General features: G+C 43.1%; 3 protein-coding genes across 3 annotated transcripts; all 3 read left to right on the top strand.

The window, feature by feature from the left end:
• Positions 1–2017: 2017 nt before the first annotated feature.
• LOC132884651 (CMRF35-like molecule 6) lies at positions 2018–4776 on the top strand. The gene is made up of 5 exons (XM_060918489.1): positions 2018–2123; positions 2892–3236; positions 3541–3652; positions 3923–4041; positions 4517–4776. The coding sequence occupies exons 1-5, from the start codon at positions 2018–2020 to the stop codon at positions 4774–4776; spliced, it is 942 nt and encodes a 313-aa protein (XP_060774472.1).
• Positions 4777–27095: 22319 nt separating this feature from the next.
• LOC132884534 (CMRF35-like molecule 5) lies at positions 27096–33100 on the top strand. The gene is made up of 7 exons (XM_060918395.1): positions 27096–27386; positions 31528–31872; positions 32037–32126; positions 32242–32346; positions 32660–32715; positions 32830–32952; positions 33077–33100. The coding sequence occupies exons 1-7, from the start codon at positions 27281–27283 to the stop codon at positions 33098–33100; spliced, it is 849 nt and encodes a 282-aa protein (XP_060774378.1). The 5' UTR covers positions 27096–27280.
• Positions 33101–43526: 10426 nt separating this feature from the next.
• Positions 43527–45234, top strand: LOC132884650 (CMRF35-like molecule 6; the record flags this gene model as incomplete). The annotated part of the gene is made up of 3 exons (XM_060918488.1): positions 43527–43671; positions 44527–44871; positions 45176–45234. Coding segments are annotated over exons 1-3 (510 nt in total), but the record flags the coding sequence as incomplete, so codon positions are not given.
• Between the last annotated feature and the right edge of the window lie 26855 nt (positions 45235–72089).

Raw genomic sequence — 72089 nt, 5'->3', positions numbered from 1 at the left:
TAACCTAACCTGCATGTCTTTGGACTGTGGGGGAAACCGGAGCACCCGGAGGAAACCCACGCGGACACGGGGAGAACATGCAAACTCTGCACAGAAAGACCCTCATCGGCCGCTAGGCTCGAACCCAAGACCTTCTTGCTGTGAGGTGACAGTGCTAACCACTACACCACCATGCTTCCCACACTTAAACATAAGGCACAAATATTTTAATACTTTATTACACTTTTGTTAAGTATATCTTGATCAAAAGTTTAAGTATAAGCTTAAAATACTTAGACTTTTCAATATACTTTTCAGTATAAGCCATGTATACTTATGTATAACTTTATTAAGTATATCTCTGATAAGTAAACTGAAAGCATACTCTCTTATTTTTAGTTTAAAAGAAGTATACGAGAAGCACACTTGAATAAATATATTTTTTGTAAGGGTCATTAAGCAGGCACATAAACACATTATATGCAGAGTGTCCAGGCTAGGATCTCTATAAACATGTCATTTGTATGAGTGAATTAGTGAATATTTGGATACAAATCTGGATATTTAGAGCATTGAACAGATACAGGGGCGGCACGGTGGTGTAGTGGTTAGCGCTGTCGCCTCACAGCAAGAAGGTCCTGGGTTCGAGCCCCAGGGCCGGCGAGGGCCTTTCTGTGTGGAGTTTGCATGTTCTCCCCGTGTCCGCTTGGGTTTCCTCCGGGTGCTCCGGTTTCCCCCACAGTCCAAAGACATGCAGGTTAGGTTAACTGGTGACTCTAAATTGACCGTAGGTGTGAATGTGAGTGTGAATGGTTGTCTGTGTCTATGTGTCAGCCCTGTGATGACCTGGTGACTTGTCCAGGGTGTACCCCGCCTTTCGCCCGTAGTCAGCTGGGATAGGCTCCAGCTTGCCTGCGACCCTGTAGAAGGATAAAGCGGCTAGAGATAATGAGATGAGAATGAGATGAACAGATACAGGGACAGAAAGTGTCATTGTGTTACACCCCTAGTGTTCACAGACACACAGCGGTTTTGTTATGCAGGAAACTGATCTAAGAACTTCAGAGGATGTGAATATGTGATTATGTGTTTTTCCAAAGCAGCACCAGACACTTCTACAATTCAGATAAAGTCCTGCTCTCTGACTATTAAAATTTTAATCATCCAGAGTGAATACTGTAGTGTTCAGTTTAAACTGTATCTTTCTTCCTCTGTGTCGCACCTTGTGGTCTAGAGGGCAGTCGAGGCCTTCTGGCAGTAGATCAGTACACACTGACATGGAGTAATAAATATCCTCAGTAAAGTTAACACTGGAGCACTGAGAGGAAAAATAACTCACATGGAGAAATACGCTCACATGCAGAACGGTAATATTAAACACTCGGACACTTTCATATGATTGTTTACATACAAAAAGTAATAAGAGGCTCATTTTGTGTCACTAATATGAAAGCATTTGTATTGTGCTGATGTAATTCACACATATATTTCAGACACAAACTTGCTGTGCAGCTCTTTCTCACAAGGCTACAAGAGGAAGTGGGCGAAACAACACTTTCTGGTTAAGACACAGATGAAGACAGAACATTTACAGAGCAGGACAGAGACAGTAACAGTGTGGAACAGAACAGGAGCTTTAATATCTTTCTGAAGTGGAGTTGGTGTGGTGATCTGTGAGTGTGAACTCAGGATGAAGATCCTCCTCATCTTCACCCTCTGCCTGATCTCAGGTAAAGAAACGCACTTCAAAATAATCCTCACTATCAGCAGCAGTGTTACAGGAAGGAAGGTTTTGCTCAGATGGATGTTTGGTGTTTTGTTAGATGGAGGAGCCTCCAAGGAAGTAACAGGATATTCAGGAGGAGGAGTCCTTATCAAGTGCAAGTATCATACAGAATACACACAAAACCCAAAATATTTCTGTAAGGGTTCATCTCCAGGCTGTTCTGACCAAATAAAGACAGGAGATAAAAGCGAGTGGGTAAATTCAGGAAGATTCTCACTGTTTGATGACACCAAATCAGCAGAGTTCAGGGTGATGATCAGAGAGCTCACTGTACAGGACACTGGGACGTACCAATGTGGAGTTGATAGACCTGCAGCGACAGACATTTATACAGCTGTGGAACTGAAGGTAAAGGAAGGTGAGTCTCCCACCACATAACATCACTTCATTTGGTTTCTGATTGCCCTGTACTGCTCAGTTTGCCTGCTGTTTCACTCCTGCCTTTTTATGACCATGAGTTTTCTGATTTCAATTGTCTAACTGTGACCTGAACTTTAAGAAATTTTCATACAAATTGAATCATGTGCATCGTCAGGAATTTGCCAGAGAGACATCATCTTGAAAGAAAAATATTTTATTAAAACTTGAATTCCAGTATAAAATTGTAATAGTTATTTCCAGTTTTAATGAATTGCACCTGATTTGAACTTGTTTTGAACAGGGGACTTGGTCTCTAGAGAAGTGAGAGCATATGCAGGGGGAGGAATCAACATCAAGTGCAGATATGAGGATGAATATAAAGACAAACCAAAATCTTTCTGTAAGAACGGAGCTGATCAGTGGTGTTTTAATCAAATAACAACAAAACTAAACAGTGAATGGTCACATGATGGCAGATTCTCAGTTCATGACAGCAGAAGTGCAGGATTCTTCAGTGTGTTTATCAGAGAGCTGATTACGGAGGACACTGGAACATATTCGTGTGCTGTTGTTGTGTCTGATGAAATAGAGACCTACACTGTAGTGAAGCTGAATGTAGCAGAAGATGAGCAGCTATAATTATGGATTTTAGCAGAAGAAACATGTTGTGATTATATTTTTATGTAAATTTACTGTATGCGTGTTGTTAATCAGAGCTAATACACACATACACATATAAACTGATCTGATTGGTTGTGATTTGCAGATCTGTCCTATGAGAAGTCCATCAGTAAGACTGTTCATGTAGGAGGAGATTTGAACATCAGCTGTAAATACCCAGGATCCCTCAGGAGTGACGCCAAGTTTCTCTGCAGGAAGACGCTGCAACAAGCTGCTTGTTTTTATAAAGGATCTGTTAAAGAAAGTAGAAAGTATGTAAATGAGGGGAAATTCTCCCTGTATGATGACAGAGCAAAACAAATCTTCAATGTCAGTATTAGAAATGTGACTGAGCAGGACTCTGGTGAATACTGGTGTGGAGCTGAAGGAGCCGGGACATCTGATCATGGATACAAGGTTTATTTCACACAGATCAACCTGAGAGCTCCTGGTGAGTTTGGAGAAACATACAGACACATTATATTAACTATTCTGACACTACAGAGTCAGTGCACATCCTAACCAAGACTAATTTACAATATAACGATAATATAATGATAATTATAGTACAAAAATATTGTTGCTTCAGTACTCTTCCTGTGGTTTATCAGATGTACAAACAGCAGTCAGTATTTTGGAAGTTCCACACATACAAAATGTACACTGTATAGTGTTGCATCTGCACTGCTATCAGTCATATACTAGATTTACTCACTTTCTCATTCATTATCTAACTAAACTTTTCACTGCTTTAGATCCACGTGTCCCAGTTTCAACCCTGAAGCCAAAACAACCTTCATCATCATCATCTTCATCATCACCACCATCATCGTCGTCATCATCATCATCTTCATCACCACCACAATCATCTTCATCATCATCTTCATCACCACCACCACCATCATCATCATCATCATCATCATCGTCTTCATCACCACCATCATCATCTTCTTCGTCATCTTCATCACCGTCATCATCATCATCATCATCGTCGTCGTCATCATCATCATCATCTGAGCCTACAGCAGCTTCTCCTCCACCAGGTTCTGCTAAGATCCCCATCACCCCTATAGTCTAACTCCATGACTTTGGTGAATCTGATCCCTTATGATGGATCAGCATGTTTGTTAAATTGACTGTTTCTCTTCCAGGATTTCCAGCTTCCACTGTGATCCCTGTGTTTATAATTCTGCTGCTGTTTCTGATTGGAATCTCATTCGTCTTTGTGATTGTACAAAGAAGACGCAAGATGCGAGGTACCCACATACAAGCACAACACATTCTCAAATGTTTAACACATTCAGTTTAGTGTAACTGGTTCATGGTACAGCAGGTCCTATTGCTGCATCACAGTTTCAGTGTCCCGCATTCAATCCTGAGCTTGGGTTACTCTTTTGAATATCCCACTAAATAAAAACATGCTGGTAGGTGGGTATGTGATGCCCTGTAATGGACTAATGTAAAGCATTTACTGGAAATTAATGATTCATAACTGATTCCAAAATCTAACGAAATCCAAAATTAAAAATAAGATCATTTAGAACAGTTACTGATGACTTGGCTGCTGTTTTCAGCAGGTAGAGCTGCAACTGGCAGGAGTTTTATCGAAAGCTCAGGAAATGACCAAGAGGTAATTGTGTGTGTGTGTGTGTGAGACCAACACTTATTGTATTTTTCACAAAAAAGTGTGAAATTTTATATTTTTTATTTCTCTTTGCCCTCATGTTCCGCTTGCTGTCTGTGAGTATGAGGAGATTAAAGACACTGAACGACTTTCTGCATCAGACGCTGGAACTTTCACAGATTTTTCTTCTGTACAACTACCAACAATCTCCTCTGATCCTCAAACTATTTATACAAACACAGAGATACCCACAAGCCGCTGTGATTCTCTTGTTTATTCTACTGTTCAACTACCCACAATCCCCTGTGATCAGGACATCTACTCCACAGTTCAGTTACCCACATGTCTCAGCGGAGAAATCTCCTGAAAGTCTGAATTATGCAACAGTGAGATTTCACACCAAGGCCACCAGCTCTAATGATGGAGTTCCTCCGATTATCTTCAAGAAGGAAGAGCTCTCATGTGACTCTGCTTCAGTCAATCATGTTACTTCATGTGGCTAGTTTCTCATCATTCGGGATCTATTGCTTTCTTCAGGGGTGGAACGGTGGTGTAGTGGTTAGCACTGTTTCCTCACAGCAAGAAGGTTCTGGGTTCAAGCCCAGTGGCCAACAGAGGCCTTTCTGTGTGGCGTTTGCATGTTCTCCCTGTGTCTGTGTGTTTGCTCCGGTTTCCCCCACATGCAGGTTTGGCTAACTGATGGCTGTAGGTGTGAGTATGAATTGTTGTCTTGTCTCTGTGTGTCAGCCCTGTGATGATCTGGTGACTTGTCCAGGGTCTTCCCTGCCTCTTGCCCACAGTCAGCTGGGATAGGCTCCAGCTTGCCAGCGACCCTGCACAGGATAAGCTGTTACAGATAATGGATGGATGCTTTCTTCAGATATTTCTTCTTGTTCAACAAAATATATGAAGCCCAAATGGGTCACACGATAGGTGATGAGGTCATGTCAGGTAGCTGGAAATCTACAGGCCATGTTTGAAGTAAAGATCAGTACATTGTTCTGTTGCTTAAATTGGCCGGACTTGTCATGATCACCATGGGCAATTCCTCTCCAAACCACCAGAGGGCAACCTTCCTTTATATTTTTTTATTCTTCTTTTGTTGTTTGCTCCACTTCCTTCCTTGATTGTGCATATGTGTTTTGTGGCACCTAATTTGTTACCCTTATTTAAGGCCTGTGTTTTCTGTCCTCTAATGAAATATTGGGTTTTCCCTCAATGTCGAGGATCTTTCCTTGGTAGGACATGTCCTTCCAAGTCAGAGCCTTCAGAGGCGAGGCAAGACTCCTATTTATTTTATTTGTCCTTTATTTAACCAGGGGAGTCATATTGAGACTATCATCTCTTTTTCAAATGGTCCCTGGCCAAGAAAGGCAGCACTTTAAAATTTAAGTAAAAAATAGAGAAACCTCAACATCAAACGAAGCCAAACACACATAAACAACAAACACCAATTAATACAGACATAAAAACACAAAAGCAGCAACACACAGAGCACACCATATTACACAAAAACACCACACAAATCACACCACATTACACAGCAACATAGCACAACACAACACCTAACAGAATAAAAATTAAATACAATGAAGAACAAAATATAACGCAAGAATATAACATACAACAACCAGCATAAGAAACCACAAACAAAAACAAGAGATAAGAACAGTAAACTACATACAATCACACTTCTAGCTGAAGGCCTCTGAGACATACAATTTAAACTCATTAAGTGAGATAAAAGTGCTTAGCTTCAACTGTTTCTGCAGAGCATTCCAGGTGGAAGGAGCATTGTAACGGAAGGCAGTTTTACCAAATTCAGATCGTACAGGAGGTGTAGTAAAAATAATGCTATTGCTAGACCTCAGATTGTACCTGTTGTTTTCTACTAGAGAGAAGACCGATAAATAAGAGGGCAACAATCCTATCACTGCCTTATAAATGAAAATAAGCCAGTGATGCTGTCTACGAACTGAGAGTGGAGGCCAACCTGATAAACTGTATAAACTGCAGTGGTGTGTAGAATACTCAGCCTTAATGGCAAAGCGCAAGGCAGAATGATAAACAGAGTCCAGTGAGCGTAATACAGACTTTGCTGCATGCATATAAAGAATGTCTCCATAATCCACAACAGACAAAACGGTAGCAGCCACAAGTTCATTCCTTACTTTTAAATTAAAACAAGCCTTATTTCTATAATAAAAACTTAACCCTTAACTTTTTTACCAAGTTCTCTACATGGAGTTTAAATGAGAGATTTTCATCCAGTAAAAAACCCAGGTATTTATAATATGCTACTTTTTCAATTTCCTGACCATGTAGAGTGACAATTTGAGGTAAATCCTGCATGTTACTAGAGTGAGTAAACAGCATGCATTTTGCTTTTTTTTAGAATTAAGCACTAGTTTTAATTTCAATAGATTCTTTTGTAAAATTGTGAAAGCATCCTGCATTTTCTTCAGTGCCTCATATGGAGATCGGGCAGTACTGTATATTGTACTGTGCAGTAGTGCACCTTGTTGGTGTGCAGAGGATTGTGGGTGATTTTAGGAACACCGAGGATCCGCACATACATCCTTGAAAATTTCTCTGAAATAAGGATACAGCCCTTGGTAGAAATTGAAGGATCCTAGACATTGGATCAGTCTTTAGATGGGATTTGATGGAGTAGCATCCTTGAAATGCAGCCTTTAAAGGATGTGTCCTTGATTTTGAGAAACTCTGATTGGGTTTGTTTTGTTATTGTTACTGTGTGTTGTATTTTTTGCACGATGGGTCACGTTTATGTTCCATGTTCACTTCCTTTGCCTTGGCTCGCCTCAGTCTCAGCTCTTGTGACAGTTTTCTGAGGTTTTTGTGAGTTTTTCCAGTTTTTCTTTATTTCCCAGTTTCTTCTCTTCTCTTCTCCTTATTATTAAAGAATTCTGTGTCTCCACTTTGTGACAGGAATGGGTTTTTTAAAGATATTTCTTCACAGTTGGTGTTTCCCCTCTATGGTATTGAGTTCCTGTGGGCCAGACTGAGGAGGACAGTGCTGATAATGAGCTCGTGTGATTCTGCTCCTCAGACCCCGACTAGGGTTTCCTCCACAGTCACACAGCATATTGGGCCTGCTCCCATTTTATTAATCACAAGCTACTGCCTGCCACTCTGATTGCAAGTGACCTCACAACATCAGTGGTCCAGTTATTTCCCTGGTTTTCTTTAGTTTATGAAATTGAAATACTGATCCATAGCTGTGTGATATGCTGAGATTGGGGGCTGGCTGTAGTGGCCTAAAGCAAAACATGTCAGTTTTGGAAAAGAAACAGTGAAATTAGTGCACTGCGCTGAAAGCATCTGGTATTGTCTTCTCTAATACTTACAGATTGTAGTATCTTTTATTTGTTTGTACTAATTTATTGAGCAACTGATTCTGGCACGTTTGCTTCATCAGTTAAAGGAGCACATAATGGAATTGGGGCGTTTATAATGTTGCTTTTCACAACTTTTTATTTGCTAAATTATGTAAAGTTATCTCTGTATTAATTAGGCTCTGTTGTGTTTTGAGGCTATTGCCAGGATGTTAAACAATAAAATAACTGAAACTTTCTGGAGTCCGTTTTTAGTCCATGACTTAGTGAACCAGTATCAGGATGGATTTATTGACAGACACTTCAACACACATCTGTGAGTCGCTCTGGATAAGGGGGTCTCCTGGATGCTGTCAATATAATTTTTTTTTTTTGTATTTTGATTTGTATGGTGGTTTTAACTAAAATAGAAATTTTGATTTAAATCCCTCCTGAATAAGTCAGAGGAGAAAGTGTTGAGGAAAAAAAAAGTCCTGGAATCCCATTAAGGGTTATTTTTTTTAATTTTATTTTTTAAACCACATAAACACTGGGACTTGTTGAGAATATTCAGTTTTATATCTCTGACAGTACATGATTACATCCATCAGCAAACCTGAGTTCTCTGTGGGCCTTGTAACTGTCACATGAAAATATGTCTGTGAAGGTTCTCAGTCATCCAGGTCATCGTAAACCGTTGGTGCTAAAGAAGGCAGCTGGACTTGCTTGAAATCCTGGAAGACGTTTCACCTCTCATCCGAAAGGCTTCTTCATTTCTGTCTGACTAGTGGGGAGTTCCAGGTATTTATCCTCTAGTGGACCAAAAGCAACCCTAAGGAGAGTCGTTGAGGTCACATGGGTCATTCACCCTGTCGGTCATCCTGTAGGTGTTCGGGTCACTGAAGGCCGGGTGTGAACGGTGATAGCAGCCTAGAGGGTTGTTAGGTTGACTTGTGGGTCGTTGGCTCTCTCTGCCATCATGTGAGTCATTGAAGTCAGCTGAGTCGTGGTGTGGATGTTGTTGAGCTTCGCAGCTTCACCAGTGCTGAACCCGGGGAATAATCTCACAGAGGCAATGATACTCTTTAGCCGTTATGGCGTCTTTATCAACACTCATCACGATCTTACACTTTCTCTAGTCGCGGTGGGGAGAACTCCCAACTTTTTTTTTTCTCTTTACAGACATAACAAACCTGGGCATGTCCTAAACAAAATGTGGTGTCAGAACATGAGTTTCAGGCTTGTGACTTGTGACCCACTGTGGTGGAAACAAAACACTACACTTCATTAAACTGCATTACAATCACATATCACATATTGTAACGACTGAGTACATTAAATAAAGAATATCTCTTAACACCCCCACTTGTACTCAGGTTGCGGAAATCCAAACAAACAAAAGAATGTACACACTGTAAAATACAATACAGATGTGAACCTCTTCCACTCTTTTAGACACCAAACATAATACCTGCAAACTTTTTCACTTTTAATTTTGTGACAGGTTTGGTCATAACGTCTGCAGCCATCTGCTCAGTAGTACAATATACCAGGGTCACTTTCCCCTTGTTTACAACGGACCTTATGAAGTGATATTTATTGTCTACGTCTTTGCACCTTTGCTGCTTACAGGGTTTTTCGCTAAGGCGATTGTTCCCTGGTTGTCCTCATACACTACTGTTTGTGCGTATTTGTAATCATCAATGCTTTCCAATAGCTGCTCTAGGTGTATACACTCCTGCATAGTAGAGGCCAGAGCCATATATTCTGCCTCACAGGTTGAGAGCGCTACTGTAGGCTGTTTCTTAGTTTTCCATGAAACTGAAGAACTGTTCTCACTTAGGCTTACACAGTAACCTGTGGTGCTACGTCTGTCAGTGGTATCAGCCGCCCAGTCAGCATCACTATAGGCCACTAGGCCTAACTCCTTTCTGTCGTTTCTCCTGAAACACAACTCCTTGTTTGTAGTGCCTCTGAGGTACCTTAGTACATGCTTCACAGTTACCCACTGTTCCTTTGTTGGTTCAGAAATATATTGTGATAGCTTGCTTACCACAAAACTTAAGTCTGGACGTGTACATGTTGTTAAATATATTAGGCTGCCAACAGCTTCTCTATTGAGGTATTTCACTCACGTGACCAAGTCATGTGATGCTGCCATTTTGGACGGCACGGCTCGAATCAGTTTGAATGCGAGGAAGGCGACAAATGAAAAACATAAAAGAGAAAGGAGCGAGATGCAGAAAACACCTTCACTATCCAGCGACGTAAGGCATTTACAGGGCGAGCAGAGGGAGAGGTATTTGCAAAAATTGAGGTTAGCAGGCTTAGAGAATGACATTTACCTGCTTTCACCAGGATTGTTCACTGACAGCTAAGATTTGTTCACATTTTCATTTACTTTCGGTCCTCAGGATAAACAAAATGTTATTAAATGTCATTGAAATAACTTCTTAGTCTGTTGAGACATGGCCCGTTATAAGTTTTTCCTTTACTGTATTTACTAGTTTACTGAGCGCGCTCCGGGGCTGGCTGGCTGGCGCTAGCTAACTAGCGCTCCGAGGCTGGCTGGCCGGCTAGCTAGCGCTCCGGGGCTGGCTGGCCGGCTAGCTAGCGCTCCGGGGCTGGCTGGCCGGCTAGCTAGCGCTCCGGGGCTGGCTGGCCGGCTAGCTAGCGCTCCGGGGCTGGCTGGCCGGCTAGCTAGCGCTCCGGGGCTCGCTGGCCGGCTAGCTAGCGCTCCGGGGCTGGCTGGCCGGCTAGCTAGCGCTCCGGGGCTGGCTGGCCGGCTAGCTAGCGCTCCGGGGCTGGCTGGCCGGCTAGCTAGCGCTCTGAGGCTGGCTGGCCGGCTAGCTAGCACTCCGGGGCTCGCTGGCTCAGTAAACTAGTAAATCCAGTAAAGGAAAAACTTGAGACTGAAAGGTTTTAACAGTCATCCAAATGACTGAACGTAAACATTGCTACAGTAACATACCAGCTACTGTTGTTGACATTAGCTAGCTTGCCGTCCAAAATGGCGGACACCGGGGCGTCACGTGACCCTGTGACGTCAGGTGAAATACCTCAATACATCTTAACATCACACATCTTAACAGCATCTTCTGTGTAGTGCAGCTTTTGATCACAGGGAGTTTCCCTGGGTTTACAGTTTTGCATATTAAACCTCTCCGATATCCTCTGGACGTATGCTTCCTGTGACATCTTTACACATCCATCAGACTGAGTGAAATCAATACCAAGAAAATGCTTCAGTCTACCTAGATCTTTCATCTTTTTCTGAAAGCATCTCTTTTGCATCCTTCATTACTTTTTCATTGCTGGCTGCAATTATCAAATCATCCACCCAGATTATCATAATCACCTTTCCATGTTTTGTCTCCTTGGCATAGACACAGTGATCTGCTGGGTTTTGTGTGAAATCATTTTCAGTTATACAGTGATGTAAAATCCTATTCCAGTTTCGGCCAAATTGCTTTAGACCAGGGGTTCCCAAAGTGTGGTGTGCGCAAGATAAAAAATGTAATGGCGATTTTTAGCTCTTCTTCTATGCCGTAACGGTTCTGCAGTAGTTTGTGGCTTCATTAATTCATTCATTCATTCGCGATGCTCAACTGGTTGAAATCGGCAAAACTAAATGCCGATCGGCAAAGACTGGGAGATGTTGAGAAAGATTTGAGGCTGAGACTGTCTTCAATTACCCCAAACATCAGAGAGCTCTGTGCCAAGATGCAGGCCCATCTGTCACATTAATATTGGTATGTATTTGGCCAAATGGCATTGATCTTGCTAAAAATATATACTGCTACTGAAAATAGGACCTATATAGCCTACTGACCCACCCACCGTCTGTCTGTCTGTCTCTCGCTGCAGACTGAGCCGCCAGCGCTGCACTTCACAATCAGATGGATCCTCTTCTTTATCTGTTCCTGAGATGCTCCTTAATTGTTGTATCTCTTTAAAATGCATATGTTCATAATTATCATTGCTATTTTTTACTGTTATTATATGTTAACGTTTTTGCAAATTAAATTCATTCTCAATTCATTTTCATAACCTTGTAATGACAGGGTTGTGTTGCTAGTGTTTTAAACACGGATGAAAATCATATATTTTCCCCATATCTGGCTGGTAGACTACAACCCCGATTCCAAAAAAGTTGGGACAAAGTACAAATTGTAAATAAAAACGGAATGCAATGATGTGGAAGTTTCAAAATTACATATTTTATTCAGAATAGAACATAGATGATATATCAAATGTTTAAACTGAGAAAATGTATCATTTAAAGAGAAAAACTAGGTGATTTTAAATTTCATGACAACAACACATCTCAAAAAAGTTGGGACAAGGCCATGTTTCCCACTGTGAGACATCCCCTTTTCTCTTTACAACAGTCTGTAAACGTCTGGGGACTGAGGAGACAAGTTGCTCAAGTTTAGGGATAGGAATGTTAACCCATTCTTGTCTAATGTAGGATTCTAGTTGCTCAACTGTCTTAGGTCTTTTTTGTCGTATCTTCCGTTTTATGATGCGCCAAATGTTTTCTATGGGTGAAAGATCTGGACTGCAGGCTGGCCAGTTCAGTACCCGGACCCTTCTTCTACGCAGCCATGATGCTGTAATTGATGCAGTATGTGGTTTGGCATTGTCATGTTGGAAAATGCAAGGTCTTCCCTGAAAGCAACGTCGTCTAGATGGGAGCATATGTTGCTCTAGAACCTGGATATACCTTTCAGCATTGATGGTGTCTTTCCAGATGTGTAAGCTGCCCATGCCACACGCACTAATGCAACCTCATACCATCAGAGATGCAGGCTTCTGAACTGAGCGCTGATGACAACTTGTGTCGTCCTTCTCCTCTTTAGTCCGAATGGCACGGCGTCCCTGATTTCCATAAAGAACTTCAAATTTTGATTCGTCTGACCACAGAACAGTTTTCCGATTTGCCACAGTCCATTTTAAATGAGCCTTGGCCCAGAGAAGACGTCTGCGCTTCTGGATCGTGTTTAGATACGGCTTCTTCTTTGAACTATAGAGTTTTAGCTGGCAACGGCAGATGGCACGGTGAATTGTGTTCACAGATAATGTTCTCTGGAAATATTCCTGAGCCCATTTTGTGATTTCCAATACAGAAGCATGCCTGTATGTGATGAAGTGCCATCTAAGGGCCCGAAGATCACGGGCACCCAGTATGGTTTTCCGGCCTTGACCCTTACACACAGAGATTCTTCCAGATTCTCTGAATCTTTTGATGATATTATGCACTGTAGATGATGATATGTTCAAACTCTTTGCAATTTTACACTGTCGAACTCCTTTCTGATATTGCTCCACTATTTGTCGGTGCAGAATTAGGGGGATTGGTGATCCTCTTCCCATCTTTACTTCTGAGAGCCGCTGCCACTCCAAGATGCTCTTTTTATACCCAGTCATGTTAATGACCTATTGCCAATTGACCTAATGAGTTGCAATTTGGTCCTCCAGCTGTTCCTTTTTTGTACCTTTAACTTTTCCAGCCTCTTATTGCCCCGTCCCAATTTTTTTGAGATGTGTTGCTGTCATGAAATTTCAAATGAGCCAATATTTGGCATGAAATTTCAAAATGTCTCACTTTCGACATTTGATATGTTGTCTATGTTCTATTGTGAATACAATATCAGTTTTTGAGATTTGTAAATTATTGCATTCCGTTTTTATTTACAATTTGTACTTTGTCCCAACTTTTTTGGAATCGGGGTTGTACATGCCTCAATGTGATCTCCCTTTGTAATGAATTTGCGCATTTCCCGTGTTGCAACGTTTTAAAACTGTTACATTTCAATCAAATTCTATCTAATTCAAATACGAGAGCGCATAATATGTTCATGTGATTCAATGTTCTCATTTGAGCATGACGTGCTGCCTTTGTAAGAAAGCTTTGGTGATTTTTTTTTTTTTCCCACTTTTGTGGTTTCCTGCAGGTGTGGCAAACGATGTTTGTTATCATTTAGCACGATTAAAGATGCTTCCCTTATAAGAAAGCGTGTGGGTTTTTTTGAAACTGGGGAACTGGGGGTGCGTCAACCTGTTTGGAGTATAGAAGGGGGTGCGCGGCCAAAAAAGTTTGGGAACCACTGCTTTAGACCATACAAAGATTTCTCCAGCTTACACATCAGACCTTCCCCTTCTTCATAACCTTCTGGTTGATCTGTGTAGATCTCATAATCAACGGGAGCGTGTAAATACGCTGTTTTTACATCCATTTGATGGAGTAACAGGTTCTCCTGTGCAGCTTTTTTGTAGCAATACTCTTACACTTGTCAAACTGGCTGTTCGGGAGAAAGTTTCACCATAATCAATTCCCATCTCCTGACTGTAACCCTTTGCTACAAACCTTGCTTTGTACTTGTCTTTACCCTCGATGTCACTCTTAACAGAAGAAACCCATTTACCCCCCACTCTTTTCTTACCCTTTGCCAGAGTAGTCAGAGTACAGGTGCTGGTCATATAATTAGAATATCATGAAAAAGTTGATTTATTTCAGTAATTCCATTCAAAAAGTGAAACTTGTATATTATATTCATTCATTACACACAGACTGAGACTGATATATTTCAAATGTTTATTTCTTTTAAAGGGATAGTTCTGGATTTTTGACATGAATCTGTATGGCATCCCCATCAATAGTGTCATGCAAACACACTGACTTACCCCTGACAGCATCCTGTGAGTCCAGTTCTTGTCCAGTTTTGGTCCAGATGAAAGTAGTCCGGCAAGTTTGTTGGGGTCACGAAAGTAAAATGTTTTTCGTCTCAAAACAGTATGCGTTCAAAAGAGTGATATATTTGCATCACAAAACCGTTGCCAAATAAAAAGTCAGACCTCGAAATCGCTTGGCACTATTTTCTCTCCCTTCTTATCACTGCGCGCTGCCGCCAGGTGACAGCCATGGCTGTTTCATTCATTGTTTACTGCTAGTAAAGTTAGCGACAACATGTCTGACTACGACAGCGACGTTGAAAACATTGACTTCATCTCACATTCAAAGGGATATCTTTATGAACCCGAATATACAGATGAAGAAATTCGCCAGATGGAGTTAGAACGGGCAGAGAGAGAAAGGTTGGACAGAGAAGTGGAAGAAGGTGAAGCTGGAGCCGCAGCTGGAGCCGCGAGACACCGGGTGACCGACAAATGGTGGTGTACTTGTTCCAAATGTGAAGTAATGCAGACAGAGGTGGAGTGCTACTGCTGCCACGAATGGGATCTCATCATGCCACAGATGCAAGACCTTTCAGTTGACGAGGAGGCCAGCGTGCCAGCTGCTGTCTGCATCACAAACCACACTGACTTCCCTACACTCCTGAATGTTGGTGTCTTGCAGACGTTTTTCCACATTCCTAAAATTAACTGGAAGAAGCGTCCCAGGCCAGCTGGACCCGATGGTCAGTTGTCTTCAGAGTAAGTGTTGACTGCTTTTTTACATGTTGTAGCCTACAGGTGTTTTGTTAGTTGAATGTTTATAACCTTATAAACTGTACACGTGATCAAGCAATGACTTATTCTGGCATACTGTATGCTTTAGTTAGTATAGTCCAGGTCATTAATATATAAAAGAAAAAGAAGAGGACCTAAAACACTCCCCTGAGGGACCCCACATTGCACAGTAATAACAGTCTACATAAATGTATGTTTTGTAAGCTTCCCCATTTTCCTTTTGCACAGCCTCCGTGCATCACCCAGTCACTATGCACTGATACCATGGGTAGAACTGGGAGGATTGATATTGTCCTGTCCAATGTTTTCATTTCAATGTTACCATTGTCTTGGCGTAAATTTGGAATGTACAAATGTGTCTGGAGTTAGGATATGTTTGCTCTATGTCAGGATCTCGTAATGTCACGGGCAGATAACAACATGTCTTTCATTCATGTCTCAAAACGCAACGTTGCTAGCAGCTAGCTCTAGCTGATTCTTGAAAGCCTGTCCGCTTGAAAGCATGGCAGTACAACTTTGTTCTTACCTGGGGTGCAGGGACAGCAGCTTTCTTCAAAACCCGTTTCTTCCTCAGTCCTGGGGATGAAGAAACATAGTCGTCGTCGCTGAAGTACGCACTGCAAACACGAAGCTTTTGCCGCTTTTCCACTACAAACGCGGCTGAGTCGGGCTGAGCCGTGCCGTGCTGAGTCGAGCTGAGTGGGGCTATTGGAGTTGCATTTCGACTACAACCGCGCTGAACCGTGCTGGCTGGAAGTGGGTGGACACATTGGGTGGAGTTCGCGAAAGTGGGTGGACGTCACGTGATGTCGTTAAGCAGCGCAAACAGTGACATCAGTGAGCTTTTAAGCGGTAGTCTCACGACCCGAATAGTAAACAATAAACATGGAGGACATGGAGTCGTTAGTGTTGCTGGTCTTGGTTCTGTGGCTTGTTGTCACCGACAACGCCAACAGATACTGGCAAGAGCGTATAGATGAGGCGAGGCGCATAAGGCTCCAGAAATTCTCGTAATTCGTAATTCTTCTTCTTCCGGGTTTACGGTGTTTACAGATCCCAGCGTGCTCGCGGGGCGTGTGTGGGCATGTGAGGACACTCCTCCTCACCAATCAGTGCACAGGGGAGTGTCTGCTCACGCCCCCAGCCTCACTCGGCTCGCTTTGGCTCGCTTCAGCCCCACTCCAAAACCGTGCGAGTTTTAGGGGCTAAGCAGGGCTGAAGCGAGCTAAGTTGTGCTGTTTTTTGGTAGTCGAAACGCGAGCCGTGTTGGGCTGAAGAGAGCTGAAGCGAGCTGGAGTGAGCTGAAAAAGGGTAGTGGAAAAGGGCCATTTTTTACCTTTGCCTGTTTGGAGTCCACATGGAAGCCCAGAGCAACAAGCCAAAGTTTCCTCAGTGACACGTCCGTCACGGGAAAACGGTGAAATGTGTGCGGAGATTCAGCCACATCTTTGTTGCTACAGCCTGGATAGTCGCAAGTGCACACCATTTTCACAAATATATTATTGTATAGGTTATAGAAGGTGATAAATTTGTCGCTGTTCTTGCTCTCAAATTAGCTTGTTAGCGCCGCTGATCTGAACTCCTAATCACTGCCAAACAATAGGAAAGGTGTTGATTCCTGTGCAGATGTCAACATGACAGCGCGCAGTGATACAGAGGGAGACAAAATATAGCGCCAAATAATTGCGAGGGCTGACTTTTTATTTGGCAACGATTTTGTGATGCAAATATATCACTCTTTTGAACACATACTGTTTTGAGAAGAAAAACGTTTTACTTTCGTGACCCCAACAAACTTGCCGGACTACTTTCGTCTGGACCAAAACTAGACAAGAACTGGACTCACAGGATGCTGTCAGGGGTAAGTCAGTGTATTTGCACGACACTGTTGACGGGGATGCCATACAGATTCATGTCAAAAATCCCGAACTATTGCTTTAATGTTGATGATTATAACTGACAACTAATGAAAATCCCAAATTCAGTATCTCAGAAAATTAGAATATTACTTAAGACCAATACAAAAAAAAGGATTTTTAGAAATGTTGGCCAACTGAAAAGTACGAACATGAAAAGAATGAGCATGTACAGCACTCAATACTTAGTTGGGGCTCCTTTTGCTGAATTACTGCAGCAATGCGGCATGGCATGGAGTCGATCAGTCTGTGGCACTGCTCAGGTGTTATGAGAGCCCAGGTTGCTCTGATAGTGGCCTTCAGCTCTTCTGCATTGTTGGGTCTGGTGTATCGCATCTTCCTCTTCATGATACCCCATAGATTTTCTATGGGGTTAAGGTCAGGCGAGTTTGCTTGCCAATTAAGAACAGGGATACCATGGTCCTTAAACCAGGTACTGGTAGCTTTGGCACTGTGTGCAGGTGCCAAGTCCTGTTGGAAAATGAAATCTGCATCTCCATAAAGTTGGTCAGCAGCAGGAAGCATGAAGTGCTCTAAAACTTCCTGGTAGACGGCTGCGTTGACCTTGGATCTCAGAAAACACAGTGGACCAACACCAGCAGATGACATGGCACCCCAAACCATCACTGACTGTGGAAACTTTACACTGGACCTCAAGCAACGTGGATTCTGTGCCTCTCCTCTCTTCCTCCAGACTCTGGGACCTTGATTTCCAAAGGAAATGCAAAATTTACTTTCATCAGAGAACTTAACTTTGGACCACTCAGCAGCAGTCCAGTCCTTTTTGTCTTTAGCCCAGGCGAGACGCTTCTGACGCTGTCTCTTGTTCAAGAGTGGCTTGACACAAGGAATGCGACAGCTGAAACCCATGTCTTGCATACGTCTGTGCGTGGTGGTTCTTGAAGCACTGACTCCAGCTGCAGTCCACTCTTTGTGAATCTCCCCCACATTTTTGAATGGGTTTTGTTTCACAGTCCTCTCCAGGGTGCGGTTATCCCTATTGCTTGTACACTTTTTTCTACCACATCTTTTCCTTCCCTTCGCCTCTCTATTAATGTGCTTGGACACAGAGCTCTGTGAACAGCCAGCCTCTTTAGCAATGACCTTTTGTGTCTTGCCCTCCTTGTGCAAGGTGTCAATGGTCGTCTTTTGGACAACTGTCAAGTCAGCAGTCTTCCCCATGATTGTGTCGCCTACAGAACTAGACTGAGAGACCATTTAAAGGCCTTTGCAAGTGTTTTGAGTTAATTAGCTGATTAGAGTGTGGCACCAGGTGTCTTCAATATTGAACCTTTTCACAATATTCTAATTTTCTGAGATACTGAATTTGGGGTTTTCATTGGTTGTCAGTTATAATCATCAAAATTAAAAGAAATAAACACTTGAAATATATCAGTCTGTGTGTAATGAATTAATATAATATACAAGTTTCACTTTTTGAATGGAATTACTGAAATAAATCAACTTTTTCATGATATTCTAATTATATGACCAGCACCTGTAAATGTGTTGTTTTCTTTTAATGACTGGATTTCTTCATCCATAGCCTTAACCCACTGTTTTGAGTGAGTTGACTCCATAGCTTTCTTAAATGTATGTGGGACACCACACATTGCTCTGTAACAGTAATCAATGGTGATATGAATCCCATCACTATCATCGTTGTTGGTTACAAAATCCTTTAAATGACTCGGTTTTCTCCTGTCTCTTATAGGATACCTCCTACCAGCAGATTCACTTGACTCTTCTTGGTCACACTCATCAGATGTACCACCTTGTGGATTTTTGTTTCTCACCTTTGGCTCCTGAGACTTTTCAGTACTCTCATAAACCTCCTGTGCGACTCTGTCTGCTCTTGGCTGTCTCACTCTATCATCATCATAGTTTGGTTCTGTCTCGACTGTCTGTGTTTGCTTTTCCACATTTACCTTGTTCACAAACTTAACAAGTCTATGTTTTTGAATCTTCTCAGTGTCAGGATGATAAATCAAATAAGCAGGGCTGTTCTTGTCATAACCGACAAAAAGTCCCCGGTCACATCTGGAGTCAATCTTTCCCTTGTTCTGTTTGTATGTGTAACATGCAGATCCAAACTTGTGCATTTTGGACAAATTTGGCTTTTTACCTGTCAGCATCTGGTAAGGGGTCTTCCCTGTTCGCTTATTAAAGCATCTGTTCCATACCATGGCCGCCGTTTGGACAGCATAGTTCCAGAGACATTTGGGTAGCTGACTTTCAATTAGCATACATCTGCCCATTTCAAAAAGAGAACGCCAGCCCCTCTCAGCGGTACCGTTTTGGTGAGGTGAATACGGGGCTGATGTCTCGTGTTTAATTCTATTCTTCCTTAACAGGGTTTGGAAATCCCTGCACATAAACTCTGTGCCGTTATCAGATCTGATACACTTTACTTTTCCATAAGGAGCTGTATCTGCTAGGAACTTTTCAGTTGCCTGCACCGTATCACTTTTTGTCTTAAGAAAATATGCAAACACTGCATTTGAATAATCATCAGTGAATGACTGTACATATTTGTACCCATCAATAGACGCATTAGTTACTGGACCTGCTAGGTCTTTGTGCACCATTTGTAAGGGTGCCTCTGCTCTTGTATCAGGGTCTCTACTTCGGGTTTGTACAAACTTTCCCTGAACACATACCTCACTCTTGATCAGGCTTAATAGCCTTGCCCTTAATCTGCATACCATTACCTTTTGTAATCTTAGCACATCCTCATAGTTGCAGTGTCCTAATATTTCATGCCATGCCTGGATGTCATGACAAGTATTACACATCACTATCTTCAATATGGGTGGCACGGTGGTGTAGTGGCTAGCGCTGTCGCCTCACAGCAAGAAGGTCCGGGTTCGAGCCCCGTGGCCGGCAATGGCCTTTCTGTGCGGAGTTTGCATGTTCTCCCTGTGTCCGCGTGGGTTTCCTCCGGGTGCTCTGGTTTCCCCCATAGTCCAAAGACATGCAGGTTAGGTTAACTGGTGACTCTAAATTGACCGTAGGTGTGAATGTGAGTGTGAAAAGTTGTCTGTGTATATGTGTCAGCCCTGTGATGACCTGGTGACTTGTCCAGGGTGTACCCCGCCTTTCGCCCGTAGACAGCTGGGATAGGCTCCAGCTTGCCTGCGACCCTGTAGAACAGGATAAAGTGGCTACAGATCATGAGATGAGACTATCTTCAATCTCAGTGTGCAAATAATACAATTTGTCATACACATGAATGTTAAACCTGGTACCATCATTATGTGTCAACATGTCCTGTCCTTGTTTAAATGTGACTGTTGCTCCACATGCGGTGCCTGACTTCACCGAGAAAATGTCCTGGGGGTAAGATGGTATAAACAATGCATTTCTCAGCATGGCTCTGCGTCGTTGTCCCATACTGTCGGTCAGAAACACCTCTGCATTTCCCTTACGTTGTGCGACGCCTGTGCACAGGGTGCCGTCTGCCAACTCCACATAGTGCGTCTCCGGCTTGAATGTGTCGTCAAAGCTTTTAAACTTGGCTATGTCTGTGATGATGTAGGAAGTAGCTCCAGTGTCAACCATCAAGCCCTTCTCCTTGGTGCTGCGCGCTGGCTGCTCCTGAACCCCGACATCTGCATCCTTGATCCTGAAGGCATAATCTGCTGCTGCTCCAGATCCGTTGCCGCTCTCATCTGCGACTTTCCTTGCCCCATCTTGCTTATCTTTACGTCTACAAGTGGCATCGTTGTGGGTGTCACTTTTACAATAACTGCACCATGTCTTTCACCGACATTCTTTCACTCAGTGACCCTTCATGCCACACTTGAAACATACAACATCAGCATCCTCATTGCTCCTGTACTGTGCTCTTGACTTGGCGGGCCCCCGCCTGGCTTTCGCCACAGTCTTCATCACATTATCGCTGGACTCTGTTGCGGTTAGCTTCTCTGTGGCTTCAAAACTACGTAGCTTTGTTTTGAATTCTGCAAATGTTATCTTGTCCTCATTGTATGCTACATGTATTGCAAATGGCTTAAAACTTTCAGGCAGCCCTTTTAAAACCATAACAATCAGCAAGCTATCTCCTAATGTTTCACCTGAGTTCCACAGCGCCGTAATGGCGGTCTCCGCCCTGATGATGTAGTCTGTAATGGTCTCGCTGCTCGTCTTCTGAAGCGATGTCAGCAGGGTGTATGGACCCTTTTCACGTGACGTCACGACAAACGCAGCCACCATTTTGGACATGTACTACCAGTAGTTTACCACAGCCAGCATTGAGGAACGGCAGCAAAAAAAGTGTTTATTTTCAGCAAGACTTCCATCATGCCACTATATTGTTGTGCACCTGGATGTAGTAACCATCAACACACAAGGCAAGGGTTATCATTTTATCAGATCCCGACGGAGAAGATGGATAGCGGCCATTAAAAAAAATTAACAGATTGGCAGCCCTCGGCATACCAGCGCTTGTGTAGTGACCACTTTGTTGGAGGTAAGACGAATAAAATTAGCCAGAAAAGGCATTACATTGCTGTTAACATTCTGTGGCAGCGAGTGTGTAACCAAATAGGCTAAAATAACCCATTGTAACCTTTGTTCTTCTGTAGTAGCTATTAGCTAATGACATTAGCTAGCGTTGTGTTCCTTTGCTGTTGGTAGACTGTAGGACAGATCAGAGGCAGTGTCCTACAAACAGCGCTTAATTTGAGGGGGAGCAAGCCGGAGCGCGCTCCGGAACCTCGGGCGTTGGCTCCGGCAGCTATTTACACTGGATCCGGTGATCCGACACCTCTTTTGACTATGTAACAAAAAACAAAACAAAACAAAACAAATTAAATAAAAAAAATGCAAGTTTATTTAGTGTTAATGTCTGATTTTGATATCTGTCTTGTTGGTGATTTCTCTCATGAAACGACATCCACAAAATATCTGCAGATGAACTTAATTTGCAGTGTTATTACAAAACATGCCCAGAAGCGCAGCGCAGTGCCCCTCCCCCTTTTTTTCCGCACCGGAGCCGCTCATCCTCTGCGCTCCGGGACCTCCCACTTTACAAATTAAAGCACTGCCTACAAATAAGTGTTCAAAACAAGAGGAACATGTATTTGTCTCTTAAATCCAGGCCGTTCCCTGTAATCTGTAACACTGGGTTGGAGAAAGTAATAGCAAATAGTGAGTGCACAAGCCATAGAAGGTAAACTGTACACAGCGCCAGGGCAGTGTGATGGTATGTCTACTTTTAGATTGTGTTAGCTTATCAATGAACACATTCGTCACTCGACGAGTTTCACGTCTTTACGACGGATACTTAAATGTGTGTTAGGTATTATTGTTGCAGTCTAAGCAGTCATTGTAGCAGCTAGATGAGCAAGAACTGAAAGGGTCTGTGCCATAAACCGTTATTTCTGTACGGCGTTGCTAATGTGTCGTTACTGTTATTTCTCCCTCTGCTCGCCCTGTAAATGCCCTACGTCGCTGGATAGCGAAGGTGTTTTCTGCATCTCGCTCCTTTTTCTTGTATGTTCTCCGTTTGTCGCCTTCCTCGCATTCAAACCAATTCGAGCCGAAGTCTGCTACATGTCCAAAATGGTGGTCGCGTTTACGGTCACGTGACTGAAAAGGGTCTATAGGTTGATAATGTGGGGCTTCCCCTTCCCGGAATAGTACTCCAATATCTTTAATGCGTTTCTTGCATTGTCAGGTGCATCTCTCATAATTAACGAGATTGAATCAACTCAGCGTATGCATCTGCGTTCTTCTTACCGTCTGCTGCTACCTCATCTTGACCGTTGGGTTCTCTCAGGACTTTATCCTTTAATCCTAATAAATGCAAATGTCCCAGCACTTTAGTCTCCCACAGTTCGTACTTCGTTTCATCTCCATCAAACATGAGTCGAGGCAGCCTGCTTGCTCCTCGTGGATCCATGATGCTATCTATTAGCTGTTAGCACGCTGTCTGTCGCGACTTTCTACCAGCGATAAAACATCAAAAAAACCTTCCCGAGTTGCTTCTGGGCCCATAACCTGTTGAGCTTCGCAGCTTCACCAGTGCTGAACCCGGGGAATAATCTCACGGAGGCAATGATACTCTTTAGCCGTTATGGCATCTTTATTAGCACTCATCAATAGAGAACCCCATAGAAGGACCACCAATTCTCAAAGATGAAGTTGAACATGAATTGAGCAAGATGAAACAAGGAAAGGCAACAGGGCCAGATGACATACCAATTGAAGTAATTATGGCCTTAGAAGACATAGGCATAACTGAAATGACGAAACTTTTAAACATCATACATGACTCAGGGGAAATTCCTGAAGACATGCGAAAATCAATATTCATCCCTCTACTAAAAAAAGCCAGGAACAACAGACTGTGAACAACATAGAACAATAAGCCTCATGAGTCATCTCACAAAACTAATCCTCAGGATCATCATGAAGAGAGTTAGAAACAAAATGAACCCAGAAATTTCAAATTCTCAATTCGGTTTTATATCACAGTGGAACAAGGAATGCAATCTTCCCTCTACAAACACTGATGGAAAGATCAATTGAAATGCAAAGAGACCTATTCCTGTGTTTTATCGACTATTCAAAGGCATTCGATAGAGTGAAACATGAAGAACTTTTTAAGATTCTAGCTGACTTATATGTAGATGGAAAAGACCTCAGAATTCTGCGCAATCTTTATTGGGAACAAGAAGCAGCGATCAGATTAGACAATGAAGTCAGTAAATTTGAACCAATATGCAGAGGACTGAGACAAGGCTCTGTATTGTCACCCGACCTGTTTAACATCTACAGCGAAATGATCCTTCAAAATATCTGTGATCATGACGGGCTGAAAGTAGGAGGCTGGAACATCAATAACCTAAGATATGCAGATGATACAGTACTCATCGCAGATTCTGAAGAACAGCTGCAAAAAATCCTCAACAAAGTATCAGAAGAAAGTGAGATAAAAGGGCTAGAACTGAATGCAAAGAAAACAGAATGCATGGTGATCTCCAAGAAAGAGCAAAAGCCCACATGCAACATCAACTGCAAAGGAGAAAAAATCAAAGAAGTAACTAAATTTAAATATCTCGGCTTCATGATAACATCAGATTCAAAATGCAGTACTGAGATTAAAAGACGCATAGCAATGGCGAAAGATACCTTTGGTAAAATGAGCTCCATACTCAAAAACAGAAATATCACAACAGACACGAAACTAAGGACACTAAAATCGTATGTATGGTCAGTCCTCCTATATGGTTGCGAATGCTGGACAATTACGAATGACTTAAAGAAGTTGGAGGCAACAGAGATGTGGTTCCTCAGACGAATGCTGAGAATATCTTGGGAAAAGAGAAAGACAAATGAAGAAGTGCTACAGCTGGCAGGAACAAAACGTTCACTTATTAAAACAATCAGAAAACAACAACTGGATTTCTTTGGCCACATCAACAGAAAAGACGGCCTAGAAAAACTTGTTAAGTGGTAAAATTGAAGGAAAGCGAGGAAGAGGAAGACAGATAATGACATATACAAATAGGCTTAACACCTTTGCCACCAACAGTTCACTGACCAATAATGATCTTATCCACCTTACTGGCAACAGAACTGACTGGCAGACCATGATCGTCGATGCCTGTGCCAGGCCTGACACATGAAGAAGAAGATTAACACTCATCACGATCTTACACTTTCTCTAGTCGCGGCGGGGAGAACTCCCAACTTTTTTTTTTCTCTTTACAGACATAACAAACCTGGGCATGTCCTAAACAAAATGTGGTGTCAGAACATGAGTTTCAGGCTTGTGACTTGTGACCCACTGTGGTGAAAACAAAACACTACACTTCATTAAACTGCATTACAGTCACATATCACATATTGTAACGACTGAGTACATTAAATAAAGAATATTTCTTAACAGATGTGTGTTCAGTTTCCTGGGAAGTGTGCCAAGGACTGCATTGTAAGTGGCTGATAAGTGATGTCTCAGACCACCTCCTCTGTTCAGTGATGGACATTCCAAGTTGAAAAAGATGGCTTCTTGAACTCCTCTTTCAAACCACCAGTCTTCTCTGACTAAAATGTGTACATTGCAGTCCTGAAATGAGTGTCCTTTGTTACTGAGATGAAGATAGACTGCATAGTCCTGGCCTGAGGAATTGTCTCTCCTGTATTGAGCCATGCACTTGTGAAGTGGTTGTTTTGTTTCCCCAGTAAAGCGCAGTGTATTTTTGCCATTTAGAATTATTGTTTTTATGTAGCGTTAATTAAGCACTGTTCAGTATTGATGTGATCAGCAGGCTGTTCCAGAATAAACTTTGAAAAGTTCTCAAGTGTGTCACAGTAAGTCATCATCTCAGGCCAATATTTAAACCAATATATCAGATTATTATACACATACAGTTATAATACAAAAGTCTGAGGCCACATATAAAATCTGGTTTCAAAAAACTGAAAATGAAGAAAGTTTTCAAATTTTTAAAACTCAAAAACAAAAAAGGAAAACTGAAACATCTAATATTCCATCCATCCATTCTCTGTAACCGCTTATCCTGTGCAGGGTCGCAAGCAAGCTGGAGCCTATCCCAGCTGACTATGGGCGAGAGGCGGGGTACACCCTGGACCAGTCACCAGGGCTAAAACGTAGAGACAAACAACCATTCACAGTCACACCTACGGTCAATTTAGAGTCACCAATTATCCTAACCTGCATGTCTTTGGGGTAAACCGGAGCACTCGGAGGAAACCCACGTGGACAACATGCAAACTCCACACAGAAAGGCCCTTGTCAGTCACTGGGCTCGAACCCAGAGACTTCTTGCTGTGAGGCGACAGCGCTAACCACTACACCACCGTGCCGCCCTACATCTAATATTAACTTTTCATTATTCAAGATGTGGCACAATTTCCAGGTCACTATGCTAAAGGCTCCTTTCGATGGCAGTATTGATCCTCAAACTTGTAGAATTAACCTCTTTGAGCTGTATTTCACTGGGTATCCAGGATTTAAACCAGAATTGTGAAATCCCTGACTCACAGCTTACTAAACACTTGATTGATTTTACAGTAGAATGTTGTTTTTTAATCAGCAACTAAAATAGCAAACATATGAAGTTATGCGAGCAATGAATCCAAGACTGGACCAGACAACAAAACCTTTTTGAGGGTTTAAAAGTGGATCAACTCTAATTTTATTTCAAAACTGATTTTGGGTTTTGGACACTACTGAGGTTTTTAAAAAAGATGATACAAAAAATAGATACAGAAACGTGAAGTACGGCATCAAGATTGGGGTGAAAATTACAAAATGGTAAACAATTCCAGCTCAGTACTGAAATGAATCCACCACAGTTTAAACTGTATCTTTCTTCCTCTGTGTCGCATCTTGTGGTCTAGAGGGCAGTCGAGCCCTTCTGGCAGTAGATCAGTACACACTGACATGGAGTAATAAATATCCTCAGTAAAGTTAACACTGGAGCACTGAGAGGAAAAATAACTCACATGGAGAAATACGCTCACATGCAGAACGGTAATATTAAACACTCGGACACTTTCATATGATTTTTTACACACAAAGTAATAAGAGGCTCATTTTTGTGTCAGGTTAGTTCATGCATATATTTCAGACACAAACTTGCTGTGCAGCTCTTTCTCTCAAGGCCACAAGAGGAAGTGGGCGAAACAACACTGTCTGGTTAAGACACAGATGAAGACAGAACATTTACAGAGCAGGACAGAGACAGTAACAGTGTGGAACAGAACAGGAGCTTTAATATCTTTCTGAAGTGGAGTTGGTGTGGTGATCTGCGAGTGTGAACTCAGGATGAAGATCCTCCTCATCTTCACCCTCTGCCTGATCTCAGGTAAAGAAACGCACTTCAAAATAATCCTCACTATCAGCAGCAGTGTTACAGGAAGGAAGGTTTTGCTCAGATGGATGTTTGGTGTTTTGTTAGATGGAGGAGCCTCCAAGGAAGTAACAGGATATTCAGGAGGAGGAGTCCTTATCAAGTGCAAGTATCATACAGAATACACACAAAACCCAAAATATTTCTGTAAGGGTTCATCTCCAGGCTGTTCTGACCAAATAAAGACAGGAGATAAAAACGAGTGGGTAAATTCAGGAAGATTCTCACTGTTTGATGACACCAAATCAGCAGAGTTCAGGGTGATGATCAGAGAGCTCACTGTACAGGACACTGGGACGTACCACTGTGGAGTTGATAGACGTGCAGCGAAAGACATTTATACAGCTGTGGAACTGAAGGTAAAGGAAGGTGAGTCTCCCACCACTGCCTTCTGTTTATCTCCCCAAAGCTTCAGTGTCATTAACAAACAAAGTACCGGCTAATCATACTTTATTAACATAAAAACTTTATTATTTATAACATCACTTCATTTGGTTTCTGATTGCCCTGTACTGCTCAGTTTGCCTGCTGTTTCACTCCTGCCTTTTTATGACCATGAGTTTCTGATTTCAATTGTCTAACTGTGACCTGAACTTTAAGAAATTTTCATTCAAATTGAATCATGTGCATCGTCAGGAATTTGCCAGAGAGACATCATCTTGAAAGAAAAATATTTTCTTAAAACTTGAATTCCAGTATAAAATTGTAATAGTTATTTACAGTTTTAATGAATTGCACCTGATTTGAACTTGTTTTGAACAGGGGACTTGGTCTCTAGAGAAGTGAGAGCAGATGCAGGGGGAGGAATCAACATCAAGTGCAGATATGAGGATGAATATAAAGACAAACCAAAATCTTTCTGTAAGAACGGAGCTGATCAGTGGTGTTTTAATCAAATAACAACAAAACTAAACAGTGAATGGTCACATGATGGCAGATTCTCAGTTCATGACAGCAGAAGTGCAGGATTCTTCAGTGTGTTTATCAGAGAGCTGATTACGGAGGACACTGGAACATATTCGTGTGCTGTTGTTGTGTCTGATGAAATAGAGACCTACACTGTTGTGAAGCTGAATGTTAGAGAAGGTGAGTAGCTATAATTATGGATTTTATTAATAATAATAAATTTTAGGTGGCACGGTGGTGTAGTGGTTAGCGCTGTCCCCTCACAGCAAGAAGGTCCGGGTTTGAGCCCCGTGGCCGGCAAGGACCTTTCTGTGCGGAGTTTGCATGTTCTCCCCGTGTCCGCGTGGGTTTCCTCCGGGTGCTCCGGTTTCCCCCACAGTCCAAAGACATGCAGGTTAGGTTACTGGTGACTCTAAATTGACCGTAGGTGTGAATGTGAGTGTGAATGGTTGTTTGTGTCTATGTGTCAGCCCTGTGATGACCTGGTGACTTGTCCAGGGTGTACCCCGCCTTTCGTCCGTAGTCAGCTGGGATAGGCTCCAGCTTGCCTGTGACCCTGTAGAACAGGATAAAGTGGTTAGAGATGATGAGATGAGATAATAAATTTTATTTATAGGCACCTTTCAGGACAATCAAGGTCACCGTACCAAGACAATAATAAAAGCAATTGATCAAATGAAAAACATAACCAAAATCATGCAAAAAAGAATAAAACAGAAATAAAGTGCAATGGTAGGATCATTCCAGTCCCAGATTAAAGGGAATATGCTTGTCGGAAAAGGTGGGTTTTGAGGTGAGATTTGAAGGAGATGATGGACTCAGAGTCTTGTATGTCCTGTGGCAGGGAGTTCCAGAGGTGGGGGGCCGAGTGGCTGAAGGCTCTCGACCCCATGGTGGACAAGTGAGCAGGTGGGAGGGTGAGTTGGATGGAGGAGGAGGACCTGAGAGTACGGCTGGGTATGTTGGTGTGGAGGAGCTCAGTAAGGTACTGGGGGGCGAAGGTGTTGATGGCCTTGAAGGTAAAAAGTATGATTTTATAGATGATGCAAAATTTGATAGGAAACCAATGAAGTTGCTGCAGGACAGGTGTGATATGACTGAAGGAGGGGTTCTGGAAATAATTCTGGCGGCAGAGTTTTGAACCAGTTGCAGTTTATGGATGGACTTGTCAGGTAAACCAAAAAGAAGGGAGCTACAATAGTCAAGGCAGGATGTAACCAGGGTGTGGACCAGGATAGCGGTACTGTTGGGTGTGAGGGACGGGCGCAGGCGTGAGATATTACATAAATGGAAGTAAGCTGACCGAGTGACATTATTTATGTGGGACTGGAATGATAGAGTGCTGTCAAGGATGACACCCAGACTCTTAACCTGAGGGGAGGGGGAAACTGAGGAGTTGTCAAAGGAAATGGAGAAACTGTTTATTTTTGAAAGGGTGGATTTAGTGCTAATGAGAAGGACCTCAGTTTTATCACTGTTAAGTTTAAGGAAGTTATGGGAGAATCAGGATCTGAGTTCCTGTAGGCAATCGGAGAGGGAAGCGGGTGGGATTGAGGAGGTGGGTTTGGTGGACAGGTAGAGCTGGGTGTCATCCACATAACAATGGAACTGGATGTTAAATTTACGGAAAATACTGCCAAGAGGGAGGAGGTAGATAATGAATAAGAGAGATCCAAGCACAGAACCTTGGGGTACACCAGAAGAGAGGGGAAATGGTTGGGATGTGAATGTTTTCAGTTGGACCAACTGAGTGCAGCCAAAGAGATATGATTTAAATCAGTCCAGGGGCGTGTCAGATAGTCCAATAGCGGCTAATCTGTCAATGAGGATGGTGTGGGAGATTGTGCCAAAGGCCACACTCAAGTCGAGGAGGATGAGGATGGTAAGGAGTCCAGTGTCAGCAGCCATGAGGATGTCGTTAGTGATTTTGACAAGAGCGGTTTCTGTGCTATGAAATGGGCGAAAGCCAGACTGGAACCGTTCATAGAGATTATTAAGAGAGAGGTGATCATGAACCTGAGACGCAACAGTTTTTTCCAGGATTTTGGAAAGGAAAGGGAGGTTGGAGATGCGACAAAGGTTGTTGAAATCACTGGGGTCAGCACCAGGTTTCTTGAGAATTGGGGTTACTATGGCTGATTTGAAAGATGAGGGGACAATACCAGAGGTGAGAGAAGAATGGAGAATAGCAATTATTAGAGGGGTCAGAGAATGGATGGAGGCTTTTACCAGAGAAGTAGGGAGAGGATCAAGCTGGCAGGTAGATGGCTTGGATTTGTGGATGAGGTCAGATATATCAGCAGCAGAGGGAAGTTTGAAGCTAGAGAGAGGGTGGGAGAAAGGGATTTGAAAAGCTGGGAAGGGTGAGGTGGCTGAGATGTGAGGGGCTAGTTGCTGATGAATACTGTCAATCTTTGTGTTGAAAAATGCCACAATTGAGTTGCAAAAATCAGTTGAGTAGAAATGGGGAGGGAGACAGTCAGGTGGGCGTAGTGTTTTGTTAACCAGAGAAAATGATGCTTGTGTGTTTCCATTACCTAGTATGATTAAGTCTGCATAGTAATTGGATTTTGCAATGGAGAGAGAATCCTTACAAAAGAGAACGTGATTCATGAACATGTCCTTATGAACAGTGAGACCAGTTTTTCTGTAGAGGCTTTCCAGTTGATGACGTTTGGCCTTAAGTTGGCAGAGTTTGGGTGTAAACCAAGGTATGGATTGGATGAAGGAGACAGTCCATGTTTTTAAAGGAGCCAGGGTGTCCAGGAGATTGTGGAGGCCACTATTGTAGTGGAAGAGCAGTTCATCAGGAGTGGATGTGAGGTTGATGCTAAGGAGATTTGCGATACCAGTGTCCAGTGCAGTTAAGTTAATGTCCTTAATATTACGGAATGAGATGGTATGAGACAGTTTAATTTTGGATAAAGTGACATTAACATTAAATGAAATAAGCATGTGGTCAGAGATGGGGAGATCAGCTGCAGAATAATTACAGGAAGTAACACCAGAGCAAAAGGTCCAAAATATGACCTTTTGAGTGCGTGGGAAAATCAATAAACTACTGCAGCCCGAAGCTGTCTAAGCAGGATATGAAGTCTTTGGTGAGGTAGTTATGAGTATTATCAATATGTACATTGAAGTCACCAAGCAGAATTATAGTAGGGGAGAGGGAGGAAATGTTTTAGCAGAAGAAACATCTCATCTCATTATCTCTAGCTGCTTTATCCTGTTCTACGGGGTCGCAGGCAAGCTGGAGCCTATCCCAGCTGACTACGGGCGAAAGGCGGGGTACACCCTGGACAAGTCGCCAGGTCATCACAGGGCTGACACATAGACACAGACAACCATTCACACTCACATTCACACCTACGGTCAATTTAGAGTCACCAGTTAACCTAACCTGCATGTCTTTGGACTGTGGGGGAAACCGGAGCACCCGGAGGAAACCCACGCGGACACGGGGAGAACATGCAAACTCTGCACAGAAAGGCCCTCGCCGGCCAGAAGAAACATGTTGTGATTATATTTTTATGTAAATTTACTGTATGCGTCTTGTTAATCACACATATACTTATAAACTGATCTGATTGCTTGTGATTTGCAGATCTGTCCTATGAGAAGTCCATCAGTGAGACTGTTCATATAGAAGGAGATTTGAACATCAGGTGTAAATACCCAGAATCCCTCAGGAGTGACCCCAAGTTTCTCTGCAAGAAGACGCTGCAACAAGCTGCTTGTTTTAATAAAGGATCTGTTAAAGAAAGTAGAAAGTATGTAAATGAGGGGAAATTCTCCCTGTATGATGACCGAGCAAAACAAATCTTCACTGTCAGTATTAGAAATGTGACTGAGCAGGACTCTGGTGAATACTGGTGTGGAGCTGAAGGAGCCGGGACATCTGATCATGGATACAAGGTTTATTTCACACAGATCAACCTGAGAGCTACTGGTGAGTTTGGAGAGACATGCAGACACATGGTCTCAGTCAGTATATCTGAGTGTCACATATCAAATGTAACCCATATTCTGTTCCATCTGTACTGCTATCAGTCATACACTAGATTCACTCACTTTGTCATTTATTATTTAACTAAACTTTTTAACATGCTTTAGATCCATCTGTCCTAGTTTCAGTTCCAATACCAGCACAACCTTCATCATCGTCATCATCATCTGAGCTCACATCAGCTTCTCCTCCGACAGGTGATTCTGCTGAAATGCACATCACACACAGAGTCGAACTCCATGACTTTGATGTATCTGATCCCTTAGGATTGATCATCATGTCAGTTAAAGTGACTGTTTGTTTCCCTTCCAGGATTTCCAGCTTCCACTGTGATCCCTGTGTCTGTAATTCTGCTGCTGTTTCTGTTTGGAATCATATTCCTCATTGCGATTCTGTCAAAGAGACGCAGGATGCAAGGTATCATCTGTTCAATATTACTTACCAACTTTGTCTGGAACGATACATATTTACTACACAATTAACTATTTAATCTGAATGGTTTCAGATGTTTGGTGTGTGTATGTTTTCTGTTAATCTTGGTCATTAGTCAGTTACATGATCAGTAGAAGGAGTAGTGACACTGAGCCTGTCCGAAGAACAGACAGAAAACAAACAACACATAATACAGATGAATAAACGCACCACAGGATTTTTGGCCATCACAAAATCCAAAGCTCATAAGAACAAAAGTAATAATGACTACCGAATACCTGACTGTTTATTTTTTCAGCAGGAACAGCTTCCATTGATCGATGTTCTGTCCAAGGCTCACGAAATGACCAACAGGTAATTGTCTCCATCAGTGTGTGTGTTCAGTACCAAAACTTACTGTCTTTTTTTTTAAAAAAAGATTGCAATATTTATATATTTTGTTCCTATTACTCTGTGCTTACTGTCTAGGTTTATGAGAATGTTAACGACACCAGACACCTTTCTGCCTCAGACGCTGGAACTTCCAGATATTTCTCGAGTGTTAAACTACCCACGATCTCCTCTGATCCTTCTGAAAGTGTTTATGCCAACGTAATGTAGTTAAGAAGTTTATTCTACTCCTCAACTACCCATAATCCCTCCTGATCATGACGTCTACTCTCCAGCTCAGTCACCCATTATTATTCCTCATTATTCCATCCATCCTTTCATCCAGGTCAGTATTTTGCATCTTCAGTAACTGCCTCCTGCTCAGGTTTGCAGTAGATCCAGAGCTGATCTCAGGAGCACTGGACATGAAGCAGGAATACAACCTCAGAGAAACACCACCCCATCATAGTGTCTGGAATCTTCTATAATTGTACATTAAGTGCAGATTGTCATTTTTTTTTAACATATGATCACAGTTTGTGACTATATTCATCTTTGTATTTTATCCATTTTAAATAGCTATATGTATGTGTTGTGTGTATGGAGTGCTGTATGCATTGTACTGTATGTGTGGACTATGGTGTGTTTTACAGGAAATGCAGTATGTATGGAGAATGTATAATACTGAATATTAGAGTATGATTTTAAGTCATATCTTTACACGTGTGCAAGAAGAAAGAGACAAATCGAGGCATTCGTCTTAGCCTATCTTAACCCCAAAGTCTCAATATCAGCTTGACTTGCTCACTTCAATTCTTAATTTTATTTCACACGATTGTCACCATCTTGCTTTCTCTGATAGTGACCACACTCATTATTACTGCTCTGCACACTGATATCAGCCATCCTCATGCTCTCTGTCACAGTAAAGACACTGATTCAGTCATGGATTCTTTATCAGTTAAAGGAGCGCAGTGTATTTTTGCCATTTCGAATGATTTTTTTATGTAGCGTTAATTAAGTACTGTTCAGTTTTGATGTGATCAGCAGGATGTTCCACAATAAACTTTGAAAAGTTCTCAAGTGTATCGCAGTAGGCGATCATCTCAGGCCAGTATTTAAACCAAAATGTCAAATTATTATACACACTCAGTTATAATACAAAAGTCCGAGACCATATTTAAATTCTGGTTTTAAAAAACTGAAATAAACAAAGTTTTAAAATTTTGAAAGCTAAAACAAAAAAAGGACAAGTTCAACATCTCAAGATGTGGCACAATTTCTAGGTCACTATGCTAAAGGCTCCTTTAGATGGCAGTATTGATCCTCAAACTTGTAGAATTAACCTCTTTAAAGTAGATACGCAGACGCTTTATTTTTAAATAAATTTCTGAGTGGATAGTATCTCCATCCTTGACTCTTGTATGCTGCATAAATAGGAATAAAAAATAATTTGTTTTGAGAGTTAAAATCGACTGCCAAGTTGGCATTTGAGCCGCCCCGCTGAGCCAGCCAGCCCTGAGTGCGTGACGTCACAGCGGTAACTGGTTTTAGCCTTTTATAGCTATAGACCAAAGTCAAATAAATAAAAATTTACGGTGAAAGTAAGAAATAGCGTTACCGACTCGCTCAACTAAGACTGATTTGACTTCATTGATTGTGGGTTGACTCTCATTAAAACAGGATAGGTGTTATAACTTATGCAACATACATGTACATGCATGCATTTTCACTGATAACATGTAAAAGGCTAATTAAATAATCAGATGAACTGAGACAATCGCATTCTGAAGCAAATTAAATAATCTTATACCGGTAACGTCAACACACAATACAAGTTACATGTATTCATCTAAATGCAAGTAAACAATGTTTTTTTTTTTTTTTAATCCAAATGACAGTCGGAGCTTACCCGTCTGTTCTCGCTTCTTGAAGGCCGATCTTGTGGCTGATTGTTTGTGAAGCAATCTGACTTTCAGTTGTTTGTTCAGTTCTCTGTTTATTCACTTCTTCCACATAAGGGTGAGATGGCAGCAATATCCAGCTTAGAAATAAGACGGCTGCTCCACTCATTCACTGTTTCTTCGTACTGTGTATTCCGCCATTACTGCTCGGCTCAGGCAATTACTAAAACCCGGGACAGAATGGGACATCACCGTTTTTAGCAACAACTGTGGGGAGGTCTTTGCCTGAGCGATATGTCCCGTCCCGTTCTGTCCCGTGTTTTAGCAAGAACCCTCAGCTCACTCCAGGAGAACTGGTGCAACAGAACTCACTTTCCTTTCAAAAAATAAAATTAAATACTTTCCTTTTCTTGTAGTTTTCTTTTTCTTTAATTGTTGATACTGCACCCTCTTTCAATACGGGCTTATAGCCAACGCTCCTCAACAGATCAGATGTCTCATACGAGTCTTCAGTAAAATGTGCAGAGCAGGGGAGAGACCACTTCATCGGCGCCCAATGTGCCTGTGAACTTCTCGCAAAACGCATCCAAATCTTTGCAGTTTGAACATTCTTGGGCGATGAATGCAACGGAAATCCAGCTTCTGTCATGTTGTTGCACCCGCCAGCAACACATCTACGTGGCATGGCGATAAATTAACTCAAAATAGAGGATTGGAGTTGCAATCAGCTGTGTTTTCGTATGATGATGGTCTGACTCGTTACATGTAATGAATGTCCTCCTTACGATGAATATCCTCCTCAGAGCCTTCAGTGAGGATGGCGCTGCTGCTGCTGCTGATGTTTTAGTATAGCAGAAATGGTGATGACACCGATAGACTTCCTGCTGTGACGTTACAGACGTCAAGGTCATTCACTCAGACCGCTACCTATATAAATCACTTTAATTGTAAAAATTCCTAGATTAGATTTATTGTTAACACTTAAAACTATTCCTGCGCCATTCTTGAGGTCTCAAGGCATTTATAAACGAAAGTGAGGCCATGGCTCTGCGTATATGCTTTAAGCCGTATTTCAGTGGGTATCCAGGATTTAAACCAGAATTGTGAAATCCCCGACTCACAGCTTACTAAACACTTGATTGATTTTACAGTAGAATATTGTTCTTTAATCAGCAACTAAATTAGCAAACATATGAAGTTATGAGAGCGAGAAATCCAAGTCTGGACCAGACAACAAAACCTTATGGAGGTTTAAATAGTGGATCAGTTTTGGACACTACTGAGATTTAAAAAAAAAAAAAGCCACAAAAAATAGATTCAGAAACGTGAAGTACGGCATCAAGATTGGGGTGAAAATTACAAAATGGAAGACAATTCCAGCTCAGTATTGAAATGAATCTACCACAGTGATGATGTTTACATGCTGCTTTATAACCTGTTAATCAGACTGATAACTGTTGGAATAAAGTACACAGATTGAAGCCGATCCTAATGAATAATTTGAGTAATAAGTCGAGTATTTTTTAAAAATAATCCACTAGAAATCCATGTGTATGTAATAATCACACTGTTTGTCTCATCTCATCTCATTATCTCTAGCCGCTTTATCCTGTTCTACAGGGTCGCAGGCAAGCTGGAGCCTATCCCAGCTGACTACGGGCGAAAGGCGGGGTACACCCTGGACAAGTCGCCAGGTCATCACAGGGCTGACACATAGACACAGACAACCATTCACACTCACATTCACACCTACGGTAAATTTAGAGTCACCAGTTAACCTAACCTGCATGTCTTTGGACTGTGGGGGAAACCGGAGCACCCGGACGAAACCCACACGGACACGGGGAGAACATGCAAACTCCACACAGAAAGGCCCTCGCCGGCCCCGGGGCTCGAACCCGGACCTTCTTGCTGTGAGGCGACAGTGCTAACCACTACGCCACCGTGCCGCCCTGTTTGTCTCAAACAAAAATAATTATTTTAATTATTAATGATAATTTACACCTCATTCACAACACAAGCAGCAGATTAAAAAGGTGAACACACTTATCAGACTCACAAGCACTCATTATAGATACACTGACACTAAGCATCACTCCATGCATGTACATTACTTTGCATCAGCTTTCCCCTTATCAAAAAGAAGTATACTTCAAGTTCATTTTATTACAACCCCGATTCCAAAAAAGTTGGGACAAAGTACAAATTGTAAATAAAAACGGAATGCAATAATTTACAAATCTCAAAAACTGATATTGTATTCACAATAGAACATAGACAACATATCAAATGTCGAAAGTGAGACATTTTGAAATTTCATGCCAAACATTGGCTCATTTGAAATTTCATGACAGCAACACATCTCAAAAAAGTTGGGACGGGGCAATAAGAGGCTGGAAAAGTTAAAGGTACAAAAAAGGAACAGTTGGAGGACCAAATTGCAACTCTTTAGGTCAATTGGCAATAGGTCATTAACATGACTGGGTATAAAAAGAGCATCTTGGAGTGGCAGCAGCTCTCAGAAGTAAAGATGGGAAGAGGATCACCAATCCCCCTAATTCTGCGCCGACAAATAGTGGAGCAATATCAGAAAGGAGTTCGACAGTGTAAAATTGCAAAGGGTTTGAACATATCATCATCTACAGTGCATAATATCATCAAAAGATTCAGAGAATCTGGAAGAATCTCTGTGCGTAAGGGTCAAGGCCAGAAAACCATACTGGGTACCCGTGATCTTCGGGCCCTTAGACGGCACTGCATCACATACAGGCATGCTTCTGTATTGGAAATCACAAAATGGGCTCAGGAATATTTCCAGAGAACATTATCTGTGAACACAAATCACCGTGCCATCCGCCGTTGCCAGCTAAAACTCTATAGTTCAAAGAAGAAGCCGTATCTAAACACGATCCAGAAGCGCAGACGTCTTCTCTGGGCCAAGGCTCATTTAAAATGGACTGTGGCAAAGTGGAAAACTGTTCTGTGGTCAGACGAATCAAAATTTGAAGTTCTTTATGGAAATCAGGGACGCCGTGTCATTCGGACTAAAGAGGAGAAGGACGACCCCAGTTGTTATCAGCGCTCAGTTCAGAAGCCTGCATCTCTGATGGTATGGGGTTGCATTCGTGTGTGTGGCATGGGCAGCTTACACATCTGGAAAGACACCATCAATGCTGAAAGGTATATCCAGGTTCTAGAGCAACATATGCTCCCATCCAGACGACGTCTCTTTCAGGAAAGACCTTGCATTTTCCAACATGACAATGCCAAACCACATACTGCATCAATTACAGCATCATTACTGCGTAGAAGAAGGGTCCGGGTACTGAACTGGCCAGCCTGCAGTCCAGATCTTTCACCCATAGAAAACATTTGGCGCATCATAAAACGGAAGATACGACAAAAAAGACCTAAGACAGTTGAGCAACTAGAATCCTACATTAGACAAGAATGGGTTAACATTCCTATCCCTAAACTTGAGCAACTTGTCTCCTCAGTCCCCAGACGTTTACAGACTGTTGTAAAGAGAAAAGGGGATGTCTCACAGTGGTAAACATGGCCTTGTCCCAACTTTTTTGAGATGTGTTGTTGTCATGAAATTTAAAATCACCTAATTTTTCTCTTTAAATGATACATTTTCTCAGTTTCAACATTTGATATGTCATCTATGTTCTATTCTGAATAAAATATGGAATTTTGAAACTTCCACATCATTGCATTCCGTTTTTATTTACAATTTGTACTTTGTCCCAACTTTTTTGGAATCGGGGTTGTAAGTATACTTAAGTTAAAGTATATTTCCTGAAGTATACTTTTGTGTACCAGGTATACTGATATCAATGTACTTACAGTATACTTGTACGTAAACTAATCTAATACTTCTTGGGACTAAATTGGCCCACTTTTAGTTTATAAGAAGTATACTTTAAGTCTCAGAGAAGTAAACTCTGAGTATTCAATGAATATTTTTTATTTTGTACTGCAAGTATACCACAAGTAAACTTATATACTAATAGTTTCCTAGTTCTATACTTGTAGTCGACTCTTTACTTTACAAAAGCATACTTCATAGTATGCTGGAAATATACTGTGAGTTTACTTGTTTTATACTTCTAGTCCACTTTGTTAGGACTAGAAGTATAAAACGAGGAGGATAACAGGAACAAATGCAAGAACATTGTCATTCCCTACATTTCTGGTCTATCTGAGAAACTCAGGAGGATCTTCTACAAACACAACATTCCGGTACATTTCAGGCCCAGTAACACCCTGAAGCAGAAACTGGTCCACCCTAAGGACAGAATAGCCAGACACAAACAGGACAATGTCTCATCTCATCTCATTATCTCTAGCCGCTTTATCCTGTTCTACAGGGTCGCAGGCAAGCTGGAGCCTATCCCAGCTGACTACAGGCGAAAGGCGGGGTACACCCTGGACAAGTCGCCAGGTCATCACAGGGCTGACACATAGACACAGACAACCATTCACACTCACATTCACATCTACGGTCAATTTAGAGTCACCAGTTAACCTAACCTGCATGTCTTTGGACTGTGGGGGAAACCGGAGCACCCGGAGGAAACCCACGCGGACACGGGGAGAACATGCAAACTCCGCACAGAAAGGCCCTCGCCGGCCACGGGGCTCGAACCCGGACCTTCTTGCTGTGAGGCGACAGCGCTAACCACTACACCACCGTGCCGCCCACAGGACAATGTAGTGTACGCAATTCAGTGCAGTAAGGAATGCATGGACTCGTATATTGGGGAAACAAAACAACCGCTTCACAGGCGTATGACTCAACACAGGAGAGCCAGTTCCTCAGGCCAGGACTCTGCTGTCTATCTTCATCTTAACAACAAAGGACACTCATTTCAGGATTGCAACATACGCATTTTAGGCCAAGTTTACATTAGACCGTATCTGTCTCGTTTTCTTCGCAGATGCACTGTCCATTTACATTAAAACGCCTGGAAACGCCGGGAAACGGGAATCCGCCAGGGTCCACGTATTCAATCTAGATCGTGTCTGGTCCGGTGCTGTGTAAACATTGAGATATGCGGATACGCTGTGCTGAGCTCTAGCTGACATCGTCATTGGACAACGTCACTGTGACATCCACCTTCCTGATTCGCTGGCGTTGGGATCACACACACAGCGGCTCAGTCCCGAATCACTGCTCGTGCGCTTCACTCGCGCGCTCTGTGAGCTGCGCAGGGCCAGAGTGTGCACCCTCCAGAGGGCACTGGCTGTTCAGGGCGGAGTGATTTGGAGCGCAGGAGGAAGCGCTGAGCTGCACTGAGGTTTATTTACACATTTCAACCCCCTTCAGGTGCTTAAACTCAGTGAGAACATGAACATCACAGCCAGGTGTGTTTATCTGCTGGAGGTGTTCGCTTGCCATCAAAGTGCAAGTGGTGAGTGACTTGCGCATGCCCGATATGCACTGGGATCATGTGATGTGCCGTCTAATTAGTCATGTGATTAGCGTATCCATGTATTGGCGTTGCTGTGTGCACGCGAATCGTGTATTGGCGTTGCTGTGTGTATGCGAATCGTTTTAAAAACGTTAATCTGATGTAAACAGGGCGTTAGCCAGAGAGGATCGTTGGTATGAGCGAGGAGTTAAAGAAGCCATTTTTGTCAACCTGGAACGGCCATCACTGAACAGAGGTGGGGGTCTAAGACATCATTTATCAGCCACCTACAATGCAGTCCTTGGCACACTTCCCAGACATCTGAATGCACACCAAAACCCAGCTGTTTTCAGTGACTCACAGGAGGACAGAGAGAATCAGCATTCCATTGATCACCTTAACGGGCAATCCATTGATCACCCTAACGACTCTCGAGGCCGTTCACATCCAGCCCCCAGTGACCCACACCAACAGGATGACTCAACAACACCTTGGATGAGCTTTTCATCCATGAGAGGATAAATACCTGATACCCCCTATTAGTCAGACAGAACTGAAGAAGCCTTTCGGATGAGAGGTGAAACGTCTTCAAGAATCTTCAAGCAAGTCCAGTTGCTCTCTTTTACCACCCACAGTTACTATGACCTGGATGACAGAATCTTCACAGACATGTTTCCACTTTGTTAGTTTACAAAAGTATACTTTGCAGCATACTGGAAATGTACTATTTGTTTCCTCATTACACACATCTAGTCCACTTTTTAGTTTATAAAAGTATATGTAGAGGTCAGAGCAGGTGGGTGGAGCAGGTGGGTGGAGCACAGAAGTACGGCAGGCCAGAACTGAGTTCCAAAAACTCTTTTTATTTGCACTTTACAGTCGCAAACGTCCACTCTCCCAGCCACACGCATATACACACACATCAGTCATCTGGTTTGGGAGAGCTCACTTCCTCTGCTCTCTCTCTCCTTATATAGGGCGTGGTTGCTGGGAAGACACATAAACACAGGTTAATTCACCTCAGGTGTAGTGATTCTGCCACTTACCTTCCCTGACTCCGCCCTCCGGTCACAGACCGACGCTTGGCCACGCCTCCACTGCCACAGTATACTTGATAGCATATTGGAAATATACTATTAGTATTCCACCCCAGAACTGACCACAAACTTATGGTGCATGTAGGTTTAAAAGATGGGATTTAAAACATGCTGCCGTATCTCACAAAGAAGCCAATATGTGTGAAAAAGAAGTATTTTATAGGCTACTATCAAAAGGATAAGCACAACAACAGGGCAAGTACACTTAAACATCCATCCATCCATCCATTATCTCTAGCCACTTATCCTGTTCTACAGGGTCGCAGGCAAGCTGGAGCCTATCCTAGCTGACTACGGCGAGAGGCGGGGTACACCCTGGACAAGTCGCCAGGTTATCGCAGGGCTGACACATAGACACAGACAACCATTCACACCTACGGTCAATTTAGAGTCACCAGTTAACCTAACCTGCATGTCTTTGGACTGTGGGGGAAACCGGAGCACCCGGAGGAAACCCACGCGGACACGGGGAGAACATGCAAACTCTGCACAGAAAGACCCTCATCGGCCGCTAGGCTCGAACCCAAGACCTTCTTGCTGTGAGGTGACAGTGCTAACCACTACACCACCATGCTTCCCACACTTAAACATAAGGCACAAATATTTTAATACTTTATTACACTTTTGTTAAGTATATCTTGATCAAAAGTTTAAGTATAAGCTTAATATACTTAGACTTTTCAATATACTTTTCAGTATAAGCCATGTATACTTATGTATAACTTTATTAAGTATATCTCTGATAAGTAAACTGAAAGCATACTCTCTTATTTTTAGTTTAAAAGAAGTATACGAGAAGCACACTTGAATAAATATATTTTTTGTAAGGGTCATTAAGCAGGCACATAAACACATTATATGCAGAGTGTCCAGGCTAGGATCTCTATAAACATGTCATTTGTATGAGTGAATTAGTGAATATTTGGATACAAATCTGGATATTTAGAGCATTGAACAGATACAGGGGCGGCACGGTGGTGTAGTGGTTAGCGCTGTCGCCTCACAGCAAGAAGGTCCTGGGTTCGAGCCCCAGGGCCGGCGAGGGCCTTTCTGTGTGGAGTTTGCATGTTCTCCCCGTGTCCGCGTGGGTTTCCTCCGGGTGCTCCGGTTTCCCCCACAGTCCAAAGACATGCAGGTTAGGTTAACTGGTGACTCTAAATTGACCGTAGGTGTGAATGTGAGTGTGAATGGTTGTCTGTGTCTATGTGTCAGCCCTGTGATGACCTGGCGACTTGTCCAGGGTGTACCCCGCCTTTCGCCCGTAGTCAGCTGGGATAGGCTCCAGCTTGCCTGCGACCCTGTAGAAGGATAAAGCGGCTAGAGATAATGAGATGAGAATGAGATGAACAGATACAGGGACAGAAAGTGTCATTGTGTTACACCCCTAGTGTTCACAGACACACAGCGGTGTTGTTATGCAGGAAACTGATCTAAGAACTTCAGAGGATGTGAATATGTGATTATGTGTTTTCCCAAAGCAGCACCAGACACTTCTACAATTCAGATAAAGTCCTGCTCTCTGACTATTAAAATTTTAATCATCCAGAGTGAATACTGTAGTGTTCAGTTTAAACTGTATCTTTCTTCCTCTGTGTCGCACCTTGTGGTCTAGAGGGCAGTCGAGGCCTTCTGGCAGTAGATCAGTACACACCGACATGGAGTAATAAATATCCTCAGTAAAGTTAACACTGGAGCACTGAGAGGAAAAATAACTCACATGGAGAAATACGCTCACATGCAGAACGGTAATATTAAACACTCGGACACTTTCATATGATTGTTCACATACAAAAAGTCATAAGAATCTCATTTTTGTGTCAGTAATGTGAAAGCATTTGTATTGTGCTGATGTAGTTCACACATATATTTCAGACACAAACTTGCTGTGCAGCTCTTTCTCTCAAGGCCACAAGAGGAAATGGGCGAAACAACACTTTCTGGTTAAGACACAGATGAAGACAGAACATTTACAGAGCAGGACAGAGACAGTAACAGTGTGTAACAGAACAGGAGCTTTAATATCTTTCTGAAGTGGAGTTGGTGTGGTGATCTGCGAGTGTGAACTCAGGATGAAGATCCTCCTCATCTTCACCCTCTGCCTGATCTCAGGTAAAGAAACGCACTTCAAAATAATCCTCACTATCAGCAGCAGTGTTACAGGAAGGAAGGTTTTGCTCAGGTGGATGTTTGGTGTTTTGTTAGATGGAGGAGCCTCCAAGGAAGTAACAGGATATTCAGGAGGAGGAGCCCTTATCAAGTGCAAGTATGATGCAAAATACACACAAAACCGAAAATATTTCTGTAAGGGTTCATCTCCAGGCTGTTCTGACCAAATAAAGACAGGAGATAAAAGCGAGTGGGTAAATTCAGGAAGATTCTCACTGTTTGATGACACCAAATCAGCAGAGTTCAGGGTGATGATCAGAGAGCTCACTGTACAGGACACTGGGACGTACCACTGTGGAGTTGATAGACGTGCAGCGAAAGACATTTATACAGCTGTGGAACTGAAGGTAAAGGAAGGTGAGTCTCCCACCACTGCCTTCTGTTGATCTCCCCAAAGCTTCAGTGTCATTAACAAACAAATAACCGGCTAATCATACTTTATTAACATAAAAACTTTATTATTTATAACATCACTTCATTTGGTTTCTGATTGCCCTGTACTGCTCAGTTTGCCTGCTGTTTCACTCCTGCCTTTTTATGACCATGAGTTTGCTGATTTCAATTGTCTAACTGTGACCTGAACTTTAAGAAATTTTCATACAAATTGAATCATGTGCATCGTCAGGAATTTGCCAGACATCATCTTGAAAGAAAAATATTTGATTAAAACTTGAATTCCAGTATAAAATTGTAATAGTTATTTCCAGTTTTAATGAATTGAGCATGATTTGAACTTGTTTTGAACAGGGGACTTGGTCTCTAGAGAAGTGAGAGCATATGCAGGGGGAGGAATCAACATCAAGTGCAGATATGAGGATGAATATAAAGACAAACCAAAATCTTTCTGTAAAAATGGAGCTGATCAGTGGTGTTTGAATCAAATAACAACAAAACTAAACAGTGAATGGTCACATGATGGCAGATTCTCAGTTCATGACAGCAGAAGTGCAGGATTCTTCAGTGTGTTTATCAGAGAGCTGATTACGGAGGACACTGGAACATATTCGTGTGCTGTTGTTGTGTCTGATGAAATAGAGACCTACACTGTAGTGAAGCTGAATGTAAGAGAAGGTGAGCAGCTATAATTATGGATTTTATCAGAAGAAACATGTTGTGATTATATTTTTATGTAAATTTACTGTATGCATGTTGTTAATCAGAGCTAATACACACATACACATATAAACTGATCTGCTTGGTTGTGATTTGCAGATCTGTCATATGAGAAGTCCATCAATAAGACTGTTCAGGTAGGAGGAGATTTGAACATCAGCTGTAAATACCCAGGATCCCTCAGGAGTGACCCCAAGTTTCTCTGCAAGAAGATGCTGCAACAAGCTGCTTGTTTTTATAAAGGATCTGTTAAAGAAATTAGAAAGTATGTAAATGAGGGGAAATTCTCCCTGTATGATGACGGAGCAAAACAAATCTTCAATGTCAGTATTAGAAATGTGACTGAGCAGGACTCTGGTGAATACTGGTGTGGAGCTGAAGGAGCCGGGACATCTGATCATGGACACAAGGTTTATTTCACACAGATCAACCTGAGAGCTACTGGTGAGTTTGGAGAGACATGCAGACACATTATATTAACTATTCTGACACTACAGAGTCAGTGCACATCCTAACCAAGACTAACCTCCAATATAACGATAATATAATGATAATTATAGTACAAAAATATTGTTGCTTCAGTACTCTTCCTGTGATTTATCAGATGTACAAAGAGCAGTCAGTATTTCAGAAGTTCCACACATACAAAATGTACACTGTATAGTGTTGCATCTGCACTGCTATCAGTCATATACTAGATTTACTCACTTTCTCATTCATTATCTAACTAAACTTTTCACTGCTTTAGATCCACGTGTCCCAGTTTCAACCCTGAAGCCAAAACAACCTTCATCATCATCTTCATCACCACCACCACCACCACCATCATCTTCATCACCACCACAATCATCTTCATCATCATCTTCATCACCATCATCATCATCATCATCATCATCATCATCATCTTCATCATCACCACCATCTTCTTCTTCTTCTTCTTCTTCTTCTTCTTCTTCATCTTCATCACCATCACTGTCATCATCATCATCATCGTCATCATCATCATATGAGCCTACAGCAGCTTCTCCTCCACCAGGTTCTGCTCAGATCCCCATCACCCCCATAGTCTAACTCCATGACTTTGATGAATCTGATCCCTTATGATAGATCAGCATGTTTGTTGAATTGACTGTTTCTCTTCCAGGATTTCCAGCTTCCACTGTGATCCCTGTGTTTATAATTCTGCTGCTGTTTCTGATTGGAATCTCATTCGTCTTTGTGATTGTACAAAGAAGACGCAAGATGCGAGGTACCCACATACAAGCACAACACATTCTCAAATGTTTAACACATTCAGTTTAGTGTAACTGGTTCATGGTACAGCAGGTCCTATTGCTGCATCACAGTTTCAGTGTCCCGCATTCAATCCTGAGCTTGGGTTACTCTTTTAAATATCCCACTAAATAAAAACATGCTGGTAGGTGGGTATGTGATGCCCTGTAATGGACTAATGTAAAGCATTTACTGGAAATTAATGATTCATAACTGATTCCAAAATATAAAGAAATCTAAAATTAAAAATAAGATCATTTAGAACAATTACTGATGACTTGGCTGCTGTTTTCAGCAGGTAGAGCTGCAACTGCCAGGAGTTTTATCGAAAGCTCAGGAAATGACCAAGAGGTAATTGCATCTGTGTGTGAGACCAACACTTATTGTATTTTGCACAAAAAAGTGTGAAATTTAATATTTTTTGTTTCTCTTTCCTCTCATGTTCCGCTTGCTGTCTGTGAGTATGAGGAGATTAAAGACACTGGACGACTTTCTGCATCAAATGCTGGAACTTTCACAGATTTTTCTTCTGCACAACTACCAGCAATCTCCTCTGATCCTCAAACTATTTATACAAACACAGAGATACCCACAAGCCCCTGTGATTCTCTTGTTTATTCTACTGTTCAACTACCCACAATCCCCTGTGATCAGGACATCTACTCCACAGCTCAGTTACCCACATGTGTCTCAGCGGAGAAATCTCCTGAAAGTCTGAATTGCGCAACAGTGAGATTTCACACCAAGGCCACCAGCTTTAATGATGGAGTTCCTCCGATTATCTTCAAGAAGGAAGAGCTCTCATATGACTCTGCTTCAGTCAATCATGTTACTTCATGTGGCTAGTTTCTCATCATTAGGGATCTTTTGCTTTCTTCAGGGGTGGAACGGTGGTGTAGTGGTTAGCACTGTTTCCTCACAGCAAGAAGGTTCTGGGTTCAAGCCCAGTGGCCAACAGAGGCCTTTCTGTGTGGAGTTTGCATGTTCTGTCTGTGTGTTTCCCCCACATGCAGGTTTGGCTAATTGATGGCTGTAGGTGCGAGTATGAATTGTTGTCTTGTCTCTGTGTGTCAGCCCTGTGATGATCTGGTGACTTGTCCAGGGTCTTCCCTGCCTCTTGCCCACAGTCAGCTGGGATAGGCTCCAGCTTGCCTGCAACCCTGCACAGGATAAGCTGTTACAGATAATGGATGGATGCTTTCTTCAAATATTTCTTCTTCTTCAACAAAATATATGAAGCCCAAATGGGTCACTTGATAGGTGATGAGGTCATGTCAGGTCGCTGGAAATCTACAGGCCATGTATGAAGTAAAGATCAGTACATTGTTCTCTTGCTTAAATTGGCTGGACTAGTCATGATCACCATGGGCAATTCCTCTCCAAACCACCAGAGGTCAACCTTCCTTTATGTTTTTATTCTTCTTTTGTTGTTTGCTCCACTTCCTTCCTTGATTGTGCACGTGTTTTGTGTTGTCTGATTTGTTACCCTGGTTTAATATCCTGTGTTTTCTGTCCTCTAATGAAATATTGTGTTTTTCCTCAATGTCGAGGATCTTTCCTTAGTAGGACATGTCCTTCCAAGTCAGAGCCTTCAGAGGCGAGGCAAGACTCCTTCCTAACAATCAGAGAATACATAAATGTAACAGTGAAGTGAGTGTGCAGGTGTGTGTCTTCTTCCTCTGTTGAGTTATTGGCAGCTTGCAATCTTAGTGCATTACCCCCCCAAGTGTAGGACTGAGGTTTGAATACATTTGGGAATATGAATGCTTGATAAAGAAAGAAAGAAAGAAAAAGTTAGTTTAATTGTAATTAAGAACTTGAGTCATTCTTAGAAATAAGAAAACAGCTTTAGTCGTGGATTGTGTCCCAGGTTCTAAACTGCAGTCTATTTCATATCAACCCACATTTTGCCAATTTAGCTAAATCCACCAGTTTTCTTCCTGCATTCCAAAAGTATGCGTCCCCAAGGTATAAACACACCCCAGACTGATGTTTTCCTGTCAATCTGTGACTGCAATTTAGGTTTATGACCCCTATATGCAGTTGTGTTGGGGCAGATCATTGAAAAGGCCCCACCTTGTTGGTGTGCAGAGGATTGTGGGTAATTTTAGAATGCCGAGGATCCACACATGCGTCCTTGAAAATTTCTCTGAAATAAAGATACAGTCCTTGGTAGAAATTGAAGGATCCTAGACATTGGATCAGTCTTTCGATGGGATTTGATGAAGTAGCATCCTTGAAATGCAGCCTTTAAAGGATGTGTCCTTGATTTTGAGAAACTCTGATTGGGTTTGTTTTGTTATTGTTACTGTGTGTTGTATTTTTTGCATGATGGGTCACATTTATTTTCCATGTTCACTTCCTTTGCCTTGGCTCGCCTCATTCTCGGCTCTTATGACAGTTTTCTGAGATTTTGTGAGTTTTAACCAGTTTTTCTTTGTTTCCGAGATTTATTATTATTATTATTATTATTATTATTAAAGAGTTCTGGACCTCCACTTCCACTTTGTGACAGGAATGGGTTTTTTAAAGATATTTCTTCACAGTTGGTGTTTCCCCTCTGTGGTATTGAGTTCCTGTGGGCCAGACTGAGGAGGACAGTGCTGATAATGAGCTCGTGTGATTCTGCTCCTCAGACCCCGACTAGGGTTTCCTCCACAGTCACACAGCATATTGGGCCTGCTCCCATTTTATTAATCACAAGCTACTGCCTGCCACTCTGATTGCAAGTGACCTCACAACATCAGTGGTCCAGTTATTTCCATGGTTTTCTTTAGTTTATGAATTGAAATACTGATCCATAGCTGTGTGATATGCTGAGATTGGGGGCTGGCTGTAGTGGCCTAAAGCAAAACGTGTCAGTTTTGGAAAAGAAACAGTGAAATTAGTGCACTGCGCTGAAAGCATCTGGTATTGTCTTCTCTAATACTTACAGATTGTAGTATTTTTTTATTTGTTTGTACTAATTTATTGAGCAACTGATTCTGGCACGTTTGCTTCATCAGTTAAAGGAGCACATAATGGAATTGGGGCGTTTATAATGTTGCTTTTCACAACTTTTTATTTGCTAAATTATGTAAAGTTATCTCTGTATTAATTAGGCTCTGTTGTGTTTTGAGGCTATTGCCAGGATGTTAAACAATAAAATAACTGAAACTTTCTGGAGTCCGTTTTTAGTCCATGACTTAGTGAACCAGTATCAGGATGGATTTATTGACAGACACTTCAACACACATCTGTGAGTCGCTCTGGATAAGGGGGTCTCCTGGATGCTGTACATGTAATGATTTTTCTTGTATTTTGATTTGTATGGTGTTTTTAACTCTAGACATAGAAATTTTGATTTAAATCCCTACTGAATAAGTCAGGAGAAAGTGTTGAGGAAAAAAAAGTCCTGAAATCCCATTAAGGGTTTTTTTTTTTCATTTTATTTTTCTAAACCACATAAACACTGGGACTTGTTGAGAATATTCAGTTTTATATCTCTGACAGTACATGATTACATCCATCAGCAAACCTGAGTTCTCTGTGGGCCTTGTAACTGTCGTATGAAAATATGTCTGTGAAGGTTCTCAGTCATCCAGGTCATCGTAAACCGTCGGTGCTAAAGAAGGCAACTGGACTTGCTTGAAATCCTGGAAGACGTTTCACAGAAGATTGCTCTCTGGTGGTGGGTTTCCACGCATGGGTGGCGCTGCTCTGCTGCGACCCGGGCCACCTCGTGCTGCTGCTTTAGCGTTTTAAGTGTTTTTGTTGTTATTTGTGGGGTCTTTTTTAACCATTTTTCTTTATCCAACACGGTGCTTGATTGTGCAAAACAATGTTGCTTTTATTCAGAGAACTGTTTGTGGCTTTTATCGTCCAGCTTATATCATGCCGCCCCTCGCCAGAAGGTGCTGGTGCTATGCCGACTGCGCTGCTGAGTTACACCCGGGACCAGCTCCTGCTTCTCTGTACCAGGTCCACACCGGCCCCTCAGCTACCGTGTGAACTGCTGGCTCGACGCCCGGAGAGAGGCTGCAGGAGACGGACGTGGAAGCGGGGGAAATGTGGCGGAGTACGACAGAGACTACAGTGAAGAGCTAATAGACCACCACTGCCGTCCATGCTTCTCTGTAACGTCCGCTCCCTGAAGAACAAGGTTGAGGAGCTCAGAGCCAACGCCAGGTTTCTCCACGAGTACCGGGAATCATGCCTGCTTGTGTTCACTGAGACATGGCTGCAGGAGGACGTGCCCGACTCACTAGTTTCCCTGGATGGCTTCTCGTTGGTGCACTCTGATAGGAACGACAACTCTGGCAAGAGCAAAGGTGGTGGCACCTGTGTCTACATCAACAACCTGTGGTGCTCGCAGTTCACCACGAGAGAGTCGGTCTGTGATCCCGACATTGAACTGGTATGTTTAAGCCTGAGACCCTTCTACCTGCCACGTGAATTTGGGAATATTTTACTTTGTACTGCATATATCCCGCCTGGGGGTAGTGCTGCTAAGGCAGCTAATGTCATAGCAGACTGTGTTCACAGACAACTGAAACGCACCCCTGAAGTACCATGTTTTATTCTAGGCGATTTTAATCATTGTAAACTTGAGGCTACTTTACCTGGGTTCAGCCAATATGTTAACTGTAATACCAGAGGAAAAAACACATTGGATAAATGTTATGGAAATATAAAAAACGCCTATACTGCTAAGGTTAAACCTCCTTTACGGTCCTCTGATCACAACGCTGTCCATTTAATCCCTGCTTAAAAGCAACAAACCACAAGTTAAAACTGTTTCTATATGGAACAATGATAGTGTAGAAACTCTGAAAAGCTGCTTCTCTTGCACCAACTGGGACCTCTTTCATAGTCTGGAACTAGAAGAGGCCACAGATACTATCACCGATTTATATTTTCTGTAAAGATAATGTGTTAACTCAAAAATCTATCACTATGTACCCAAATAATAAATCGTACATCTCCAAGGAGATTAAAGAGTGTGTAGTACAGAGGAAAGTAGCATTTAAGAATGGGGACTTACTAAGCATGAAAAACACGCAGAAGGAACTTAATCACAAACTAAGGACTGCTAGGAGGAAGGAGAGGGAGAAATTTGAATCTCATTGCTCAGGTATGAATACTAAAAAACTATGGGACTCTATGAAAACCATGACAAACATGACTCCAGCTAAGAGGTGTATCAGTGTGTTAAATGAGGAGGAAAAGGCTAATGAGCTGAATAACTTTTTTTGCCGATTTGCCTCAAGAGACTTCTCATACGAGAAGAAAATAGCTATGGATGGCGTACCTGAATTAGGCCCTGGAGTAATCACTATTGACCAGCATGCTGTGGAGAGACGTTTTTCATGCATCTGCCCCAGAAAGGCCTCTGGTCCAGATGGCATCTCTGGGCGCCTACTGAAGTCCTGTAGCAAAGAACTGGCAGAAGCCTGGTGTCCCATCTTCCAGAAATCACTAGACACTCATTCTGTTCCCTCTATCTGGAAAAGTTCTGTTATCATTCCTGTGTCTAAAAAAGCAAGCTGTAAAGAGAATAATGACTACCGTCCTGTTGCACTGACTTCGTTGGTAATGAAGTGTTTTGAGAAACTCATGATCAATTTCTTGAAGACAGAAGTTAGTGGTTTTGTAGATCCCTTTCAGTTTGCTTACAAGTGCAACAGAAGCACTGAAGATGCCATTTTAGCTGTGACCCACCTTATCAATAAGCACTTGGAGGATTCTAGTTCATTTGCACATCTTTTATTGGTTGATTTTAGTTCAGCTTTTAATACGTTGCAGCCACATCTTTTAACCTTCCTCTGGTGTTAGCTTTCTGTTACTATCTCTTATGTTAACGGGTCAGTTTTGACCCGTGTCTTAAATCAGCCATAAAATACCCTAAAAACAATTATTTATCATCCAATTTGTTTCTTACCTCTTGGTTACCTTGTTAGGCTCCCTTATCCATGAAAAGATTGGTTTTAATATTTTTGTTGTGGCCCCCTGGGCCTTTCTTTTAACAGCATACCCCTCGTTTTCAATATAAAAAAGTGGTCAAATGAACCTCAAGAGAATAATGTAAACAAATAAAAGGTTGTTCTGTTACCTGACTATTACTGAGGGGTATTAGATCACATCTCTTAAATGTTAAAAAAAAAAAGATTTTAATTTTAATATTATCAACTATAGTAACATCTATGGTGTTTCGGGTCAATTTTGACCCATATATATTTACTTCAAGAAAAGGGCAAAAAACAAGTCTTTTTTTTCTGTTGACTATCAGTGGCCTCATTGCTGGATCTGTACACTCCAGCAAGGAGAAGAACACCAATGTAGGCATCCAGGCATGCCCAGATTTTTATGCCATATTTGTCTGGCATGTATTGCCGGAATGGGCATTTTCCACGGAAAGGGAGAAAACGTTCATCTATTGTCACCTCTGGCCCTGGGTTGAACATCAGTGGAAGGAGTTGCACCCATCTCTCCCAGACATCCCTGATGGGAGCAAGCTTGTCAGATTTTGCTCTGGTGTCTCTGTTGTCAAATCTGAGGACTCTTGATATCATTCGAAAGGTCTGAAGTGACATTGTTGCCCGGAAAATATATTCCTGCCTGTCGATGCGTCCCAGAGACTATCAGTGGCCTCATTGCTGGATCTGTACACTCCAGCAAGGAGAAGAACACCGATGTAGGCATCCAGGCATTCCTCATCAATGTCATTCCACATGTTGCCATGGACTTTTTTTCCTTCAAGGTTTGCCATAGCAATTATGACTTTTTTTAGCGACAATGGCATAAACAGATCAAAACATAACTTGATGTCACTTACTCTCGTCATAGCAAACCTTGTGATCCCAGGGGTCATTTTGATGACATTTGCAGCAGCTGTCCTGCCATGTATGTCAGGAGGTACTGAGCTCCAACAGATGTTGCCACTTTTGGATCTGAATGTTTCAGCATGAGCAGCTTCAGCACCGGTGACCTCCTCATCAGACTGATCAGATGTGTCTGTGTCTTCCGGTTGAAACGCCACATCATCTTCCTCCTCAGAGACCTGCTCATCTCCATCGCTATACTGCTCTGTGTCCTCTGCCTCATTATCAGCAAAGATATGATCCAGAGCTTGGCTTACATTCAGTCCTCTTCTCATTGTTGCATGCTGTAAATTGGAGATGTGTACTCTGCAAGTCACCAACTCTAAACTCAATTGGCCTTACATGCCTGGACATGTCTGTCTTTGTTTGTTCTGTCAAACAGGCAAAGAGAAAAGCCCCTGACTGAAGCTCAAGTGGTTGGAGGAAGAGCTGGCTGTAGGCTGTTGGCTGATTGTGTGTTTATGATTTCAGTTTTGGCATTTATTATTGTTTTATAACTGCTATTGCCTCCCTGGTGCCAACCCCTTTCTGAAAACCAAACTGATCGTTGCTGATAAATGCTTTGGCTTTTGGTTCTATTCTGTTTGTCAGAACACGCAAAATAACCTTTGAGGCATGCACGATCAGGCTGATGGTTCTGTGTTCATCGCATCTTGTTGTTTGAGATCTTTTCTTTATGCGTACTATCACTGACGTCAACCATTCCTCCGGCCAAATACCGGTATTATAGATAGTGTAGCATAGCTCCACAAAAGCCTTGAGTCCTTCAGCCCCTAATGTTTTCCACATTTCCGCTGGTATTCCATCAGCTCCTTCTGATTTCCTGTCGGCTAGATGATCAATCGCCTGCAATATTTCCTCCTTCAAAATGTCAGGCCCACGGCTGTCTTTATCAACCTCCTCCTCCAGCTCTAAGGGCAGCTCGTCTGGTTTCTCTTCACTTGCGTATAAGTCCTCTATGTATTCCTTCCACCTGTTGCTAATATCCTTTGTCTCTGTCAGCAGGATTCCATCCTTACTGAGCACATTATCCTGTTTCTTCCCGCCTCTATTTTCCTTGGAGAGCTCCTTCACCTTTGCGTACACCAAGTCAGACCGGCCCATTCTTTCCAGATCTTCCAGCTCTCTACACTGACCTTCCCACCAGCTTACACAAGCTTTATCTGTTTCTCTGCGTATCTCATTGTTCAATTTCCTGTACATCACTCTTCCGTGCTCCGTGTTTACATTCTTCCATTTCCTCCTTTCCTCCATCTTATCCAGCATCTGCTCGGTGACCCAAGGTTTCTTTGCCTTCCTCCGTGTTTCATAACCGATATTATCCTTTCCACTCTTTAATATAGCGCTTTTTAACAGGTTCCACCTATTCTCCACGGTGTCCCCAGAAAGCGCGTTCCCATCTTCAAGATATTTATCAACATTCTCCATAAATTTATCACGGTTGTCCTTTTTAAGGTTCTCTCTGTTCCACTTCTTTATCTTTCTACTGCCTACTACTCTCTTTAATCTTAGTTTGGCTTGCATCACGACTAGGTTGTGATCCGAGTCGCAGTCAGCTCCTGGGTAGGCCCTAGCCTGCTTCACGCTGTTCTGATATCTCTCTCTAGTGATGATATAATCTATTTGTAGTCGACAAGTATCTCCTGGGGCCTTCCATGTGTATCTCCTTCTAGGGTGGTGCTCGAAGCATGTGTTAGTAATCGTGAGACCTCTGCGCTTGCAAAAGTCTACCAGCATGTCACCTCTTTCGTTGCGTGTACCGAGACCAAAATGGCCTGTCACTGAGCCGTCTTTCCCTTTGCCGACAACTGCATTCCAGTCACCTAGCAGTATTAGATAGTCATTCCCTTTCCCGTTGTTCAAAACTTCTTCGATGTTCTCATACATCTCCTCTACTTCCTCATCTGTGTGAGCGGTGGTAGGCATGTATACCACCACTATCATGATGTCCACTGGCTCTCCGCGTAACTTTACCATCATAAGTCGATCACTGAATGGCACAACTCTCTCCACACATTGTGCAGCATGGCGATCTAATATAAGAGCGACACCTCTCTCGCGCGTTGTTCCTCCAGAATAAATGACTCGTACTTCATCACTGTAAAAGTCACCTTTCTCCTTCCAGCGCACCTCTGTCAGACCGAGGATCTGAATTCTCAACCTACTCATCTCCTGTTTCACATTTTCCAGCTTTTCTTCTCGTCATTGTACAAACATTCCAAGTACCAATTCGCAATCTAATATTGAAGGGATTTCGCATGTTGACGACCTGAGAGGTCCCCCTTCCTCTCCTGCCGGATGCGACACCTTGCATAGCTAAGGTCCCATTCACGTCCTTACTCATATCATTCATTATAACTGTCATGGATCCTATAGGGTATCAAGGGAAAAAAAAAAACTGAGGTGGTTTCCCGTTGCCTTCCTCAGTCGCAATAGTCAACCTCACTGGACTTCTGATCCTAGCCAAGTAACTGACTAGCATCTTATTACATTGCCGTTGGCCACACTGGCTCGTCCGCCGCCGCAACATCCACCACGCTGCTGCCCGTGGCAGTAGGCATCAGCTTCTCCGTATCCCTGGACGAGAGGCTAAGGGAGTGTTATCACTTGCCCAAGGCGAACTCCCAGACTAGCAGAGGGAAGGAGTCGTCTTACTTCTCCATTGTAGGCCACCCCCGAAAGGGTGCACTACCCGCTGAGTGAGAGGTGTATAGACCACAATCAGGACATATACGTGTGCTTCGTGGACTACGAGAAAGCATTCGATAGAGTAGACTGGATGAAACTCCTAGAGTTGCTCAAGAGAATAGGGATCGACTGGCGCGATCGTAGACTGATCGCAGCACTGTATATGGGTCAGACGGCAGCAGTTAGACTGAAGGACGGCTTGACTAATCCTGCAATGATAGGACGAGAAACCAGACAGGAGTGCTGCTTGTCCCCTTTGCTGTTCAACATCTATGCAGAAGCTGTGTTAAGAGAAGCGCTAGACCAGGTGGATGAAGGCATTAGAGTAGGTGGACATCTCATCAAGACAGTGAGATACGCGGATGACCAGGCTACAGTTGCCAGCTCAGCCTGTGGTCTACAACTTATGATGAACAAGATGCAGGAGACTGCAATGGAGTATGGCATGAAAATCAACGCCAAGAAAACCAAGGTGATGAAAATCTCGAAACAGCCTGGGGAAGAATTCGCGGTACGCCTTGATGGTAAACTACTGAGCCAAGTGAAACAGTTCTGCTACCTTGGAAGCATATTGACGCAAGAGGGGTACTGCGACATAGAGATCAAGTCGTGAATCACAAGGGCAAAAGACGCATTCTCTAAGAGAAAAGAGCTCCTGACCAAGTCGTTTAGCCTGCCGTTGAAGAAGAGAATAATTAAGACAGTAATCTGAAGCGCTCTGCTCTGTGGCTCAGAAAGCTGGGCAATGCGAAAGGATGAGATCAGGAGAATTGAGAGTTGTGAGATGTGGCTGTGGAGGAAGACCCTAAACATCCGATGGTCAGACAAATGCCGCTTTTCCACTACAAACGCGGCTGAGCCGTGCTGTGCTGAGTTGGGCTGAGTCGAGCTGAGCGGGGCTGTTGGAGTTGCATTTCGACTACAACCGCGCTGAACCGTGCTGGCTGGAAGTGGGTGGACACATTGGGTGGAGTTAGCGAAAGTGGGTGGACGTCACGTGATGTCGTTAAGCGGCACAAACAGTGACATCAGTGACCTTTTAAGCGGTAGTCTCACGACCCGGATAGTAAACAATAAACATGGAGGACATGGAGTCGTTAGTGTTGCTGGTCTTGGTGCTGTGGCTTGTTGTCACCGACAACGCCAACAGATACTGGCAAGAGCGTATAGATGAGACGAGGCGCATAAGGCTTCAGAAATTCTCGTAATTCTTCTTCTTCCGGGTTCACGGTGTTTACAGATCCCAGCGTGCTCGCGGGGCGTGTGTGGGCATGTGAGGACACTCCTCCTCACCAATCAGTGCACAGGGGAGTGTCTGCTCACGCCCCCAGCCTCACTCAGCTCGGTTTGGCTCGCTTCAGCCCGACTCCAAAACAGTGCGAGTTTTGGGTGCTAAGCAGGGCTGAAGCGAGCTGAGTCATGCTGTTCTTGGATAGTCGAAACGTGAGCCGTGTCGGGCTGAAGTGAGCTGAAGCGAGCTGAAGTGAGCTGAAAAAGGGTAGTGGAAAAGGGCCATTAGTCTCCAATGAGGAGGTACTAAGGCGGGTTGAAGAAGAAAGGTCGCTGATTGATACAATTCGAAAAAGACAGAAAGCATGGCTAGGTCACACCTTCAGACACGGAGAACTGTTGGTTATTGTGATGGAAGGAAGAATTGAGGGAAAGAGGCCTCCGGGTCGAAGAAGATGCGGCATGATGGACTTAGTGAAGCGGGAGGCGGGCTCATATGAGCGAGCTAAGAGACTGGGAGAGAGTCGGATGCTGTAGTGTCCAGACCTGCTTATATAGCAGACCACCAGAGAGATTGTTTTATAATCTTATATTTTAACTGGGTCAAAATTGACCCTAACAACACAAAGGTCACAATTTTCACCAGAGCATTTTAGAATTTAGTAAAATTATTTTTTTGGATTTTATTTTGTTTAAATAGAAGTTCCTGACAAAGTCAAAAAGTCTTGATGCAATAAACAAATTTATGTAGTACTTTTATGCATGCTAAACCTAAAAACGGGTTGGTGCCGACCCGAACACTAGAGGAAGGTTAATTAGCAGATTAAATGATTTTGATGTTCATCCTTTTATTATTTAATGGTACTTTTCGTTTTTAACAAATCGCAGACAGCGGGTCAGTGTTAATGGAACTTTATCTGAAACTAAAACTCTGAGCACAGGTGCACCACAGGGATGCGTGAGTTCACCGGTTCTGTTCACTCTGTACACAGATGCGTGTAGAAGTTCTTATACAAACAATCACATCATTAAGTTCTCAGACGACACTGCAATTTTATCACTGTTGAAAAAGAATCATGATATATCTGACTACTTTCTGGAAATTCAGAGGTTTGTTGAGTGGTGCGACGATAAGCACCTCATTCTGAATGTGAATAAGACGGAAGAAATGGTGTTCGACCCTCGAGGAGTGGGTGACCACAGGCCCGTGGTCATCCACAATCAAGCCATTGCCCAGATGCAGTCATGCAAATATCTGGGTGTCTTTATTGACAACGCACTCACCTGGAGCACACACGTCGACAGCCTCTGTTGCAGACTACAGCAACGGTTGCATTTTCTTCGTCGTCTGCGAATTCATGGTGTTGATCAAAGATTTATGTTGATTTTTTATAAGGCAGTCTTAGAAAGTCTGATCAGGTATAGTATCACAGCTTGGTTTGGTAACCTCTCTGTGCAGCTAAGGAACAAACTGCTTCGGCTAATTCATGCTGCTGGAAAAATTATTGGTGTTAAAGAGCACTTCTCCATTCAGAGTATTTATGAACAGGCCACTCTGCAACAAGCAAATAAGATTATCTGCGATCCATCACACATCATGCATGGCGAGTATGAGCTGCTACCATTTGGTAGAAGGTTTAGAGTTCCTCACTGCAGACTGAACAGATTTAAAAACTCGTTTGTTCCTGTGTCACTTAAGCTGGTAAACAAGGTCAGATAAGACCAGAGCACAGATGACTTGTGATTGTTTGTTTTGCACAGGTTAGTATTTTTACTTATTAGAATTTTAGCATTTTATTACACCAATTAGGTGTTATTTATTCATTCTTTTATTTATTTATTTATTTATTTAGTTAAATTCACAATGTTTCTTGCACTTTTAGGCACCTTGTATGATATGGATGCGCATATCTATTGTATGTTTGTTAATGTGTTGTATTGTATGTTCTGTGTTGTGGCTGCAGCATGGGCGAATGGCCCAGAACAAATTTCTCGCTTAGTGAGACAATAAAGTTAATCTTGAACCTCTCATCTGAAAGGCTTCTTCATTTCTGTCTGACTAGTGGGGAGTTCCAAGTATTTATCCTCTAGTGGACCAAAAGCAACCCTGAGGAGAGTCGTTGAGGTCACATGGGTCATTCAACCTCTGTCATCCTGTAGGTGTTCGGGTCACTGAAGGCCGGGTGTGAACGGTGATAGCAGCCTAGAGGGTTGTTAAGTTGACTTGTGGGTCGTTGGCTCTCTCTGCCGTCATGTGAGTCATTGAAGTCAGCGGAGTCGTGGTGTGGATGTGTGTTCAGTTTCCTGGGAAGTGTGCCAAGGACTGCATTGTAGGTGGCTGATAAGTGATGTCTCAGACCACCTCCTCTGTTCAGTGATGAACATTCCAAGTTGAAAAAGATGGCTTCTTGAACTCCTCTTTCAAACCACCAGTCTTCTCTGACTAAAATGTGTACGTTGCAGTCCTGAAATGAGTGTCCTTTGTTATTGAGATGAAGATAGACTGCAGAGTCCTGGCCTGAGGAACTCTCAGGCCAGTATGTAAGATTGTTATATACATACAGTTAGATTATAAAAGTCTGAGACCACATTGAAAATCTCGTTAAAAAAACCCTGAAAATAAAGTTTTAGAATTTTGAAAACTCTAAAACAAAAAAAGTGCAAAATCTCTAATATTAACTTTGTTCAAGATGCAGCACAATTTCCAGGTCACTATGCTAAAGACTCCTTTAGATGGCAGTATTGATCCTCAAACTTGTAGAATTAACCTCTTTAAGCTGTATTTCACTGGGTATCCAGGATTTAAACCAGAATTGTGAAATCCCCGACTCACAGCTTACTAAACACTTGATTGATTTTACAGTAGAATGTTATTTTTTAATCAGCAACTAAAATAGCCAACGTATGAAGTGATGAGAGCGAGGAATCCAAGTCTGGACCAGACAACAAAACCTTTTTGAGCGTTTAAAAGTGGATCAACTTTCATTTTATTTCAAACTCATTTTGGGTTTTGGACATTACTGAGGTTTAAAAAAAGCTACAAAAAAATAGTGGAAGTGGGGGCGTGGTCAAGCTCCGGTCTGTGACCGGAGGGCGGAGTCAGGGAAGGTAAGTGGCAGAATCACTACACCTGATGTCAATTAACCTGTGTTTTGTGTGTCTTCCCAGTGACCGCGCCCTATATAAAGAGAGAGAGAGAGAGCAGAGGAAGTGAGCTCTCTCCCCAGCCGGACGACTGGTGTGCATGCATGCCTGAGAGAGTGAATTTGCATCTGAAAAGAGCAAAATAAACAAGTTATTGAACTTTATTCTGGCCTGCCATCTTTCTGTGCTCCTCCCCCTCCTACGAACTGCTACAGTGGTGCCGAAACCCGGGACCGAGCACAGGAAAAGAACAGCCCCATGGAGTCCTCCCCCTTCGCAGACCTGGTCCACGCCCTCACCATGGCCCAGCAGAGCCAGCACCAGGCGCTAGTCACCCTCCGGAAGGAGCAAGAGCACTGGTTCGAGGCCCTGGTGCTGGCGCAGCAGGAAGATCATCAGGCGTTCCGGCACCTCCTCGCGTCGGTGGGGTCCACCATCTCCACCGCCGCAGGCCCTTCTTCCCTCATCCTAACTAAGAGGGGCCCGCATGACGACCCCAAGGCCTTCCTCATGCTCTTCGAGCAGGCAGCAGAGGCCTCGGGCTAGCCGGTGGAACAGCGCGCCTCCTCCCCCTGCTAACGGGCAAGGGGCAGCTGGCCGCACTACAGCTCCCTGCCAACCACCGGCTGGCCTACGCGGACCTTTGCTGGGCCGTTCTCCAGCAGGTGGGGTGCACCCCCGAACAACAGCGACAGCGCTTCCACGCTTTGCGTCTGGAGGAAGTCAGCCGGCCGTTCATGTTTGGCCAGCAGCTCCAGGACGCCTGCTGGCGGTGGTTGAGGGCCGACAACCGCGACGCCGAGGGAATCATCGATCAGGTGGTGCTGGAGCAGTTCATCGCCCACCTACCAGAGGGAACCGTGGAGTGGGTCCAGTGCCACCGCCCGGCGTCGCTGGATCAGGCCATCGAGTTGGCAGAGGACCATTTGGCGGTTGTTCCGACGGCAGGACAGCAGACATCCTCTTCTTTCCTCTCCTCTCTCTCTTTCTCTCTTTCTCCCCCTCTCTCCTCCTGTGTCTCGTCCTCACCCCGTTCCCCCACCGTGGAGGCGGGGGCTGGCCCCACCTCAGCCGGCCTGTCGCACCTGCGGTGCCCTCCCGTTTTTCCTTTCTGTGTCTGTCTCTTCCCCCCCCCCCCCCCAGGTGAGTGAGCCCCAGAGCGCCGGTGCAGAGAGAAAGCCCGGGCCGGTTTGCTGGCGCTGCGGGGAGCCGGGCCACCTCCAACAGCAGTGCTTGGCAATGGAAGTGGGCGTGGTGGTTCGGATCCCCGACGCGCCAGGAGCTGCCCTCGATCGGGCCGGAGCGTTTCGCATACCGGTGAGTGTCCAAGGGGATACATATCAGGCGTTGGTGGACTCTGGCTGTAATCAGACCTCAATCCGCCAAAGCCTTGTGCAAGACGAGGCATTGGGGGGAGCACAGGGGGTGAAGGTGTTATGTGTGCACGGGGATGTTCACAGCTACCCTTTACTGTCGGTCCACATTTTTTTCCGAGGGGAAAAATTTATAGTAAAGGTGGCGGTTAATCCTCGCCTCACCCACTCGATAATTTTGGGGACTGATTGGCTGGGATTCGGGGAGTTAATGAGTCATTTAGTGAAGAGTGGGTCCTGCCGTAGTTCAGCAGGGGGAAGTCCCGGTGTCACTTTGGCGGGAGCAGCTGTCACAGAGCCGTCTACGTCATCTCCGCATCAGAGCGAGGAGCAGCAGGCTCCTCCTCCCTCTCTCTGTTGGGGAATCCCTCGCGGATTTCCCGTTATGGGCTTCTGCATGCTCTTGTGACAAGGCTTTCGCAGATAGCTTTTTGCAGACAGTTGTAATTTATCGTTGAGTGGGGAGTAATAGGTGTGCGCGATGTTATTCACCACCACAACGCAAGGGGGCGCGAAGTTGCGAAATCGCTAGGAGTAGTTGGTGGGTGTGGTTAGTGGAGTGTTTATCCTCCGGTTACTGATAATGACTAGAACTGGAGTCGTATAGATGTACGTACTTCCTTGATCAACCGCTCTTCGTGCTGCTCCATCTTCGCTCATGTTTTTAAAAATGGCTATTGTGAAAACAAAACAAACCGGGAAAGTAGGGAAGCAGAAGTGCATGTACAGCAGATGTAGAGTGGACCAATCAGAGCCCTCTTGTCTGCAACGCTGTCTGCGGGGCTGTCTGCGGTGGTCACAATTTTTTGGGGGTGCGCGCAGAGCGTCTGCAAAGGGGAGGGCTTCGCAGACGCCATCTGCGACACCATCTGCGAGGACTCGGTTGTCAGCATAAATTGGCCTTTAGAACAGGCGCGAGATGAGACTCTGCGACACGCGTTTGACCAAGTGAGAGTAATCGATGGTCAAACGCTCCAGCCAAATGCCACTCCGTCCTCCCCCTATTTCTCCAATATGAGGGATAGATTATACCGAGTGACAAAGGACACTCGGACTAAGGAGCCGATAACACAGCTTTTGATTCCAAAGAGCCACCGGGAATTGGTATTCCAGGCGGCTCACTTTAATCCCATGGCTGGACACTTAGGGCAGGATAAAACACTAGCCCGAATAATGGCCAGGTTCTATTGGCCAGGGATTCGCGGCGATGTCCGTAGGTGGTGTACGGCGTGCCGCGAATGCCAGTTAGTAAATCCAGTGGCCATTCCAAAAGCGCCTCTGCGCCCTCTCCCATTAATCGAGACCCCGTTCGAAAGAATTGGGATGGATCTTGTCGGGCCATTAGATCGGTCAACATGAGGGTACCGCTTTATATTAGTTCTGGTGGACGATGCAACGTGATACCTGGAAGTGGTGCCTCTGTGCAGTATCTCAGCATGCAGTATTGCGGAGGCGCTCTTCCGCGTTATCTCCCGAGTGGGAATCCCCAAAGAGATTCTGACTGACCAAGGCACCTCGTTTATGTCACACACACTGAACGAACTGTATGGGTTATTAGGAATTAAGCCGATCCGCTCCAGTGTTTATCACCCACAAACGGACGGTTTAGTTGAACGGTTCAATCGCACCCTCAAGAATAGAATTAAATAATTCGTAAGTGAGGCCGCGCGCACGTCTGGCTAGGGAGAGAGCTCACTTCCTCTGCTCTCTCTCTCGCGCTCTCTCTCTCTTTATATAGGGCGCCGTTACTGGGAAGACACACAAAACACAGGTTAATTGACATCAGGTGTAGTGATTCTGCCACTTACCTTCCCTGACTCCGCCCTCCGGTCACAGACCGGCGCTTAACCACGCCCCCGCTGCCACAAATAGATACAGAAATGTGAAGTATGGCATCAAGATTGGGGTGAAAATTACAAAATGGAAGACAATTCCGGCTCAGTATTGAAATGAATCCACCACAGTGATGATGCTTACATGCGGGTTTATAACCTGTTAATCAGACTGATAACTCTGTTGGAATAAAGTACACAGATTGAGGCCGATCCTAATGAATAATTTGAGTAATAAGTCGAGTAAAACTTTTTAATAATCCAGTAGAAATCGATGTGCATTTAATAATCACACTGTTTTTCTCAGAAGAAAATAATTTAAATCTCATTCACAACACAAGCAGCAGATTAAAAAGGTGAACACACTTATCAGACTCACATGCACTCATTATAGATACACTGACACTAAGCATCACTCCATGCATGTACATTACTACTGTGAGGATTTTATTAATAATAATAAATTTTAGGTGGCACGGTGGTGTGGTGGTTAGCGCTGTCGCCTCACAGCAAGAAGGTCCAGGTTTGAGCCCCGTGGCCGGCAAGGACCTTTCTGTGCGGAGTTTGCATGTTCTCTCCGTGTCCGCGTGGGTTTCCTCCGGGTGCTCCGGTTTCCCCCACAGTCCAATGACATGCAGGTTAGGTTAACTGGTGACTCTAAATTGACCGTAGGTGTGAATGTGAGTGTGAATGGTTGTCTGTGTCTATGTGTCAGCCCTGTGATGACCTGGTGACTTGTCCAGGGTGTACCCCGCCTTTCGCCCGTAGTCAGCTGGGATAGGCTCCAGCTTGCCTGCGACCCTGTAGAACAGGATAAAGTGGTTAGAGATGATGAGATGAGATAATAAATTTTATTTATAGGCACCTTTCAGGACAATCAAGGTCACCGTACAAAGACAATAATAAAAGCAATCGATAAAATGAAAAACAATCAAAATCGTGCAAAACATAATAAAACAGAAATAAAGTGCAATGGTAGGATCATTCCAGTCCCAGATTAAAGGGAATATGCTTGTTGGAAAAGGTGGGTTTTGAGGTGAGATTTGAAGGAGATGATGGACTCAGAGTGTTGTATGTCCTGTGGCAGGGAGTTCCAGAGGTGGGGGGCCGAGTGGCTGAAGGCTCTCGACCCCATGGTGGACAAGTGAGCAGGTGGGAGGGTGAGTTGGATGGAGGAGGAGGACCTGAGAGTACGGCTGGGTATGTTGGTGTGGAGGAGCTCACTAAGGTACTGGGGGGCGAAGGTGTTGATGGTCTTGAAGGTAAAAAGTAGGATTTTATAGATGATGCAAAATTTGATAGGAAACCAATGAAGTTGCTGCAGGACAGGTGTGATATGACTGAAGGAGGGGTTCTGGAAATAATTCTGGTGGCAGAGTTTTGAACCAGTTGCAGTTTATGGATGGACTTGTCAGGTAAACCAAAAAGAAGGGAGCTACAATAGTCAAGGCGGGATGTAACCAGGGTGTGGACCAGGATAGCGGTACTGTTGGGTGCGAGGGACGGGCGCAGGCGTGAGATATTACGTAAATGGAAGTAAGCTGACCGAGTGACATTATTTATGTGGGACTGGAATGGTAGAGTGCTGTCAAGGATGACACCCAGACTTTTAACCTGGGGGGAGGGGTAAACTGAGGAGTTGTCAAAGGAAATGGAGAAACTGTTTATTTTTGAAAGGGTGGATTTAGTGCTAATGAGACGGACCTCAGTTTTATCACTGTTAAGTTTAAGGAAGTTATGGGAGAATCAGGATCTGAGTTCCTGTAGGCAATCGGAGAGGGAAGTGGGTGGGATTGAGGAGGTGGGTTTGGTGGACAGGTAGAGCTGGGTGTCATCCACATAACAATGGAACTGGATGTTAAATTTACGGAAAATACTGCCAAGAGGGAGGAGGTAGATAATGAATAAGAGAGATCCAAGCACAGAACCTTGGGGTACACCAGAAGAGAGGGGAAATGGTTGGGATGTGAATGTTTTCAGTTGGACCAACTGAGTGCAGCCAAAGAGATATGATTTAAACCAGTCCAGGGGCGTCAGATAGTCCAATAGCGGCTAATCTGTCAATGAGGATGGTGTGGGAGATTGTGCCAAAGGCCACACTCAAGTCGAGGAGGATGAGGATGGTAAGAAGTCCAGTGTCAGCAGCCATGAGGATGTCGTTAGTGATTTTGACAAGAGCGGTTTCTGTGCTATGAAATGGGTGAAAGCCAGACTGGAACCGTTCATAGAGATTATTAAGAGAGAGATGATCATGAACCTGAGACGCAACAGTTTTTTCCAGGATTTTGGAAAGGAAAGGGAGGTTGGAGATGCGACAAAGGTTGTTGAAATCACTGGGGTCAGCACCAGGTTTCTTGAGAATTGGGGTTACTATGGCTGATTTGAAAGATGAGGGGACAATACCAGAGGTGAGAGAAGAATGGAGAATAGCAATTATTAGAGGGGTCAGAGAATGGATGGAGGCTTTTACCAGAGAAGTAGGGAGAGGATCAAGCTGGCAGGTAGATGGCTTGGATTTGTGGATGAGGTCAGATATATCAGCAGCAGAGGGAAGTTTGAAGCTAGAGAGAGGGTGGGAGAAAGGGATTTGAAAAGCTGGGAAGGGTGAGGTGGCTGAGATGTGAGGGGCTAGTTGCTGATGAATACGGGTCAATCTTGGTGTTGAAAAATGCCACAATTGAGTTGCAAAAATCAGTTGAGTAGAAATGGGGAGGGAGACAGTCAGGTGGGCGTAGTATTTTGTTCACCAGAGAAAATGATGCTTGTGTGTTTCCATTACCTAGTGTGATTAAGTCTGCATAGTAATTGGATTTTGCAATGGAGGGAGAATCCTTACAAAAGAGAACGTGATTCATGAACATGTCCTTATGAACAGTGAGACCAGTTTTTCTGTAGAGGCGTTCCAGTTGATGACGTTTGGCCTTAAGTTGGCAGAGTTTGGGTGTAAACCAAGGTATGGATTGGATGAAGGAGACAGTCCATGTTTTTAAAGGAGCCAGGGTGTCCAGGAGATTGTGGAGGTCACTATTGTAGTGGAAGGCAGTTCATCAGGAGTGGATGTGAGGTTGATGCTAAGGAGATTTGCGATACCAGTATCCAGTGCAGTTAAGTTAATGTCCTTAATATTACAGAATGAGATGGTATGAGACAGTTTAGTTTTGGATAAAGTGACATTAACATTAAATGAAATAAGCATGTGGTCAGAGATGGGGAGATCGGCTGCAGAATAATTAAAGGGAGTAACACCAGAGCAACAGATAAGGTCCAAAATATGACCTTTTGAGTGCGTGGGAAAATCAATAAACTACTGCAGCCCGAAGCTGTCTAAGCAGGATATGAAGTCTTTGGTGAGGTTGTTATGAGTATTATCAATACAGTATGTACATTGAAGTCACCAAGCAGAATTATAGTCGGGGAGAGGGAGGAAATGTTTTAGCAGAAGAAACATCTCATCTCATTATCTCTAGCTGCTTTATCCTGTTCTACAGGGTCGCAGGCAAGCTGGAGCCTATCCCAGCTGACTACGGGCGAAAGGCGGGGTACACCCTGGACAAGTCGCCAGGTCATCACAGGGCTGACACGGACAACCATTCACATTCACACCTACGGTCAATTTAGAGTCACCAGTTAACCTAAGCTGCATGTCATTGGACTGTGGGGGAAACCGGAGCACCCGGAGGAAACCCACGTGGACACGGGGAGAACATGCAAACTCTGCACAGAAAGGCCCTTGCCAGCCAGAAGAAACATGTTGTGATTATATTTTTATGTAAATTTACTGTATGCGTCTTGTTAATCACACATACACATATAAACTGATCAGATTGGTTGTGATTTGCAGATCTGTTCTATGAGAAGTCCATCAGTAAGACTGTTCATGTAGGAGGAGATTTGAACATCAGCTGTAAATACCCAGAATCCCTCAGGAGTGACCCCAAGTTTCTCTGCAAGAAGAGGCTGCAACAAGCTGCTTGTTTTAATAAAGAATCTGTTAAAGAAAGTAGAAAGTATGTAAATGAGGGGAAATTCTCCCTGTATGATGACAGAGCAAAACAAATCTTCACTGTCGGTATTAGAAATGTGACTGAGCAGGACTCTGGTGAATACTGGTGTGGAGCTGAAGGAGCCGGGACATCTGATCATGGATACAAGGTTTATTTCACACAGATCAACCTGAGAGCGATTGGTGAGTTTGGAGAGACATGCAGACACATGGTCTCAGTCAGTATATCTGAGTGTCACATATATCAAATGTAACCCATATTCTGTTCCATCTGTACTGCTATCAGTCATACACTAGATTCACTCACTTTGTCATTTCTTATTTAACTAAACTTTTTAACATGCTTTAGATCCATCTGTCCTAGTTTCAGTTCCAATACCAGCACAACCTTCATCATCGTCATCATCATCTGAGCTCACATCAGCTTCTCCTCCGACAGGTGATTCTGCTGAAATGCGCATCACACACAGAGTCTAACTCCATGACTTTGATGTATCTGATCCCTTAGGATTGATCACCATGTCGGTTAAAGTGACTGTTTGTTTCCCTTCCAGGATTTCCAGCTTCCACTGTGATCCCTGTGTCTGTAATTCTGCTGCTGTTTCTGTTTGGAATCATATTCCTCATTGCGATTCTGTCAAAGAGACGCAGGATGCAAGGTATCATCTGTTCAATATTACTTACTAACTTTGTCTGGAACGATACATATTTACTCCACAATTAACTATTTAATCTGAACGGTTTCACATGTTTGGTGTGTGTATGTTTTCTGTTAATCTTGGTCATTAGTCAGTTACATGATCAGTAGAAGGAGTAGTGACACTGAGCCTGTCCGAAGAACAGACAGAAAACAAACAACGCATAATACAGATGAATAAACGCACCACAGGATTTTTGGCCATCACAAAATCCAAAGCTCATAAGAACAAAAGTAGTAATTTAACTACTGAATACCTGACTGTTTATTTTTTCAGCAGGAACAGCTTCCATTGATCGATGTTCTGTCCAAGGCTCACGAAATGACCAACAGGTAATTGTCTCCATCAGTGTGTGTGTTCAGTACCAAAACTTACTGTCTTTTTTAAGAAAGATTGAAATATTTATATATTTTGTTCCTATTTCTCTGTGCTTACTGTCTAGGTTTATGAGAATGCTAACGGCACCAGACACCTTTCTGCCTCAGATGCTGGAACTTCCAGATATTTCTCGAGTGTTAAACTACCCACAATCTCCTCTGATCCTTCTGAAAGTGTTTATGCCAACGTAATGTAGTTAAGAAGTTTATTCTACTTCTCAACTACCCATAATCCCTCCTGATCATGACGTTTTAAATCTGGTTTTAAAAAACTGAAATAAACAAAGTTTTCAGATTTTGAAAACTCTAAAACAAAAAAAGGAAAAGTGCAACATCTCAAGATGTGGCACAATTTCTAGGTCACTATGCTAAAGGCTCCTTTAGATGGCAGTATTGATCCTTAAACTTGTAGAATTAACCTCTTTAAAGCAGATACGCAGACCCTATTTTTAAATAAATTTCTGAGTGGATAGTATCTCCATCTTTGACTCTTGTATGGTGCATATATGGGAATAAAAAAATATTTTTGAGAGTTAAAATTGACCACAAAGTTGGTATTCGAGCTGCGCCGCTGAGCCAGCCAGCCCTGAGTGCGTGACGTCACAGCGGTAACAGGTTTTAAAATGCACCTGACACCAAAAAACATGTTAATTTCCGCCATATTGAGTTGAATAAAATGACAGATTTACTTCACACATTGTGCGACAGAATAGTAAGAAACATCGTTTTGAATGGCCCGCCACGCAGATAAATCGATATCACGGCGAGCCAACCCACGGCCAAGGAAGAAGGCGGATATGACGTCACATGCAGAACCGCTGACAGACATTTTCTCAGCTTCTCGTTGTTCACCAGTGCTTTTGCAAGTGAATATTTTTGTGTCTGACTTGTGGATTTTGGTGAATATGCCTGCTCGCTGTGTGGCTGGGTTTTGCTCCAACACCAGGGAAGCCGGGTATAGTCTGTATACCTTTCCCAAGGATCCCATCAGACGCGAAGAGTGGGCAAAACAAGTGCGCCGGACACGGGACATGTGGACTCCCAATGACAGGTGGGCCTCTGACAGACTTGTGACACTTGTTTGATTAGCTGTTGATTGATGATTTTTCGGTGTAGATCTCCATCTTGTAATGAGATCTTTCCTACTAAATAATAGCAATAGGTGAATTTGTTCATGATTCAAAGTTCTGCCACAGTCCCGCTGCAATACCGTGTTGGCTGGAGCTTATAGGCCTAACATGCAATTGAATTTCATCAGTTCATAGAAGTTTTTATTCTTATCAAATAAAAATATGAGAAAATGTCCCAAATCTAAAGGACCACGAACTTTCAAGAGAGGATATTTTTTTAAAAGGAAATCAGTGCGGTAATATTGTCACTGATTGTCAATTTTATATGATAGAAGTATTTTATCCTGTTATCATTTACCACCTAAGATACGGCCTATTTTTCAATGAAAAATAACATTTCGTATTATGAATATTCATAATAACACAATAGTTCGCAAATTACTGAATCTTCAATCTTCAAATTTGACGTGAATCGAAGGGTTTGTATGCAAACCTGAGGTGATTTTTGGTAATTCTATCAATGAAAACCAATCCAATGCATACAAATAGGATGTTGTTGTATAAGATATGGGCAATCTGACTACGGAATGAGTTACTAAACAGAGCGCAGAGGAGGTGACAGACCGCGAAGCAAACAGACACACGGTATTTACATCGGAGATCACCATTTCTAGCAAAAAAAAAAGCAACCTCGTTTTCCAGATTGAATGGAATACTTGAATGATAGGATGATACACGGACCGTTCTAGGATTACATTCCATCGGAGGCATTGGTGTGTGCAAGGCGACGTTTCTCTTTCTGATGGGGTAAGTTTATTAATCTAAGACTGTGTGGTTATTTTTGCATGTAACGGAGAGTGTTGTGGTTTGGTTAAACCTAGGTCACAACCGGACGTACGATTTTTTGGCCGTGTGATTTTTGGCGTTTCCCAAATCGCTGCATTTTTTTTTTGTTCATGGAGAAAGACGTGCGTTGGCCGTAAGTTTGTCTTGCAACCTGAAAAAAACGTAAGCGCCCGTAGAGTTTGTTTGACATGACAAAGAACCTCTGCGGCTCGAAAATCAGCACATCACACGCGCGCTCTCGTGCTTTTCACACGCGCGCTCTCGTGCGTTTCATGCGCACTCTCCATGTGTTTCTTGAGTTTTTTTGCATGTAGATCGGCCGTAGGAGCACATACGGCCGGTTGTGACTGAGGCTTTACATGAAACTAGTGTTGTGTTAGTTGTGTCATCATCGTGCTATCTTTCTTTCTTACGGTGTGAGTAATTTTTCAACCACAAAACGTTAAAGTATACTTTAGGACTTATTTTTGTACTTCATAATTGTGTTGGGCATACTTTGCATGGAAGGAAAATTGACGTGGTGATCTTTGTTTACATGAAAGTAGTATCGTGCTAGCTCGTAGGGGGTAGGGCTTTCCTTAATGTCATGCAAATGAGCACCATTATGTGCCCGCCCTACACCCAGAGTAACTGAGATGGAAAACTTTGAGGGCGATTTTCTCCCTTTTCTGTTTTAAGAAGTATACACTTTCAAAAGGCCATACATTCTTCAAATATTGTCAGATCTCCACATGGAAGGCATCATTGGAAAGCTTAGAAACTGTACTTTCTGAATCTGTCAATAACTCAAAATGCCCCCGGGCGGACATGTGTCCCTGGATTCTGTGATCTGCCACATATGCTCCCATCCAGACGACGTCTCTTTCAGGGAAGACCTTGCATTTTCCAACATGACAATGCCAAACCACATACTGCATCAATTACAGCATCATGGCTGCGTAGAAGAAGGGTCCGGGTACTGAACTGGCCAGCCTGCAGTCCAGATCTTTCACCCATAGAAAACATTTGGTGCATCATAAAACGGAAGATACGACAAAAAAGACCTAAGGCAGTTGAGCAACTAGAATCCTACATTAGACAAGAATGGGTAACATTCCTATCCCTAAACTTGAGCAACGTCTCCTCAGTCCCCAGACGTTTACAGACTGTTGTAAAGAGAAAAGGGGATGTCTCACAGTGGTAAACATGGCCTTGTCCCAACTTTTTTGAGATGTGTTGTCATGAAATTTAAAATCACCTAATTTTTCTCTTTAAATGATACATTTCCTCAGTTTAAACATTTGATATGTCATCTATGTTCTATTCTGAATAAAATATGAAATTTTGAAACTTCCACATCATTGCATTCCGTTTTTATTTACAATTTGTACTTTGTCCCAACTTTTTTGGAATCGGGGTTGTATAAACAGTTGAACATTTCTACTCAATATTCCTTGCTGTAGGGCTACTAGACAGGTAGGCCTATGTAACAAATTTCCCTGTATAAGTCTGTAAAATAGTAGAAAAAAAGTCATTTAAACTAAGAACTAAGGTATTCCTTTTTAACAACTAAGGTAAACTAAGGTATTACACTAAACTAATGCAGCCCATGGATTCAGTATCGCACTGTTTCAAGTTGCAGGGGAAGATCGGACTGGTTACATAAAAACATTTTTTCCTGAGAAACAGTTGAACAATATTGCTTACCCAAGTCTGTAAAATAGTAAACCAATGGAATTTAAACTAAGGTTGTCGTCTTATTAAGATAAGGCATTACACTAAACAGGTATTTATTCAATATTCCACTGTTTCAAGTTGCAGGGGAAGACAAATTGCCTCTCTTTTCTTGCAGTCCCTCCCACAGAGAAATGTTGAGGCAATTTCTTCACAACATCCTCTCTTGGAATCACAGCCTCATCCTTTTCTTTGAATGTAAATGTAGGCCTCTTGTCAGGCCCATGAGTGGTACGGCTCCTTTGCAGGAACCGTGCTTCAAGCTCAATGTGGTCAAGCTTTTCCACCAAACCGATGTAATGATGGAGTTTTTTTCCCCAGCGAATTTGGCTACCACAAAATCATCAACATTCAACGTTAGGTCCTCTTCATGATTGGTAAGGTCAAGGCTGTCATCAGAACTGTCATTTAACACAACATTTCCAGTGTTTTCCTCTGAACGACTGGGTTCAGGGATCTTCTTTCTTGCTGGCTTGCTTGCTCCTTGCTTTCTCACTTTCAATTTCTTGTTTTGCCTTTGACCTACTTCCCTTTCTAGTTCTTCCTTTTCCGGGGT

The sequence above is a fragment of the Neoarius graeffei genome, chromosome 4 (genome assembly GCF_027579695.1).
Source record: "Neoarius graeffei isolate fNeoGra1 chromosome 4, fNeoGra1.pri, whole genome shotgun sequence".
NCBI classification, from domain to species: Eukaryota; Metazoa; Chordata; class Actinopteri; order Siluriformes; family Ariidae; genus Neoarius; species Neoarius graeffei.
Note: the sequence above shows the minus strand (reverse complement) of the source record. Positions and strands in the feature narration are given on the sequence as shown.

Bases quoted from the DNA above. Each gene is read 5' to 3' on its own strand.
- LOC132884534 (XM_060918395.1), top strand. From the start codon at position 27,281: ATGATCAGAGAGCTCACTGTACAGGACACTGGGACGTACCACTGTGGA. The intron at 32,127-32,241 runs GTGATTCTGCTG...TTTCCCTTCCAG, and splicing joins ATCAGCTTCTCCTCCGACAG to GATTTCCAGCTTCCACTGTG. The intron at 32,953-33,076 runs GTAATGTAGTTA...CCTTTCATCCAG, and splicing joins CTGAAAGTGTTTATGCCAAC to GTCAGTATTTTGCATCTTCA.
- LOC132884651 (XM_060918489.1), top strand. From the start codon at position 2,018: ATGATCAGAGAGCTCACTGTACAGGACACTGGGACGTACCAATGTGGA. The intron at 2,124-2,891 runs GTGAGTCTCCCA...TGTGATTTGCAG, and splicing joins GGAACTGAAGGTAAAGGAAG to ATCTGTCCTATGAGAAGTCC. The intron at 3,237-3,540 runs GTGAGTTTGGAG...TCACTGCTTTAG, and splicing joins GATCAACCTGAGAGCTCCTG to ATCCACGTGTCCCAGTTTCA.